General features: G+C 46.4%; 2 protein-coding genes across 2 annotated transcripts; both read right to left on the bottom strand.

Moving 5' to 3' along the window:
- Positions 1–8,167: 8,167 nt before the first annotated feature.
- LOC144151894 (cytochrome P450 4V2-like) lies at positions 8,168–40,390 on the bottom strand. The gene is made up of 11 exons (XM_077683061.1): positions 39,931–40,390; positions 38,360–38,472; positions 34,549–34,634; positions 34,288–34,475; positions 26,784–26,853; positions 26,594–26,720; positions 26,312–26,464; positions 25,993–26,166; positions 12,744–12,810; positions 9,923–10,096; positions 8,168–8,645 (listed from the first exon to the last, which is right to left on the bottom strand). Exons 1-11 carry the CDS (start codon positions 40,142–40,144, stop codon positions 8,488–8,490), a joined length of 1,524 nt encoding a protein of 507 aa, XP_077539187.1. The 5' UTR covers positions 40,145–40,390; the 3' UTR covers positions 8,168–8,487.
- Positions 40,391–41,298: 908 nt separating this feature from the next.
- LOC144151852 (cytochrome P450 4V2-like) lies at positions 41,299–67,619 on the bottom strand. Its single transcript, XM_077683014.1, has 10 exons — positions 67,511–67,619; positions 67,223–67,308; positions 64,742–64,941; positions 52,889–52,958; positions 52,672–52,798; positions 50,386–50,538; positions 45,132–45,305; positions 44,563–44,629; positions 42,177–42,353; positions 41,299–41,554 (listed from the first exon to the last, which is right to left on the bottom strand). The coding sequence occupies exons 1-10, from the start codon at positions 67,514–67,516 to the stop codon at positions 41,379–41,381; spliced, it is 1,236 nt and encodes a 411-aa protein (XP_077539140.1). The 5' UTR covers positions 67,517–67,619; the 3' UTR covers positions 41,299–41,378.
- Positions 67,620–68,150: the final 531 nt, after the last annotated feature.

Here is a 68,150-nt window from a genome sequence, read left to right as displayed (position 1 = left end):
TCGAATCGTTGCGAGACATCACAGGCATCTGAAGCGTATAGTAAAAAACACCGTAAATTGATGTCTTGACTCGTAAGCTGAACTTGGTCAGTAAGACCATTTATAACGGGGGTCAACGGGATAAATGAGTGGTCTAAACGCGGTCTACACTCTTGTCACGGGTATGGTCAAAAACATCTTTCGTGGCTGCATAACAGCTTAGCAAATGAGCCACCGCGACAGGTAAGATTTTGATTGTAGGTAATAGGCTAATAATGGTACACCTTGGGAAAGAAACGATCGTACAAGACGCCAAAAGCTACTTTCGAGTTTCGTATGGACCGAACCTTTAAAACCACTGAGTTATAGTGTTTAGGATGGAGGCTCCAAGATATTATGGTAATGATTTCACTGCTTCAATACGAGACTCCACGTTTAGGACAGCATGTCCAGAGCTAGCAACTATGAAATTACTCTATAAAAATTTGTCGCGTATCTCCTTACTCGTGTGTAGTCCAAGCTGCACTTCCTCTTGCCAGGCGGAAACGGAGAGCTTCTATAGGTCCTGCAGAAACCCTTGTACAACGCAACACGCTTAGAGGATCAGGTAAAAACAAGGAGTGAGTGTGAGAAGGGCTGGCCACAAAGGGGAAACATTACTATGTGGTTAAAAGCGCAGCCATGCAAAAAATCAGAGAAGGTAGCACGTGTGCGGCAGTGGGAGCAGCAACTTGTGGGAAGGATGTGTGTAGACCATTTTGAGAACGGGGAGAGTTAGTTGCGTCTACCCACTTTAAGGAAATATTAAAATTTTGTAGTGAGGGAAAGAAGTCAGGAAAGAAGCAGAACGCTGAGAGGTAAACCCTAACAGCCACGTCTTTGGGTGATGTTCTCCTGCCGGAAAAGCACTGGAGATGATCTCCAGGGGCACGAAGAAATCAGGACCAAACCTTGCCCAAGCCAGTGCGGCATTTGGCTTTCGGCTATGTCACAAGCAGCCTTTCCGATAAAAAGACCGTTCATTCCTTCGAATGGTGGTTATTTAGATCAGTGTTAAAGCCCTTAGTTCCGTGCTAGGTGTAGGCGATATCGCAGAATTCTGCCTTCAGCATGCGCGATGGGTGCCGATGTTACCAACTATGTCATTGAAAGCACAGTCTTTGCCAAAATTTTGAGGCGCACGGGGACTGTGGCCTGAGCAGGCGCGCAGCCCACCGGAGGCGCTGCGGTTGGCACTGTCGGCTGGTTGCGCGGATAAAGAAACCGAGGAGAACTTGCGCTCTTGCTTTCGCATTGTGGCTGGAGCCATACAATTTCTTGTTATATACACTCGAGAGAAATCTGTCGCTAGCGTCTATGTGGCTTACATCAAAGCCGTCTGTGTCGTCATGGGCCTCGATGAAGCCCCCGTTCACATTAGTTTCGTCATGGGCTGAATTGAAACGTATTAGTGGCCTTAAATTCAAATACAATGTCACAAAAACACAAAGAAGAGTGTCTAAATATATAATTATAAAATAATTCACGCTGTTTTAAAGCAACGAAATAAAAAATAAAGCGTGTTCTTTTTACAGAGTCCGCCAGAACGGGCACGCCTACTATTCTGCAGACTATGCTAATAGTTAACAATAAAATAAAATTTTGGGAGAAACTGATTGAAGACTGGTATTTTGCAAACATTTCAAATAATAAATTGTTTTCAAGGCTCCGAATTGTTTTATGCGCGTACCTCTGAAAAAAATCGCCTTTTCGGTGTTTTCGTGCGTGTTTTCGTAACAGGCTGTCTGCCACAACTTTCCTGGCGGCGAATTACCCCCTCAGTGGAAATGTACGATCGCTGTTAACATATCTACTTTTAAAAAGAGCCGAGAAGCACATTCTCCTTACCAAAAACTAACGTGCCTACATTGTGGGTTTGTACTTATGTAAATATATGCCGATGGTCCCTTGCCGTCACTAGGCTCCCCACTTGCTCATATTGAAGCACTGCTGTCTTAGCGTGAACTAATGAAGCGAATTTCGAGTGTCCATGCGAAGCGAGTTAAGGCCATTTCGGCCGAAGCGGCTATCTCGTACACATAGCAAGGCATAGTAACGAAAGTAAGCCCAAGAAGACGCTTAAGAATCCGATAGACATGCCAAGGCAGCAGCTGTGGTCTTCCCATAAGGCCATAACCCGCCACGCCAACATGGATGCCCAGGTGCACTTTCCTATCTAATATGCTACTAACTAAGAAACTCTACGGTTCGAGTGACAAGTGCGGCGTGAAGTGCCTGCTCTGAAGCGAAGTTCCTGCACTTAGAGCACTACGATGGCAAGAGCGGAAGCTCTGCTCTCTCTCTTTAGGTGCGCAGCCAGCCGACACCGGTAACCGCAGCGCCCCTGCTGGGCCGCGCACCGGCTCCGGCCATGGTCGCCGTGGCCTACAAAATTTTAACAGAGACTGTACATCTTTGGGAAAGCAGTGCGCAAGATTATCACTACACTTTTCACAAAAAAGACTGGACATTATTACGCCTAAGCTACACCTCCGCTATGCGGCGCGTCCTGTAGAGGACTACGGATAAATTTAGACGATATGGGGACCTTTAAAGGAACCCTGCAACAGTTTTTAAACTTTTTTTAGAAATCTTAAATGCTTTCTGAACGTGGTCACCCAACAGATCAAGTACTTAGAATAGGGGGTAACAAAGTACCAAAGCTAAAAATTACAGCTAAATGCCCATCAGGGGCGTTATTCAAAAAGGCCCGAGTTTGAGCGAAACTCGGACAAGGTGGAGCTGTGGTGATAATAATAAGCTCATGATAATATTTCAGGGGGGGGGGGGGTGTAAGATGCTTTCAAAATTGGATTCGGGTTATTTGCTATTTATTGAGGTGACGTAACCGGTGCAGGGCAGCGTGCTCCAGGAATGGGCGGCTTTAATTCATTGCACTCAATTAATCGGTATTTCACTACAAAGTTTATGTATTTGTTTGTTCCAGGCGTTCGCATGAGCTTTTTATAAATTTTCCGTCCTAAGAAGCAATTTCTGCCGTCTGTCGCAGGCAATGCATTCACATGACTACGGCCGAGTGGGGCAAAAAAGAAAGCGGATTATGAAAGCGCGCCATATTCAAACAGTTGCTGCTCGTATTGCGTTATCGAAGCCCTCCGCTTTGGATACAAAATTTCCTCGGGGCACTCAAGTCTGCTTACGTGCTTTTAAGGTGAAAGCCTGGCAATACATATCAGGAACTTCTGTTCTGGTACATTGTACTTGTGCCTTTTCCCTTGCCTTCGTTTCTTTCTCTTTTGGAACAGATAGCTTCGACCGGCTTGGTTTCTGCTATAGACGTGTTTGCGCCAGTTTCATCTCTTTCATTTGTTCGTTTTAGTATGTAAATTGCATCAGCAAGCCGATAGGAATATAGCGCTGCCACCCTGGAAACGGTGTTCTGCTAGGGTGGTGTGCACCTGTCCTACTCCCGTGACGTCACGTCCAGGCGTCACGCGGCACGCACTATTCTACAACTTTTACTTTGCAAATTTACGGTGTTATAAATTTTGCGAACCGCGAACATTAGCTCCTCAAAGCTCCCAATTTCGGGTTAATCCCGGAAGTGGCCACGTGCTACGAAGGAAGGAATAGCAACAACGACAACACCTTTTCAGATTTGTTAGTTTTGTTTCCTTTTGTTCTTCACCGCTCTTGTTTGACGACGCTCGGATGCAATCGTTTGCTTCTCCCTTTTTGCATAGAGTTAAATCCCCGCACTCCCCTCTCCTCTGTCGCACCCTTGCCACTCCCGGTTACCCTCCCTCTGGCGTAACAGCCTTAATTCTCAATTCTCCCCTTTACTGGCATTTCATGCTCGGCTTCCTGCCTAACGACGGTGACGCTGAACAAAACCCGCTAAAATGGGTAAAGATCGCCTCTGAATAGCACGCGCCGTTGATCGTACGCGTATATCCGTATCAGCTATCCTTCCAGTGACGTTTTCACAAGAAATTTGCGTCACGAAACGTCTCAAGGGAATCTGTCTGCCGCGCTGACGATAAACGAAACGCGCGGTCAATCAACGGTTCGTTCGACACTGTTTTGCGAGCAGACGATAACTAAAGCGCACACTGTGGCTGCAGACGGATAGACGCGCAGTAGAACCTGCGGAAGCCATGTCCGCCAAACCACCTAAAAGAAAGGCGAGGTCACGGAAACACGTTGTAAGAAATCGCCTCAAGGCCACCGGCAACGAAAAAGAAGAACAACAGACAGCGAGGCTCCCCGAGAAAGCCGAAACCCGAGACGCACCACGGAGCGCCGGCGGGGTCCGACCCAGCCCGAGAGAGAGAGCTTCCCCCTCACCCGTGAAGAGAAGCTTTGGGGGGACTCTGCATTATGACTTCGCCCAAAGAAGGCGTGTTGTTTCTGTACGAGTGAAGGTAATACAGTTTTTCCATTATATTTAAACCCCTACTCTCGGGTCGACCTCATTGTTTTTATGTAATTAAGTTTTTTTTTTTTTGAGAAACAGATAACACACGTCTCCAGCGATCATAATGCGTACACACTGGCTGACTGTCGAATGATGGCGGTGGATGGTGCGGTCGCCACAAACGTATCTGTGGAAGCTGCCCGTCGCGTAAAACTTCAAAGCACACAACACTTGCTCCTCGACGGTCATAGAGCAAAAGACGCCTCTAAGTCGTCGCAAACGGGGGTCTAGGGCCAGATGACTGCACAGCCAATGCACAGCAGTTTTCAAGAGATAAAAAGAGCTCGAAATTCCTTCTTCGTTTAAAGGACCTGTCGGGGTGGAAATAGGCCTGCTACGGTGACCATAACAATAGACCACGCCGCAGCAGCGTCTGCCACGGGCGTCCCGAGTTAAACTCGGCCGTGAAAAATCCTTCCCGAGTTTCCTCCGAGTTCTAATGTTAAACCTACCGAGCTATTCGTGGACGCGGCGCAGCGACCGAAGCCACACCTACCCATGGCGCCCACTTTGTGTGGGCGTAGCGTCGTAGCGACGGAGCCCTCATTTGATGCCTGCTATCAGCGACATATGAACTAAACACCAAACAAAAATCAAGTCCCCAGGCCACCATCAGCAATGGTGCAACAGTCGCGGAGGTGCTCGGTCCGAATTGGAGTTCACTCTTGTTCGAATCGATAGGAGCGGCCAAGACGGCAATATTTTCCAAAGGGAGCCTTCTTCATACACCGTGAAAGCACAGTCGACGACAAATGACAAACCTTCAGCGTCTAAAACGCACTCGTTAGTGCTCAAACACGCCCTTGACACGCTCAATTGGAACGATTTGTGAAAACACTCAACCAAGCCGTAAACAAAAGCCATATCAGACGGTCGGGAGCAGGGCGCGTTCCGCTCACTACAGTAAACCCTTTTGCTTACTTGCTTTGTGCTTGCGCAGAGCTGCACTATGGCTACGCTCAAGCCACGTAGCAAACATAATTCAGTGGAAAAACAGAACACCAAGAAAACGAGACCGCCCGCGGCGGGCGGGGTCAACAGCCAGGCTGGGGATTTGAAAGTAGTAGTGGGGTTATCTAATTTATGCTAGGGAGTGAGTATTGCAGCTCCATTTCAGATGGCGCTGCATGCGGATGCTAGCACAAGCCGTACTTTCTCAACACAAACGGCCCCGATACGGCGCGCTGAGTATGTCAGGCGTGCTGGGGGCTATTGCGGCGGTTTCGCTCGAGGTGTGTCGGATGCTCCACTATGACCATTTTCATAACCCAAGCAGCTGGAAACTCAGGAGAAGGCGGAACTCGAGCCTTCTCGATTAGTGCCTCAGGTAACTTAGAAACTTGCTCGAAAGAGTTACCTATCTTTCTCGGCCTTGGCGTTCTTCGGCCGCTCTGGTCACATCATTACAGCGATGTAGCGGCTATTGGCCGGATTCCCTTCAATTGCAGCAATGAACTCTTTCGATCACTTTTTAAAAAAGCCACAAAAGCTAAGCTGGAACACAAGGCGGGTTTGCTGTGACGAGCAAATCATGCAGTGCCGCTTGTTGCTGGCGATAACTAGAGCTTTCACAATGCTTTTAGACGCGAAGAAAAGAGCGAATGCATTTATCGCAAGTGCTCCACAGTCTCTATAAGTGCACCAGAGTCTAGATTTAGCCGCACGGTGCGTTGCCTTACGGTTAAATCTAAATCACGGAGCAAGAGCTCCGTGATCTAAACGTACGGGCGTTTTTATTCTTCCTCCATATACGTTCAACACAAAGTTCGTGTCGATGGCAATCACCGTTGGGCCCACGAGCTTCACTGTTATGTTTTATTTTCGATGATAAGCTCTGCACCAGCGCCCCTTCCTCCACCATTCTCTCATGGTCATCCTGAAGCCTTCTTCACACCTTTAACGCCCAAAATTAAATGGTCATAGGAACAAGTAGAAACGATTCTGCGGCGTTTCCTTCCTGTAGCACGTGAACAAACTCACCCGTTTTGGGGAAACAAACGTATCTACGTTAAAACAGGCGGTTGACTTCCCAAACTGTGAATGTTAACAAACCTGCTCCGCTCCGGAATGCCAAAGGACTTCCGTGTTTATTATTAACTTATTAACATAATATTAGCATAATATTTACTTTTGCGTAGTTTTTTAATTGCCGTAAAGTTCCGAGCGAGCGCCCACCCCCGAAATATCGTGCACCCCTCTTTGGAGGTGAAATATTCGAGTTACTAAAATACCCCAAAGAACGCCCACCCCCTAAAATCGACAGCTTTAGCGCCGATGAGTGAAAAAAATAAACGCGAATCAACTATTCATGTGTTGCTACGGTCACTCTTGTGTCCTTCCTACACAGGAGCCAACAGTTTTCATCTAATATTTTTTATATATATCTCCGCTGTTTTGGTTGGTGGCGCGGCCATTTTTTTCTAGTTTGTTGCACCTGACCCGAAAGATCGCCCATCCCGTATTTTTCGCTTGATATCTCTGTACTTTGGGTGGGCGTTCTTTGGGAACTGTACGGCATGAACCTCGTACGAAATATTTTGTATAAAGAGAAATCATAGTGCTCCAGGCATTTAGAATGGGGGCAACCGATGCTAGACCAGCAAATTTGTTTACTTCTAGAAGCGCAATTCTATAGCTTCGGGCGCAGGCATAAGGCTTAAATACTATTTTAAAATTTGATTCTTAGTCAACAGTTAGTTGAGGTAACTTTCTTAACCTGCAGTGTTCAAGTGTTGCTTCTGTGGCAGCTATTCTGGTGGAAGTTTGTAACGATGTTTTTGCGCATTTTGTATTATTGCTGCTTGTTTGCTAAAAATGCGATCGCCGCTTTTCCGTGCATGGCGCGCAATGTCTTTGCAATGGACCGTTATTTTTGCTAATTATGTTGTGCAAACGACGACGCGGGATTTTTACGTTTTCGAAGATTTCAGTGCAGTTGACGAACCACCAAAAAAAGGGACAGGGACAGGGACCAGGGAACAGACGAGACAATCGCTAGTATGGTAATCATAGCAGTCTACCGGGATTATCATTTACGGAATAGCGACAATAAGTGCTAATATTTTACAGGATGCAAAATAAGAACACAGGTGTAATATGATTTCTCCACAAAAACGGTTGTCGTAGAAAGTGAATATGCATCGATAAATTATTGGTGCCCTGTTGTTCATATCTGGAAACTTTTGTTGGCACGTTGAATGGATCACCGGATAGTAATCTTAAGACAAAGAAAAGTAAACTACCACAATAATAACTGAAGGTCAGTGCTGTGATAAGAACTTTGCTTCATAGGAATTCATAGGAAGCAGTCGAATGGCTGCACTAACAAACACTATTCCAAGTAAAACGAGTAGCTGAGTCTAAAATAACAACAAAAACATATCTCTGCTACAAAAAGCATTCCGTGGATGGAATCAAGCCCCAGCCTCCCGAGAAGCAATTTCGCGCTGGAGGTCACAAGTGAAATGTTGAAATTATATAAAACTTTTCGAACAAGATGGGTAGCCGGATAGACGCTTCAAAGAAGGAAAAAAAATATTGCACCCTCGGCGCGTTGCCGCCAAAGATTTTGCACGGCACCCGACAGAGCCTACCAGAACATCAGGAGGTTGTCCCAGACAGAAAGGGGCAGGTCACAAATTCCTTCACTTTTTCATTTTCTGGACTGGACGAGGAAACAAGCAGCGAGACTGGCTTTTCATATTATTGGCTTTATTGTCAAACTGCGTTTATTTTCAGTTTCCAAACCCACACAGTGTTCTCAAATGAGGACAATTTTATCATTCACGCCTTCTGAAACATGTATCTTCATTGCTGTTGTTATCGCTGTTATGCATTTATTACTGCGCAATATTGCTCCGTACTATAGTGCTCCTCTGAGGTGTAACCTCGCTTCCGGCCTCCGTTTCTCCTGCCAGATTACGTGTATTGCCGAAGAGGTACTTCAAGCGGCTGCAGTTTATGGTGCAGCCATCCTGAGTACAATAATTTGTTGGAACTACATTTACAAGAGGCCAGAGTGGCGGGAATTATTAGCGAGGTTTCAGTTTGAGTTGTATTCCTTGCAGAGGTCTGAGAACAATTTCGAGTTGCAACTGCAGCTCACTCATGGGTACCACCGACTCCACGCTGAAGCTCCTCAAGATTTGAGCCAACATGATTTTTTCCTCCAGCTGTGCGAACCTCTGGCCTGCAGTGATGGAAGGAAACATGGGACGTTAAAACAGAGCTTCATGTAGGCGCCTGCTGCGCCTTTAGTTTCAGATCAGCAGAGCGACACGAAGCGCACGGCAAATTTTTTCTCGGAGATTTGATTTCGCACAAAGTCGCTTCCGAGTTGAAGCCTTGAGCTTGAAAACGCATTTTGGTATCTCGCGAAGAAACAGTATTGCGTGCGTGGAATAAAAGAATATTTGAGGAGAAGTAAGCACTGTTATTCTTGCTAGAAACCCTTCTTGCAATCCTGTAAGAGTTCTCGTACTGATTGAACCATTAAACAATCTCTGTTTACAAGCGACATTTATACTTTCTAAGGTTGTTTTATGGCATCAGAAAATTCCAACTCTTTGAGGGTATTTTTTCTCCTCGGGGGTTCTGCTTAGAAAAAATAATGGAACCCTATAATGTAGAACGCCGAAGAAATTCAGCTCTGTAAGCCCAGTATAGCCTACGGGTGTTACCGACATGATGTCTTTGAAGAAAAGAGAAAAAAAAATACAACGGAGTTAAGACAGTCAATTTCAGCGGTACTGTGAGCTCATGGAGGCTAGTCAGTACTTTCTTTGCAGCGTAAGCTGCATGCCTGAAGAGGCCGGAAGGACCGGACTTGTTGCAATGCGACGCGAAGAAAAACAGGCCGTGAGACTATACAATGAACGCTAAGATATGCAATCAGTGACTGTGCTCTTCAATACTCCTAAATTGTAATAGCTCTGACTCTTATATTAGAGGGAGGCGGGCACTTCCAAATTATAGGTAAATTATGTAAACTGGGATTCCTAACAAAAGTACTTGGTTCATTTTGTATTATCACACATACGGTCACTTTCCATGCTTTTGAATTACAGGAAATTCTGTCGGATTAGGGATAGTGGCTGCACAGTTTTTGCTGTTTACCCATACTTTTTTTAGATTTGTTGTAGTTGATATTGTGCGACATTATATACAGGATGACCTCAGCGGACTACCGCCACTGTTCTCCATGCATACGGCAGCTGCACGCGATGTTGCCAGTAAAATGACCAGTTAGTACGCGGCTTTGACGAGATGACCGCTGAATTGCCCTGCACGCTCATTACTCGCGCAATTTTCTGTTGTTCCAAGACCGACTACCAATATGAACAGCACGATTGAAAAAATAATAAACACATCAATTGTAATTCACATGGGAGCTACAGGACGATTGAAAAAATAATAAACGGATCAATTGTACTTTATATGGGTGATTCACGACATTGAACGACATACCAATGCAATTTCGGGATCCAGCAGAGAAGGGAACATAGGCAAAGGGGTTGGCGTTTCCAGTCTCCAGGAACCTCTCCGGAACAAACATGTCGGGGTCCTTGTAAACTCTTGGGTGTCGATGAAGAAAATAAATGCCGGCAAGCGCAACCGTTCCTTTCGGAATGACGCAGTTTCCTGAAATAAATGGACGCCGTGAAGCAGTGGCCATGGCACTTTGTCTCTTAAATTGATGCGCTTTCTGAATTTTGTGACTAGGATATGTCTGGGTGTAGTGCGAAAAAAAATATTTTTAGCCACAACTCCCATGCCAGTTGAGTATATTAAGCACCGTTGCGAGGCTAAGTTCAAAAAAGCAGCTTTTATTATTTCACCTGTCAATTTTCATCAGTTTCTGCTGGGAAGTAACAACTTGCGTTATAGAGAGTATTTTCTTGTGTGCAATACTGCATTGGCAGGCACTGCTACGGAAACAAGGATGAACAAATGAAGGTCAAAGCCTGCTGCGAAATTTATTACGACTTCGAGAAGTGAGGACCCGCAACATAGATTAATGCAGGCGGTTGGGCTGGTTGGTTCCCAGGCAACGGATACGTAATTTCTTGCGCAAAAAAAAAAGACGGGAGACCAAGCACAGAACAAGGACGGCACAGGTAGCGACAATTACAACGCTATTTATTTTTATTTGGCCAATGCAGTGTTGCCGTGTTGTTTCATGCCGATTCTGAGCGACAACTGGCGAACGTAACATGTAGTATATGCACAGTGGAGTAGGCAAACGTGTTCCACGAAAGAACAGTCCAAACACGCTGGCACAAAATACCGTAAAATTCTGAGCAACCGCTCCCCTGTAAGCAAGAAGAGATCACCAGCAAAGTGGGGAGGGGGCGCTATCCCGAAATGACACAAAAATTCAAGAGTGCGGCGACAACGATCTCCCGCAAGAAAAAAGGAAGAATGTTCATGTACCTAACATTTTGCCAAATATGGTTAGTCATCGCTCTGAAAGCCATCAAAAGACTCCTCTGAGCCAGTCTCAAAGAAAAGTTCCCAGTATTTTTCTTAAAGTCCACTCTGGTCTCCCGGTGCCCTGGCCCCAACATCTGCCAGTTCACAATGTAGGTTCCGAGCGATCCGGTGCGTTACTTGGGCCACTGCCCCTTGTGCCACAGCCCCTTCGGTATTAGGGGGCTTTTGAAATAAACACGAGCTTCAAGTCCATAACATTTGATCGATGACTTCTTTTCTCGCAATGTACGTGGAATACCCAAATATGCGCTTGACGTTTGCTGACGTGTACGGTATAGAATATTACTAATTTCCAGCTGATAACCAAACAGCTAATACGAGCTGCTACCAGCTACGGGTAGTGCAGCAGCCTAATCTGAAGCTTCTTTATGATGACAGTGCTTGCGGCTCACCTGCCTTTCCCACCTTCTGAGAAACCAATATAGATTTTTTTTGGTCGGGGTGAAGGGGGGTCGGGTGGAGGAGGTGTTCAATGTTTCAAGCATGCAATGATTCCGAAATTTTCAGTGCTAGGGGTATACCTGCTAGTGCAGAGGTGCATAATTTGAATGGGAGCATCATATTAGGTGCGATGTGTTTAGGAGAATGGTGGACAACTTGGTTTATTTACACACAATACACCGATAAAATTTCTTTGAAGAAGAAGAGCAGTAGGAGTATTATATAGAAATACAAACTATACAACATAAATATGATTGGTTTCGCGGGTGGATAGCTTGTCCAGGTTCTCCCTCCAGTCTTAAATTTTGTTTGTACGCACTCTAGCCTTAGCAAGCTGCTTTTGACCCCGTTCAAGTCGTTGCATTGTACTGCAAAGCTGGCCCTCAGCACCTGCAACTCAGAAAATGTACACACTGCCTCTTCCGTTTGGCAATCCTGATAAGCGTGTCGGCAATCGCTGGCTGATGCATTTGTAAAATAATCCTAAAAGTATGTTCAGAGGTACATCAATGCCTCCAGCCGCTATAACAGAGGGTCATATGACTGAAGGAACAAAGGGACGCGGTAAACAACAAATCCGTACAAGATTTGGCGCCACCACCTTATCCTGCTGAGCCGGTGTTCGCATTCTGGCCTTCTACTGCTGCGCATCCAGGCTAGGATTCGCGCCGCCTCTTCGCTGGATGCCTTTGCATCACTGGCCGGAAACGAAGTTTTGGCTTTGTGAGGTACGCCAACAGGTCTCCAAAAATCCTCGCAGCGGCACCGGTCCTGCAGCCTCCCTCTCTCGTTGTGCCGATAGAACGTCCCGGTTCACGACGGGCTCAGCAGTTCCGATGATGTCGGTAGCAGCGAAATGGTTTTCGCAAACACGCATACAGTCAAAGCTAGACCAACCCGCTTCCAAGTGCGGTATACCCTTCTCCACTTCTCTCGAAGTTCGGCGCTAGTCGGAAAACAAAACGGCTACCCCAATTCGTTTGTGTGTCTGTAGCCGGAGCGGCAGCCCGTCATACAGCACATCTTACGCAATGTTGATCCTAAGCTTCATGTCGTCGACCGTGTGTTGTGTGCACTGACACATATAAAGTTTGTGTGACACTGATTATAGAAACTTTGTTGCGGGGAGTGAGACGCGCAGCCTCCACACAGGGCCTCCGGGCTATCGCCGCTGCCACTGCTCTGCGGCGGGCCCGCTGGGCAGCGACGGCCCCCTTACGGCAGCCTGCGCCGCGTAGTGGCCGTGGCAGCATATCAAGCTCCCCCATCGAGTGACACTGAAATTTCTTGAGCAGAACAGTAATCAAGTACTCTGTTTGTACCAAGCATAGAACATTTAAGCTTTCTCACTCACCTATGAGCACATCCTCGTCGATGTCTCGAGCGACAAGAGGAACTGGTGGATACATGCGCAACGATTCCTGTGCAGAACAAATGGGGAGGAAGAAGCGGTCAAATGTGCTGTCGCACTTGTCACTTCGCCTTCCTCCTTTTGCTTATACTGGCAAGTTATAAGGGCGCATGTTTTTGCGTCCTTTCCTGGTGACGTTTATGCACGTATGAAACAAAATATGGAGTAAATGAAAATGAGGACTGCGTACACGTATTTTTTTCGTTGGAACATTGATTAGTTGCCTTTTTAGTAGTTATTAAATACTTCAGCTCTGCATCGGTATTTTCCACATTCAGCAGTCTGCCAATGACTACTACTAAGAACAGCTATGCTACTAACCCCCTTAATTAAAATCAACGTAATACTAGGAGAACACCGTACTCTAACAAAAGGAACATCCGTCGTAGTATCCGGATTTCTTCGCAACTTCTAAATGAGCGGAGTAGCTCGAATGCTAAGGCACTGTAGTACTCACACTCGGAAGCGTGTATACGGCATAAAATGCATTTAACAGTGCCCAACGCATATTGAAATGTAGGGACACTTCCAGTCCGAATACAGAAACAAACGTTGTTGTAGTTACTGGGGTTTGAACTCAAGCCTCATTGGTTCTAATAGGGACGGAATAACCACTCGGTCACAATCCCTCCCCGGTAAAGATATAACATTACGGAGTTTTATACGCAATCTTTCGTCCATTTTTTGCATCAAGAAGGCGGACCAATAATCCATCACGATTAATAGCGTTTGCCCCAACCAGAGCCAAATACGGCAAAAAAAAAAAAAAACACTGTCCCTATTTACCGACTGCGGGTTCATAATGCCGCGAACCGTGCATTGGGTTTGTTTATTGTATGCTATCATATGGGCCACTTCAAAATTTCGCCCATACGTGTATGGTAGACGGTTGTGACAGACCACCATGCGCTGTGTTGGCTCGCCAACTTGAAGGACCCCTCTGGCCGCCTTGGGCGATGGAGTTTGCGCCTGCAGGAATTCGACGTTACAATTGTCCATAAATCCGGCAGGAAACACTCTGACGCCGACTGTCTGTCCCGTGCCCCCGTCGATCCACCACCTCAAGACTCCGATGTCGACAGCGCGTTCTTCGGATTCGTGACGGAGAGCGATCTAGCCGCCCAACAGCGTGCCGACCCCGAGTTACGCGTCATGATCGACTACCTGGAAGGACGCAATGTCGCCATGCCTAGGGCCTTCAAACGAAACTTACCAGCATTCAGCCTCAAAAACTCCGTCCTCGTGAAGAAAAATTTCAGCCCCGGAATGAGAACGAATTACCTTCTTGTCATCCCGGCATATCTTCGTGACGAAATTTTGGAAGCGTACCACGAAGACCCGTCTTCCGGACATCTCGGCACAGCTCGCACAATTGGAAACATCAAGGCGAGGTACTACTGGCCCCGCCTTACATCCGACGTCACCCACTACGTCCGGAGCTGCCGTGACTGCCAGCGACGAAAAACGCCGCCGACGAGACCCGCCGGGCTTCTGCAGCCGATCGCGGTCCCATCGAGGCCTTTTCAGCAGATTGGAATGGACCTTTTTGGACCGTTCCCTACGTCACGATCCGAGAACAAGCGGATTGTCGTAGCGACAGACTACATGACGCGCTACGCAGAGACCGTTGCTCTTTCGAGGGGGACTGCCCAAGAATTCGCAAAGTTCTTCATAAGTCAAGTTGTGCTGCGACATGGAGCCCCTGAAGTTCTAATCACGGACCGCGGAACGGCCTTTACTGCCGAGCTGATGCAAGGGATCTTACGCTACAGCAACACGGATCACCGAGGAACGACGGCTTACTACCCCCAAACGAATGGACTAACGGAACATTTGAACAGGACGATTCCGGATATACTGTCCATGTACGTCGATGTTGAACATAAGACCTGGGACGAAGTGCTCCCATATGTCACGTTTGCGTACAACACGGCTATCCAGGAAACTACGCAGATGACACCGTTCGAGCTTGTCTACGGAAGGCGGCCGACTACGATGCTTGACGCCATGCTTCCGCACGTATAAGACGACGATCTCAACGCCGACGTCCAAGGATACCTTCAGCGTGCGGAGGAGGCGCGCCAGCTCGCTCGAATTCGTACAACGGACCAGCAGCTGGTGGATGCCGGCCGCTACAACCTCCGACGCCGAGACGCCGAGTACCACCCAGGGGACCGTGTGTGGGTTTGGGCTCCCATCCGGCGACGCGGACTGAGTGAGAAGCTTCTACGACGGTATTTCGGACCCTACCAGATTCTACGACGTGTTGGCCAACTTACCTACGAAGTGATCCCCGATGGTGATTCCGGCACATCACGACGACGCACGCGACCCGAAGTCGTCCACGTGGTTCGCTTAAAACCTTTCTACGCACGATGACGGGCTTCTATTTTTTTATTTGTTCGAACTTTCGTTTATGTTACCATCGGGTCGATGCACTCTTAGAGGGGGGGTAATGCCGCGAACCATGTTTTGCTTTTACCGCCGGGCTGCGCCGGTCTGTGTTATCTGTGTGCCAAGGGAAGCGCGTGTTCCATTCTTTCCTTCTATGCCGCATGTGTTATCTCTTCTGATAGGGAGAGCGTTCCGAACTAACGTGAACAGCCTAGAATAATCTTCTTTTTTTCTGGATGTAAATCGGCGGTTCGAGAAACACTCGGGCCTAATGATAATAGCCTGCAGAGCAGACGCCGCGGTTTTAATTCGAATCGTCGACGATCGCCTTCGCACGTCACTTTGTTGACTGCTGCTTCGCCGCCTGTATTCTTTGAGTTGTTAGGGGAGCACAAGTTCGCTCCAATAAATGTGTTTTCCTTGAAGACAACTGCGTCGTCTTTGGCCACGTGACAATATGTTGCCGCAAATGATTAGCTAGGCCCATACATACCACTTACGGCCGACGCCGGGGGGGGGGGGTGAAGGAATTTGCGATATATGATTGACCAATAATTTTCAAGACACATTTGGGGGCTCATTTATTGTCAACAAGAAACAGCTACTGGTGTTAAAAATAAAATCCCACAGCACCAATTAATGGCCCACTTCTACAAGCGTGATAGCCAATAATGAATACATGCTTCGCGCACCATTAAAGCAGCGTCTTCGCTGCATGCATGGTGGTTGGATGAGTCAGTCTTTAGCGTCAGTCTTTAGCGTAGAACTTCAGCGTTCTATGCATTTAACGACTTCTTCAGATAAAAGACAACTGTCAATTTTTAATATTAAAGCACGCATCTGGCTGGAATCCACTGAATGCGGACTTTAAAAAAAGAGCAAAAGCGTATGCAGTAGCTCATTGCTGTCGCGCGCTAAATTATTCTTTGGCCGCGACAAATTGCGTAGCGGTGTATGCACCAGAAAGGATGAAGTCCGCACTTTCGGCGGCTGCTCAATCCCCGTTGCGTGCGACCCGTTGCAAAGCACGTGCTCCACACAAATCAAAGTATAAAGCAAAGCGCACATGAGGCGTTTTTTTTTTCTTTCCGAGATGAGCCAGATCCCCCTAACGCGAATTTGAGAAACAAGTGGAAGTTTCTTACCGGACTTAAATGCAACGCCGTCAAAGCGATTATATGATATATTTTACATGAAAGCTAGGGAAACTTTATGGCCTCAAGAAAATAAAAGTTATGCCGGGAATTTGAGCAACATTGGGGTGATAAGTTCGGATTTGGCTAACATTGAATTGAAACACTTAAGTTGATGTGGCATTCTTGTGAAAACCTTATCTAAATTGACTTTCAAGCCTGGTGCGGTTGAGATTTGGTGGAAAAGACATAAAAAAGTATGCAACATGCTTCAAAAACCGTAGAACTGTACATGGAGAGCAGGCGAGTCCTCTTCGCACCATTAGCAGTTCTTTTGGAATTCTTCCCTACGATATTTTTCTTGGGCATGCCTGAAGGCACTCACGAAAAAAGCAAGCTCTTCATTACTTTGATATGAATTTCCAAAACGCTTCTCAAGAAGGTTGCTCATATCTTCTTCACGTTAATGAAGTGGTTCGTACTCTCAGAAAAGGGGGGTGGGGGTGTTGCCAGGGTTTGTAAGCGGCGGCCATTTAGTTAAGTACGAAATGGTAAACATATGAGTAAAAGAAATAAATATAACCAGAGTCATTTCATAGGGACGGGTGACATGAAATTAAATCATTGTTTCACACCTGTCAGTTTCATTCCGTTCACTTCGTGGTTGACATCTGCGGACAGATCTTTCGCGGATATCCTAATTGCAGTCTGAATTCAAATAAGCCAGCTCCGCAAAGCAAGCAAAAAAAGATCTTCCAAAAACACCCAGGAAACAGTCTGAACAGTCAAGCCAAAAGCAAACTCCAATTGGGCAAATGTATTTGGCTCATTTTGATCCGTGAAACAGCAGGATCTGGCTCATTTTCGATACGGACTACGATTCGCGTACACCTTTTCAGGACGTTATATCAACTATTTTCTTGCCACACCTTTTTTAGGTGAAAGTTGCCGAGTTTTTCTTGTTACTGTAGTTTTATCGGAATTAGTTTCGGATTCTGAATCTGGGACATTTAGAAAAAAACGCCAAATCTCATATGTCAGAAATCCCGTCCGCCGTTTCGATCGGCCTCCAACCTTGGGAGGGGGGGGGGGGGGTGTCACAGAAGCATGGATAGGGATCCTGCTACAAGTCGCCACAGTCAGTTCGGCGCACCTTAAAGACCTTCAGGTGGTCAAAATTAATCCGGAGCCCTCCACTACGGCGTGCCGCATCTCGTGTGTAGCGTCGACCCATTAGCGCATTAAACCTCATAATCAATCAATCAAGCTCCAGTCAGTCCGATGTCAAAGTTGTAGGCTTTACTCAGCATCCGTAGAAGACTCGTCAAAGAAGCTATCTAAAAGAAAAGATCTCGTGCACTCCTATTCTAAGAATATGATCTATAGGAATATTGGATCCTCTCACTTTTTATTATCCTAGAAACTATTCGTAATTAGAAGGCTAGAAGGAGTGGGATTTTGTCAGCGAATCGGGATGGGGCAGCCCCTGTTCACCCTCCGCAGTGGCACACTGTGTGACTGGCCATATTCTCCTCTGAGCAAGTAAAAATTCACCTTGTGCAAACTGCATTTGGTTTTGAAGCCCCCCTCCTCAGTTTAACCATTTTGTGCAGACAGGAAAACATGTTTGTCGTTGGTGACAAAGTTCGGTTTAGGTGAGACCCGTCAGCTGCACGGCAAGGCGCTACGAATAACGAAACGTATTCTGTTATAAAAACATCACTCGGCCTCGTGCCACTGGTTACGGAAAACGTTTGAATTTCGCTTTGCTGAGTTAGGGCAGGCAACACATAGATCCGCTCTGGGCCGTAATCGCAAACATTTGAAAGCCTTTGGATTCATGGACACTCACACCTTCGTAAATAACTGTATGTTTCCCTGACATCTGCAAGCACAAAGGCTACGCGTTCTCTCTGCAAATTTTCTAGAGGTTGGCGTGCTCAAAGCCGAGAGCCGCCACTTGATCAGAATCAGAACGCACTCTTACCATGACCTATATTCCCAAGCGCTCCCTGGAAGGACAAAATAAAGAAGCCGACCGGCATTTCCTCTTCTGCGGTAAATGCGGCCGACAGTATTTATCTTCCCATTTTGAACAGCTTAGCCCTACCGATATGTTTTTGACGGAATTTTATCAGCCATTGCGAGTGTATGTCCATAGCGTTCAAGATGTTGCACCGATTTTACCCTGTTATTTCTTCAATTGCATTTACAATTGCAAGTTAAACAAAGGGGACACTTTAGTGCCTTTTCTCTTAAACCTCTTCACGGCTGGTGTATCGATACAGGAGTGGTACCGCGCACAAGGGACGGAACAAAACAGCTCCCAAGAATAATCCGCAAAAAAAGCAGCAATAAACTGAGTTACCGGCGTTCCTCACTGGAATAGGAGGCGAAGCGATGGCAACAGTTACCGATACCCCATAAAGTCACAATGCAGGCTGCTCGACACAAAATATGTCCCTAATTTTTGTCTTAGGTAGCACATAATGTGTTATTCCTTAATGTATTAGAAATAAATAAATGGACGCCAACCAGGCACTGGCACAGTTCATGTATGTTGCTTCCCAGTTCCAGTTACAACTGAATTCATGGCAACAAGTCTTAACTTTAACGGCGCTGCGGTCCTAACATAATCACCCAAATAGAATGGCGCATTTTTCTTGAAGCAATGTAAAGTTTATTAGACACTCCTTTTTCGTGTTAAACGTTTTTTAACACTATAATTTGTAGCAGCAAGCCTTGCAGGAATTAAGGTTTTTGTTCCAATTATATTTTGAAAAAGAAAATTACAACGCAAAAAAGGAGCATTTAATTAAGGCTGCGTCTAATCTCACGGCAACCGTGAGAATTACGTCCGGGAAATTCTTACGGCAGTCCCCAGAGGAGCTGGCTGGCCTAAATATCGCTGGATAATATTGCTTCCCAAAGTAACCCAACATAACTTGACCTCACCGAACCTAACCTAACGTAACGTAACCGTACGTATCCTAATTAACCTACCCAGCGGTGGCTCAGTGGCTAAGGCGTTGCGCTGCTGAGCACGATGTCGCGGGTTCGATTCCCGGCCGCGGCGGCCGCTTTTCTGATGGAGGTGAAAAGCAAAAACGCCCGTGTGTACGAGATTTCGGCGCACGATAAAGATCCCCAGGTGGTCAAAATTAATCCGGAGCCCTCCACTACGGCGCGCCTCATCGCCTGCGTTGCGTCGGTGCGTTAAACCCCACAATGAATCAATCAAATTAACTTACCCAAATCCAGCCCAACTGCAACAAACCTAACCTAACTCAGCCTAACGACTCCGAACACAACCTATTTTAAACTTAATCCAACCCATTCTAGAAGTACTGTGCAGCGATCTATTGATATAGAAATAACAAGAACAAAAAAAAGCATTAACGAAATCACGATGAGCGAAAACTTTAAATATTCTGAAGGTTACAAAAAAAAAAAAAAAAACACATGCCTAATTCCGGACTCGAACCTGAGCCTTCTGGTTTAAAAAGCAAGCTCTAAACCACAGCGCCACAGGACCAACTGCAAGGGCGGCTTTTTAGGGAATATTTGCCCCTTAGAATCTCCGGGTGACGTGCTTAGCCAATCAGAGGCGACTGCCGTGAGAAATTTTCGGCGGTAATTCTCATGGTTGCCGTGGTAATAGTCACTACCTTTTATTCACCCTGCGCTGCTTGAGGTAAAATAATGCCGGGAAGGCAAGGAACAGCGGCTCGATAAGTTTTGGAGCGTTTCTATTTCATCCTCCCGTCAAAGACCATCGTCTTGTCCTGCCGTTAAGATTTAATGCCCTTCTGCATTTTGCCTATTGTCGTTTTTAAAGTCATTTTCCGGGAGCACTCGTTGCGTAAAATATCGTGCATGTTTGAAGCCATGCGGCCGTGACCGATGTCTAGTCTCTTCGTGCTGGCTTCCACCTTTCCGCCGCCTTGTCTCGCGTGAGGCCCGCGACATTTGCATGGTCTCCCGAGCGGTGGATGTGTCATGCTTCAATGATGCGAGAGGTCGGCTGGCGCGTCACCTTGCATGTGCCCTCATCGCGAGTCTGGCTGCATATTTGGCGAGCTTGTCTTTACAAGGGATAAACTATTGTTTCCTCTGTGAAGTGCTGTTCTCCACGAAAGTCACCTCTCTCTCCCGGCCCCTCCGGATGCAGGCGGGGAAAAAGGAGAGAGCAGAAGCGTCGCGATCATTAACCGACGTCAAGGATTCCATGCGTGAGTAGTTTGAATCCATTTCCCGTATGTTTTCCTTGATCGCTTATATGAAAGCTTTCGTTGCGTGAATTTGGAGCGAAATCTTGCCCAACTTTCGCAGCAAAATTCACATTCCGGAAGGGCGTTTTGCCTTGTATACGTTGTTTGCATATTTATTACTTGCATCATTGTTTAAATCTAGTGCCAATTCACAACAAAGGCCGCCATTGTTTCGCACGTCTTCGAGTACTCAATGTCTTAGGGAATGTTTACTTGCTTTGGAATCACTCACACTGCCACCTCCCTGTATGTCACCCAAAAAGAAAATTAAGACACAAAATGGGAAATTTGCATGTAACAAGTCGAAAACAAACATGGGGGATAGCGTGCAACATGCCTAAAAGCCTCAAAGAAATTTATACCAAATTAGCCTTTCTTATGTGCAACTCTTTTGTGAAGCACGGGAACGAGCGAAAAAGATGACGAAACAAGTGAGCCCTGGAGTCGCAGTTTTTTCCCTGCTTCCCAGATACAAATAGGTAGCAAAAAGCTAAGACTGACATTCGTTTTCGGTGAACTTCAATACACGCGCATTTTCTTGCTCGATTTCGACCAAGTAATCCACTTCCGCGGTTTTTGTTTTAATCTAAGACCTCGCTCGTTGTAGGAAAACGTCCCATAGCCTACACCACTAGGGTGCTAAAGCTACAAATTATTAGTCCTTCGCTAATCTTTAAGCGAATTGACTGCAGGCTCTAAAAAGGCAACTATCCATGATCCATAAAATCGTGCAATGTCGTGGCTTTTGTTAAAATACTACGGTATTGGCTTGTTTTCCTAAGGATAGAAACACCTCTGTGTCCACAATAAGAGTGGCGCGTAGATGAATTCAATCAGCATTTGGTCCAGGCGCATTTAAAGTGAGCACAGTACGAAATAGAAAGTTCAAACCACAACCTCATTAATAACCTATCGGTCGTAATGGTTAAGCAAAACCTTTAATTCTACATTTTTTTTCCTTGAGTTTCGGGTGAAAGACAAATCTTGAGAGAACATGATGTTCAAAAAACGATGGCTTGAGGTGGTTGGTGTGGACAGTCAGTGCACCTTATACACCTGTCACACGAGCCCTTTCAATCCGGATTGAAGCGAAGCGGGATTGACTTTTCAAACGCGCTCCACACATCGCCGCTGCTACACGTCACGTTTCCAATCGATAGAAATTGCGATGGTTGCACTTACGTACGCCAGATGGCGTCAAAAAGCTATTCTGCGGCCGGCGTCTGGTAACCCTGCGCAGCCATGCCAAGGCCATCCATTAGAGATGGGCAAAACGGCTCACTTCAGTGAGCGGCTCAGAACGGCTCAGTTCACTGAAGTGAACCGGTTCATTTGAACGGTTCAGCGGTTCATTTAGGTTTGTAACCTGTGTTAAGCATCCATAATCTAAATTAGTACTCAATTGTTATTTAGTCATTTATTTTGTAACAACATCCGCTGTATTTGTGCTGAAAAGAATTGGCCTCACCATCATTACAAAGGTTTTTATGTGTCAGTGGTATTTCAGAATCACTCTCGGTCGATATATATAGAAGAAAATGCAACTTTTTGTCAACTTTATAACCTCACAAATATGATCTCTACTAGTGAGCTGTGACGCCAGAAAAAATGATTCTGGACATAATACAAGAAACTAATTTTAATATTGTGGTGGTGAACAACACTTTGTTCAGTTTATTCGAAGCGAGGTCGACGGGTCCGCTTTCTGGCAGCGATAATACATGACGCGAAAGTTGCACACAAGACCCAGCTGGGTCGGCCGATACGCCTCTAATAACTCTACCGGAACGTGCCGACACGACTCCTTCAGAGCCATGCTCAGCACGATTCTCTAATCGAGCGAGCAGCCGCTGCACGTCGGTTCTTAGAAGAGCCGCTCTGCCAAAGAACCGCCGGGAGCCGATAATCGCCGCGGAACTGAGCGGTTAAGAAGATGCGGCTCGTTCCTGACTCGGACAACAGCTACACGCACAAATGTAACTGTAGTTATTCTAGTGAATTATATGGTCACAGGAGTTTATTTTCCTCTTACTTTGAAAATACAGACGCAGTTCGTTCACTGCTGCCATTGCGGCCTCCCGATCTGTCACTCACCGCCGCCGTCATCGCGGTTCCCAAATGGCGCCTCAGAAGACCCGCTTCGCGAAGAGCGGCTCTCGAAAAGAGCGGGAGCCGTTCTTCGGTTCTTCGGTTCAGTAACTGAGCGGAAAGAGCCGGAAGAGCCGATGAACGGGTCAAAACTGCATCCGGTTCTCCTGGCTCGAATTGTCTGCTCCCACGACAGGAGGCGCGCTGGAGGAGTTTGAAAAATTAGCCCCAGCCGGCCCGGCAGTACAGTTGCTTTCCCGCGCCGATAACAGATGGCGCAGAGCGACGGCTCATTTGACCCGGGTCTTCGGTTCTTTCGCTCAGTAACTGAGCGGATCCGCTCACCGGAAGAGCCGATGAACGGGTCAAAACTGCATCCGGTTCTCCTGGCTTGAATTGTCTGCTCCCACGACAGGGGGCGCGCTGGAGGAATTTGAAAAATTAGCCCCAGCCGGCCCGGCAGTACAGTTGCTTTCCCGCGCCGATAACAGATGGCGCAGAGCGACGGCTCATTTGACCCGGGTCTTCGGTTCTTTCGCTCAGTAACTGAGCGGATCCGCTCACCGGAAGAGCCGATGAACGGGTCAAAACTGCATCCGGTTCTCCTGGCTCGAATTGTCTGCTCCCACGACAGGGGGCGCTGGAGAAATTTGGAAAATTAGCCCCAGCTGGCCCGGCAGTGGAGTTGCTTTCTCGCGCCGGCAATAGCTGGCGCGAGAGAGCGTTGACCCGGCTTTTAGGCTCCGTTGGCTCTTTCTCCATGGTTTGCAGTGCTGTTATAGTGCCTAGGCACTGTAGTGCTGTGGCTCGCCCCGTTCGACACTGATCACTGAGGGGGCGAGAAGGGTCTCCCTCTCTCCAAAAGAACCGCCGCTCACTTTTACTGAGCCACGGCTCACTCGTTCTTCAAAAAGAGCGGCTCAAAAGAACCGGATCACTCCTGAGCGACGCATCTCTACCATCCATTATAGCCTGGTTACCCGCCGCGGTGGCTCTGTGGCTAAGGCGTTGCGCTGCTGAGTACTAGTTCGCGGGTTCGATTCCCGGCCGCGGCGGCCGCTTTTCTCATGGAGGCGAAAAGCAAAAACGCCCGTGTGTACGAGATTTCGGCGCACGTTAAGGATCCCCAGGTGATCAAAATTAATTCGGAGCCCTCCACCACGGCGCGCCTCATCGCCTGCGTTGCGTCGGCGCGTTAAACCGTACAATCAATCAAATCAATCATTATAGCCTGGTTGCTTGTAGTAACGCGGGCAACGCTTTGTGTTGCGGTCTGTGCGCCCTTCGTTTGCGACGACGGCTGGCTTCCTACGTGTTTTTTCTCACCACACTCTCCCCAAAAGCGAAAGTATTGCAAGGTAAACTAACAAAACCACCTGTACTCGATACAGCCAACACCAGCCATGGCGTCGCCATTTTTGTTTTAATTTGGATTGATCTATTGACCCGTGGTGTGGACAGTGAACAAATGCAATTTTGTAAAAGTAGGTAGACTTACCTACATAAATATTATCACACGCTTATTTGAGGCAATGTATTTGATACAGTTTGGGCGTTATTCGAAGTTGTCACCTTCAATGACATTACTCCGCGGGGACGAGAGTATCGCCGCTCTCTTGCGATCCCACTTGGAAAGCTCAAGAGCTCTTGGGACGCCAGGATTGTGTTCGAGCGGGATCGGGCTCGATAGCGATTGAAATTGACATGTTTTATTTACCCCTGTCACACTAACCCTTTCAATCGCTCTTGAGTCGATCCCGCTCCAAATCAGCCCGGATCGGGTGCCGCTAAACAGCCAATTTCAATCGCGATCGAACCCGATACCACTCGAACTGAATCCTGGTTTTCTGGTTTACGTAGGCAAGTATACCTACTTTTCCAAAACTGCATTTGTACACTACCAACACCGCGGGTCAATAGGTCAATCCCACCTGAAACAAAAATGGCGTCGCCACGGCTGCCGGCGGCTGTATCGACTGCAGCTGTTATTAATAGAGCAGAAAGCTTAGCCAGTTCAACTGGATTCATCACGCAAATCGCGAGAAGACGGCACACAAGAAGCGCTCGTGTTGTCTACTTCTGTGTCACCTCTTTTGCGCTTTGTGTTATTGCTACTTCGTCTTCCAGTATTCTCGCTGTTCGGACGAATAAAAAAGAAAACGGTGGAAGCCAGCCGTCATCGCAAAACAGGGACTCACACACCGCAACACAAAGCGTCGCACTCACTGCTACAAACAACCACGCTACAACGGATAGCGTTGGCACGGCTGCAAATTCTGCTGATACTGGCTACGGCTGTGCAGGGCTTCCCGACGCCGGCCGCATGATTACGAGGATGATAACGATGATGAAAATGGCTAGAGGCTTTGTCTTTGTATCTGGGCATCGGTTGACCACAACCGATTTAGTTACGCTCAAATTGATTTTCTCACCCCTTACAAATATTATCCACTTTTAATAGTGTTCTCACTGACGGCGCCTGTAACGTGAAAACGCCGAAGTGAAAGCAAAAAAAGCTTCCGGCTGCCGGAATCGAACCTGGGTCCCTATGGTCGTGAAGTCGGCGTCTATCGGATTGCTCCACTTTCACGTAAGTGTAGCAGTTCGGAAAACATAAAGGGCAACAAAAGGATCTGTCACTAGAAAGATTTGCGTTCAACCATCGTTGCCGTTTGACAGAGGGATGCATGATTTTTCTTACCTCTCCCCTCCCTCCCTGCTCATTTGTTCTAGCTTCAATCCCATCCTCGCATCTTTTTCATTCGTTTAATCGCTCGACTGCGTACTGATCTCCTGCCTATTTTTCTTCCACCGCCACTTCTGTAGCCTCTTCGTGACCTCTATGGCCGTGAAGTTCAGGCTCCCCCTCACCTTAAATCCGGAAGCATCTGTTAACGTCATGGTCCCATCGTCCCGCCATGGTTGTATATGTATGCAGACTACGACAATATTCTCTTGCCCTATAATTTGCCGATCCCTCCGCAGTATACACAAGTTTCATCCCGTTGACTTTATATATTTACCCTGTTATGTACAAGTTCTCAGGCACCCCCCCCCCGTGCTTCAAGATCAGTGCACTGCCTCGCTTATTGCCATAGAAACCTTCCTTGAAGATTTGTGGTTTCTCTGTCCTGTAGCAGCAGCGGTACACCAGCCGTTTAGCAGCAGCGGTGCGTCGAGCGCGCTCCAAAAGTCAATCCCGTTCCCCTTCAGGTTCGATTCCGACGTCTAATTCAAAGTGTAAAACAGTGAGACTTTTTTAAAGGGAGGGAACAGCTAGATTATTTGTGAAAATATGAAACTTGCCTTTATGACGCAGTCTAAGTACTTCAGCTTCTTCATGTCTTCCAGTGTCACACTCCTTCCTTTGTCATCACCGAACACCTCGTCAAGTTCAGCGTGGACCTTAGCTTGAATGTCGCCATGGTGACCCAGCAAATACAGTGTGTATGAAGCCGCAGATGCGGTGGTATCAAAACCCTGAAGTAGAAAGCATTTTACACTCAAAACGTAATAACTGGACTTCAAAATTTTTGAGGGCCAGAAGAGCTGCCCATTTCTGCGAGATTCTTCCGGCCAAAAAGGCGGCGCTGACGAATTCTATTAAAATATGTACACTACTTACTCCGATAAAAAACGTCGCCACCTCCTCAGCAACCTCGTTCTCGGTCAACGTGCCTTCGTCAATGTGCATCCGAAGGAGGATATCTAGGAAGCTATTTTTCAACGCTGGGACTGCGCGGCCGGCCGTGTATTCGGCCTTTCGTTGCTGGATTATCTGCCGAAGGAAACGTGTTTAGGTTACCCTCGGTTTCCCTTCTTTGATACTTGAAGTGACACATGTCGGTGTCTCTTCCCCCAATGCATCTTCCCTTGTGCGTGCACTGAAAACAAAGACGGAACTAACCTTCTTGTTATAGTCTCTTACGTACTGCACATTCCTCAGAAATCCTTTGCCCGCGTCTGTCATGTAAAATACGCTGTCAGGCCAGAGGAAGACGTTGAGAACTCGAGATATCACAGCGGCCGCCAGCCTACGGGAGCAAATTTGCACAGTTTTAATGACAATTTCACTGAAATGCACGTTGAAAACTTACTCGTCAGTCCTGTGAAGAAGTCCTTTGCTTGCTACCTCTTCTTCATCGATGTTTACGCCCATGGAAGTTTCTAGCACAGCCAGAACGGAGTGTAAAACAACTGTATTCTGGACATTTACAGAGCAGTGCTAACATAGTTCACAATCTGCTAACATAGCAAATTAACAAGAGCCCACATGAACGAAATGCCAAATTACGTCATTAAATGAACTCTTTGCCTGAACAAAAACCTGCTGTTCCAAAACCAAAAGCTTTAAGTGTGCTCAACACTTGAAGAAGGGGATCCGTCTGCCTGCTGAAGATGTTCCTGATAGGGCAATCCCGATTTTTACTGTTTGGCAGGCAGCACACTGTGCGCACAAGCATTTATTTACCTGAGTGCAACTACCATGGATAAGTTACCTGCGGCGATCCCAGGCACAAAAAAATAATTCCGGCGTAGTATTATACGGGCTGGGGGCCAATCCACAGGCGCTCTCAAAATATGAACAGTGGGCACGTGCGCACCTGAACAGAGTGGTATACAGCCAATGCGTAATGCCAAAAATTACGCATGGAGCAGGAATTTGGCGCCTTACAAAACACATTGGGAATAAACAATTCTGTGGTTGTATGTTTACCCCTAGTTGATAGAGAAAGCTTCACCCTCGTGGCCTTCCTTCGTGGTGCGCGACTATCGATGCCGCGGCGGCCTCCTCGCCTTCCTCCGCCATGTGGCGGCACGGGTCACGCGCACGTCTCCGTCCCTTCCTCGCCTATCTCTCCCCTCCATCGGGCCGCTGCTCCGTGCCGGACGCTTGCGCAAAGGGGTGTGCTTTGACCTCTAGCTCTCAAGGTCAAGACTGGTCACCCCGTGAAGACTGCTTAAGACTGGTCACCCCGTGAAGACTGGTCACCCCGTGAAGACTGCGTAGTGTAGCTTTCGCTACAAAAACTTAGCTCAGCCCCACGTGCAGTGGAAAGGATTGTGATAGGAGTGGCGATTATGGATATGCAACCAGCGCCTTGGATCCGGGATCCAACTCGCGTGACAGACATCATATCTCAAATTAAGAGAAATTGTAGTTGGGTTGACCGTGTAAGGCGGAAAACTAGCAACCGATGACCCCTGATGGTAACAGAGTGGCTACCCAGAGAAAGGACTAGAAATGTGGAAAATAAGTTAACTCGGTGGAGGTATAACAGAAAAATTCGGGGGAAAGAAGGGGACTTAGCAGTGCACCCCGATCAGGGAGCTGTTCGAAGTTTATGGGAAGCGTCATTGTCCTGAAGTTTACAGATATAGAGGGTCGCTCCCCGAAGTGAAATCATATTTGGCGTGAGTGTACCTTTTATCATTTCTGCTGTCATTGTTCATACAGTTAGACTCATCATTTTTCTAATTGTTCATTCTATATAGTGTATAAGTATTCCTTTTCTGGTCCCAATTCCAGACAGCAAAATTTCGCGCATTATTCTGCCGTTACAGCTGCACCACTGACCTCATTCTCGGCAACTTTTATCGGCGATCTTCATACACCCGCGACGCGAATCCTTTAGGTGAGGGCATTTATACGTTCATCTATAAAATTTCAAGACGTTTCAGTAAGGTTAATGCGAGTAATAGCGCTCTAGCGGGGCCTCGAGACTGCAGCTTTACACGTTGATAATCGTGGGTATTGTCTTGCATTGCGTTCTTTTGTTCGCTCTACATTCTTTCCCTCCAGTACCCTTGTTTAGAGACTTCAACCTCCGACGGAATGACATTGCCAAAAGACGATCTCTCTTGGCGGCTCCGCACAGCTGCCGCGGACACATGCCGATGGCCTAAACTCACATACTAATTTTCTGATGGCACGCACCTTTGATTCAGGGGATTCATACATGCGGAGCTGAATTTCCAAAGTGTTGGCATATACGCTCACGCTTAACAGCCTGATGACAGTTAATAATATTATGAATCTCATGATGACCACACTTTGGTTCAAAGCTAAGCGGCTATAGTGAGATCGTGCTCTACGGGTAATTACGGCGCACCCTATAAAGGGTCGCCGCCATGATGTCTTTTTGACTAGCTTAGCGTGACTTTTTTCACACCGGTATTTAGTACTGCCAGTGCATTGTAGACAAGAAATAGTACATAAAATGGCGCACGAGCACTCATTCCTACCGCCGCCACATGGCTCTAGCGGACGAATGGCGGACCTGGTATATGGGTTGTGGTTTTCGACTGTAAAAAAAAACATGTGTTAGAGGCTTGTGCTAGAGACACGCGAGTAATATGAGTGTGCCAATTAACGTATGCAGTTGAGTATACAAATTGAGTATGCAAAGCGAGTAGCGAAGTTCATTCCCATCAAATGAAATTTGTTTGCTAATGTGAACTGCGGTATTTACCGGGCTGTCGCTAGTAGCACCACCATACGGCCTTCACTAAAACTAAAGGCGTGTCCCAACAGATGGCGTGCCTGCAGTGCAAACGCGGGTATGTGCCCGCGTGACGTTAGGCCGAACTTTACGCTTGTAGTTCCAATGTCGTCAAATCGTTCGTGCATATAGACGTACAATGCGTTTGACGCTGTTTGGCAAGTAATAAGCATCAGCGCAACGGCTATGTGAGGTCATAGCTGGATATGGGCCCAACAAGGGTGATGTTTTAATGCTCTTATTCATGGCAACCAAGGGAAGAAAACACTCGAAGGGAAGAGGGTTATAAGGATGATTATCATGAGAACGATGAGAGGCTATTTTCGTAAATGTGAAATAAATGCTTTCGCAATCAGTTCTTGTCCCTGCAAATTTTGTATTGTCTTCGCACACACAAACATATATATATATATATATATATATATATATATATATATATATATATATATATATATATATAGACAGAGAGGGAGGGAGGGAGACAGAGAAATAAGGGTTAGGGGAGAATGTGGTAGGTCATAGAAACAGAGAATTTGGAAAGACAGAAAGAAAGTGGAGAAAAAATGCCCGCGGGGTGGAATCCGAACCCACGACCTCCAGAATACGCGTCTGGTGTGATGACCACTACGCTACCGGCGGGACTATTTTCCCCTCCACTTTCGGGTGGTATTTATGTTAAGGTATTTTTGTTTCTGCGCTTGGGGGTTGTAGCCAGCGCCACTCGGACTAGTCGGGGTGAAGGTCCCGGTGAAGGTCCCCTTGACCCCGAAAGCAGCCTATCCCATGCCGATTATGTGAGTAATTTCCATTTCATGGTTTGGATCAGCAGATATGATTTGCCCAGGAGACACGTACTGGTATACTCTTTCCAAGACCTCGTTGCCTACCTTAAAGTCGCGTGTTGTTGTATGCTGATTGAACATTACCGTAGATTTGTTTGTGTTCATTTTTAAGCCTGCAGCCACCCTTTCGGAGCACAATTGGCAGGGCATGCACTGCAAATACATGCTGCTTTGACTGAACAGGACGATGTCGTCTGCAAACCGTAGGTGGCTGAGATATTCCCCATTTATTCTCACCCCGGTTTTTCTCCAGCTAAGGTTTCTGAACACATTCTACAGACAGGCTGTGAATAATTGGGGGGATATTGTATCCCCTTGCCGGGTGCGCTTTTATATACGAAACTTACAAGTTCTTTAATGGAGCGGCAAAGTTCCCGTGTACCCGCTGGATATATCTTCGAAGAGCGCAATGTACGGCTCGTCTACTCGGTGTTCACGTAACGCCGTTAGTACTGCTGTTCGGGGCAATAAGTCGAATGCTTTTTCATAATCTATGAATGCCGTACAGAGAGGAGCATTATACTCTGAATACTTTTTGATGAGCTGGTTAATAGCATGGATATGGTCTAATGTTGAGAAGCCTTTAACCACACCACTGTTAGTAAATTTCGGGCAAGCGGAACTACAATCAGCTCCATGCGTATGCCGGCTTCGCGACACTAGTCTGAAAAACATCGGGCGCTCATACAGAACGAATGTATCTACAAAGATCGCGTCAGAAACATTTGCACTCTCCTAAACACACCCCATTTGCGAAGAAAGTGACTGCTCCACATTAAAAGGTATTTAGAACGCATGTGAACCGTAAATCTCAGTCGTGAACGTGCTGGAAAAGCAGCGGCTACCTTGGGGAGCAGGCCGGAGCGTTCCGCGGCTGCTTTCGAAGGGGGATATGAGTGGCGCCCCTACAAGCAGCACTCGAAGCGTATTGGCGGTGAGATGTTTGAGTGGCACCCCCCGGCTCTGACGTCGGCTTAGGGCCTCGTGCCGTTGTCGTCTGCTGCACTCCGCTTGTGAGGGGCAACAGCGCCTCACAAGAAGGGCACCTTCTTTCACAGGGGTGAAAAAGGTCCCCTTCACCCCGAGTAGTCGGAGTGGCACTGGCGCACCCCCAAGCACAGGAGACAATTACCTTATAAATATCCGAGAAAGTGGAGGGGAGGACAGGCCCGCTGGTAGCGTAGTGGTCGTCGCAACAGACGCGTATTCTGGAGGTCGTGGGTTCGGATCCCACACGGCGGGCAAGTTTTTCTCCCCTTTCTTTCTTTCTTTCTTTCTTCCGGAAATATGTACCTGTTTCAACGATATTAAATGACCTACCACACACATTCTCCCCTTTGCTTTCCTTGACTTTTCTTGACTGCGTGCCCTTATTTTATAAATTTATATACATGAGCGGTGCGACGAGTCCTGTAAATGGTTCTTAATGCTAACTCGTTATGTTAACGCCTGGTACTCAGGCGCACCGTTGGTGAATTCGAAGTCCTGCTGGTCTTTTACACTACTTTCAGGGACTCACTGTTTCGCTGACAAGGTTGAAGGTCCAAAGGGCCATGAACATGTAGCTCCGCACATTCTCTATAAGATGGAAGTCCGTACGGTTTTGGGGCCAGGCATGTCACGATCATTTACCAAAGTGAGTGTTCAGTTGTTGCCTTTTGCTTTTTCATCCGTCTGTCTTTCAGTGCGCGCTCCCAGTGTGCGCATGAGGGACCGCGTAAATTGGACAAAGTGGAAGGGGCGTAAACTTACGCCTTAGAGAACGCTGATACGCACGCGAGTAGATACAAGCATGCAGCAATACGACAGAGCAATACGTCACTCTCCTGCAATGCGTGCAAGTGTACACTGTAGTTGCAGAACACACATTTCGGCACACGGCAAAGAGAAGATCTGACGCAAGATCACCGATGCCTTCCACATACTGAGGGAAGCGGATGGGTGCGTCAGCACGCAATTAACTGTGCTGTCTTCAACAGAACTTCGTTCAAACAGGGCTTCCATTACGCAAAAAAAAAAAAACAATGTTGCCTGCAGTCACCTCACAGGCCGTAAGCAATTATTTGCATTTATTTTTGCTCTCAACCTAGGTCTGTTATGTTTACTTTCTCTTGTTGTTCTGTAGAGTTACAATCATCTCTCCCCTATAGGTACTTCCCGTGTGCCCACAGTTGTTTTGTAATAATAATGAGTTGCAAGATTCTGCATGCTTCAAGCCACTCATCACACTTTTTGTCGTACGAAACCGTACCAACCAGCTCCATTTGTCGCCCGTTTGTCCTTTCACCCATCTCACTCGATTCAACTACTTGTCGCCTGGCCGAAAAACTACCCGCGTATCTTCTTGCTTCGCTGCAAATGAACTGCTGCCGGTGCTCATACATGTCCCCATTATTCGCACATAGGAAACCTCATACACAGATGTGGCCAAATATAAGCTGTAACGAAGAGTGCCAGTGTTTTCTTTTCTTAACAATACACATTTGATGTGTTTTTAAGGACAGAATATAAATAAGAAAACACCGCGTTTAAAGTAGTGTCGAGGAGAGGCGAAATAAAAACAAATACGAAAACAGTTAAAGCTCCTCAAAGCAGAACAAAAGCGAAATATTAAAAAAGACGGGCTCTTTCCAAACAGGTGGCGTGCGAACGCTGCAAGCGCGGGAAAAATGAATTGAATCAAACGACCTGCATTTCCTTCATCGTGGGAGAAGCGAAGTGCTAAAAAAAAGTGTGAAGGGGTGTGGGACAAAACAGGAGTTACGTGAAATTGGCGACATAACACAATCGTCGACATTTTCAGGGCAGCAGACCGATTCGCGGCGACGTTTTTCTGCTTAACTTCCCACATTGTGATTTGATGACTAGCAGCGAGCCGCTGTTACTTCACGACAAACCAAACGCGAGAGAGGAAAGGATGGTTTCTAGTGGTTTAGTGGCAACCCTATACAAGCCTACGACGAAGTACCAAGCGGTTTCGCCAGCTTGGGTAGTGTGAGTTGAGTCGTACTGTCCTGATCTCCTACTGCTCGCCATCACAGAGCAAAAACTCTCCCTGTCGAATTTGCAACTTGGTTTATTGCCTCACTGATGCAGATTATAAACTTAAGCTTAGACTATTCCAGAGTGAGCTTCCACATGCGACGATCCAACAGCTCGCGCAAACTAGCTCCACATGTACCGCTAGCCGACAAGACAAGAACTCACCCCCGCGTACATGGATACGTACAGTGTTGCCTTCCCTATACCGGGAAGAAAGCAGCGCTCTTGGAGGAAAGAGAAAAATAATGCGTACGTTCATTGGACGCTCTTATGATAATCCACAGCGTTATTTCGTCCCCCATTCATGTTTTCAACCTTTCGGTGCGCAAAGACTAATCGTTTCCCCGTTGATGCTTGTTGCCTTATTCGACTCACTTAATCGCAGTTATCCCGATTATCGCTCCACGGAAGTTGCCGACAGCAGAACTACTCAGTTAACAGCACCACAGATATAGCTCACGTTTCTCCAAAATATCGAGCAGGTCAGAGACCGGTCTTCTCTTTCAGCGCTTTGTTGCAGATGGAACTACGATTAGGTCAACCTAAACCGGATGTTAGCCGACGTTAACGTTCGGATGGGCTTTCTATTACAGCGGGATCACGCAGTAGGGGCCGTATAAATAGGTTACAAACCCATTTCTTCACAGTGGTCAGGCGGCAATCTGGTCAAGCAACGCACCGCAAACGGCAACATTTAGGTTTAGCGTTGGTGTCGCCGGTGAACGTAATAGGGGGTGAACGTAATCCCATAATTTGTTTTGTTGACGCATATTTGTCATATAAAAAAGTAACATCTGTGTTTTTTGTAAACTTGCGGAGGCATCTTTATGGGTAAATTGTGGCGTGATTTCCCGTGCATGCTGCGGGCTCCTGTAGCACTGTTCTCGTTTTCGCCGCACTTGCTTTAGTAATGCTACACGAAGGAGTGGTACATTCGTTTTCTCAGCGGCTACTGCATCCATCTTGACCAACCTCTTGCTTCTCGTCAGTCTACTTGCGCTTGATCTACCTTGCATATCGCGATTCTGTCAATAGCAAATATATTTCATGACAAAAGCTGTAAAGGTTTCTAAATAGCCACATGAAAAAGAAAGACAAGTGTGAGAAGCCCCATTTGGATACGCTTCTACGGAACGTTCCACACGATACAGAGGATACAAGATCATTATTATTTTAAAAAGGGTGTTTGAAATTTCTTTCTGATTGCAACTTACCAAAAAGCATGCCAAAAGCGGCAACACGTAACACAGGCAGGATGTCAAGGGACTTGTCTCCCATTGTCATCAGCTTCTGCACAACTTCGTTTGTACGACGGTTCATTATCGGAACGTAATTGTGCAGGATCTTAAAGTGAAATGCCGGTGTAAGAATTTTTCGGCGGGTCCTCCAGATGTCTTTGTCACTGAAAGAACCGAACATAGACTACATGTAGCTCCACAATAAACTCGATTAATCACTGAGCCAACTTTATTCACCTTGTCAGGACTCCATTTCCCATCCAAGGCTTCATCATTCGGTATATAAACGACTTGTTAAGATTCACGCAGCTAGACAAAATTGCCTGAAATCGAAAAAAAAAAAACAGGTCTTATGCAAACTTTGAAAGTTGAGCTTGGCGTAGATGAACACATTTTATGACCCCCGGAATTGCTTAAATGCAGATCATGCAATTTCTTTATCTTCGAATATGACTGCAGGATCCACTCGCATGTTGCGCTGGAGGGTTGATGTTCCCTTAGCACGCTCGGAAAATTTATTTCCAAGATGAGCGACGTGGTAGTACTATTGCTCCCTCTACTTTCTTTTAGTTTCCGTCGCACGCGCATGTATCAAACTTAAACCCAGTCGCGAAGATTGCTGGTGTTTACAGGAAGAGGTCTACAATAATGACACCCTGATCGAGGTTACACTTCGTACGATAACACTTCTACAAGCACGCACCTGCCCGATCACCAGCAACCGGTAGTGCATTCTAAGAAGTCCCCCTAGGGCGTCTGCATAACAATGCTCCAGAATGCCTCATCGAAGTGGCCTAGTGTGCATATTCGGTGAATGAAGAAGCCGAACATACTATTTTGGTTAAAAAATGCATGAGCGCAGAGACAACGCGCAATGCGTTCAAGGCGTTTTGCATTGCGCAATGTACCTGCGGATACGCCCTTTTCCTGCGAAGCAGTATATGTCTACCCCCTCCCCCCCCCCCTCCCCGCGAGTTTTCATTCCTGTGAAGCCGATTTACTCGGTACCTCTCCGGGGCTCCTCCTCCACGCAGCCGACCCCTCTTTCACAGCGTTATCACAATGGTTACTCCCCTCGCCACCACCGATGCCTCTTTCACAAGTTGCGCAGTAGGCCAACGGGGGCGCCACTGGGTGTAAAAAAATGGCAGCATCTCTACTCCGTGGATGATGTCGAGGTGCGGAGTACAGGGACACTAGAAATGACACCCAAGTTGCGCCTCGAGTGACATCCAATTTGCGCCCCGACCATCATTCGATTTGAGCCATGAGCTGCACCTTGATTATTCCCTAAATGAAGCTGCAACTCACGACTCAAATCAAATTTCACTTGATTTTCGCTTGATGGTGGTGTGCGCACGGATGGACGCGGACGGACATTGGGAGGTCCTAAGGTACTCCGCACCGTTACAGGCGAGCGAGTAAGCCGTTTGACCAACGGGTAGTAACTCACGGTCGTAGCCCAATGGGTCAGAGGAGTGACACCAACTCTGTCTGGCCTACCAGACACAGGCTCGAATCCTGCCGGTGCGTGTGTGTTTTTTTTTTTGCGATTGTTACTGCTATGCGCACGGACGCGGACGGACATTGTGTGGCCATAAGGTACTCCGCACCTAAAATGCCTGAAATCCGCTGGCGCTGCCATCGCCGAGAATTTAGCCGCAGCCGTTTCCGCCTCAAATTCCACCTCGCCCACTAGCTGCGGGCCCCTGCCGGTTGAAAGCAACTTGCCCCGCTGGAACGCCGGCGTGAGCACATAATTCTTCTTTAGCCCGAAAGCCATTACGAGCGGCATTGTCGCATCGACGGCCCTCGTTGACAAGCCTTTCGTAGTTCTTCTGGTGGAAGAAAAATAATAATCTTAGTCTGTCCGCATATAATATATCTTTCTCTCTCCCTTCGCCGGTGTATTTCGCGTGTACTTTGGCGCCCATCCCCTGTTGCTGGTTTAGGCGTACACACGTTGGGGATGGAGGGAGTGGTCATGCATGCACAGCAGGGCCTAATGACGCTACCGATGACATGCCCGTTGTGGGGGTAGGAGCTAATATAAACATGGGAGTCTCATGGCTCAATGCGTTCGGTCAGCTGTCCTCCGCAATCGAGCGGTTGGGGTCTGGGTTTCTGTGTTGCAGAGAAAATAAGATGCCTACGACTAGGCAGTGAAAGGGACACCGACGTGTCTGTCCGCTAGGGTAAAGGTCGAGGCCTACGAGGGGTTAATTCGCTATGGACGTACGCGTGGGCGTACGCTATGGTGGTACGCAACTGAAGAAGCGTCAGTCCGAACCGAGGCGTGAATGGGTGTGAAAGCAACTGAAAGCCGCTGCCACTACCGTTGCCGCTTAAAGCTCCAGCTGGTCGAGTAGCTGCGAATCTCTCCCGGATGAACAGCACGTGGCCCGCCTGGAACGCCGACGTGGGCCAGTATCACTTGCTCCGCTTTAAGGGCTTTCAGAGCAACATGTTCGACAGTGTCTTTCACTTCTAAGCACCCGCTCATGACCAGTTGCCGATTATGCGTGAACGGCTTGGGTGTGGACGGTGGGGGGGGGGGGGGGCGGCACGCGCAGCTAAAGGTTTAACGCCCTCACTGATGACCTGTTCATTCTATTGGCGTGATGCTTAAACTGGGCCTTCAAACAACCCGACGCGACTGGTCCGGTGTCTTGGGTTGGGTTGGCGTGTTACACAAACAGTAAGATGCCTAACACACGGGAGGGAAACAGACAGCTCTAAGTTTGTCCGCAAGGATAACGCTCGGGTCTTTCCAAATTTCCTTTAAGTAATTGGCTAGGAAGTATGCTCAGTCGCAAATTACAAACAAACGTGTTTTGTTTCGGGCACTCCGTGGAGGGCGTGCAGCTTCGCAGGTCATCCATCCGACTTCACAAAGTGGTATTGGACTAATTTTTTTTCACTCAAATTGAATGTTCGGTCAGGTCGTCCAACGAACTCCGCACTAAGCCACTCCGATTGGTGATTCTGGAGCAAGTGGGAAAGACGCCCTACTGGGACTTAAAACTTTTTTGCATCATCGTACCGCAGCCACATCTCTCTGGTAGCCATAATAGATAACCGTAAGGTTCCCATTAGCTGTAAACTGACATCCACCTCAATGCAGCCGTACGGCTACAAAGGAAAGCTGTACAGGTTTCTCGAAAACCTCTCAGTTGAAGAAAAATTCGACCTGGCCCAGGAATCAAACCCCGGATCACGGCCTATGTAGGGAAGTCGCTCTACCAAATGACCTAACAAGGAGGCTAGCCGTTTATAGCACGAAAACGAATTGATCAACTACTCGAATTGAAGGACCGGTGTTGGTTGACCAGATTTAGGGGAAATCTCCACGGTGGACTAAGTTTCTGCTAAGTAAGATTTGTCATCCACCTCAATGCAGCCGTACGGCTACAAAGGAAAGCTGCACAACTTTTTTTTCTTTTTCTTCAACTGCGAAGTTTCTGAGAAAGCCGTACCGCTTTCGTTCCTGGCCGTACGGCTGTTTTGGTGTAATGTCAAATTTTCTTTCGCTGAACGTTACTCCACCTTGGGGATTTCCCCTGAATCTGGCCGATTATACCGTAAATTCTTCAGACCCAGTAAAGCGAGTCTGGTTCCTGCAGTAAACAACAGTTCAGCCGAAGAATCAGCGCTCCTACCAAAGCACAGAACACCGCCCTTTGAACTCACCAAGTCAACTGCTGCAAAGCGCTAATTGAGCCTGTCCTCGTGAGACAATTAGTGCATCTCAAACGTAGCCTCTGTAGCCCAATGAAACGCAATTTCCTTTTACAGAAGTCACTTAGCGTGGGGCTTACTGAGACTCGTATGGTAAATTGAGCTCACACAATAACTCCCCCGTGTTTAATTGCATACCGTAACGTTAAAAATACCGCATAATCATATTGTCCACAATTAAGGTTTCGTGATCGCTTTCTCAACAAGTATCTTTCAGCGCAACAGCAGACTCAAATGGAACTAATTTTGCAGTGCTTGTCACAGTATAGAAAATCCAAGTTCTCCAGAGCCTTGGCTTTTTCTTTCTCACCTCGAAAACGATTGGCGAAATGCATATCAGGAATGGCTGTGGCCCGTAATAAGCAATTGTTACGTCCTCCTCGATGGACTTGGAAACAATGTCTTGAAGATGATTGAAAAGTTCTGCAAAAAATTACCATCAATTGGGGTAGATTAGATTATTCCACAGCAACGGTCTTCTAGAGTACCGGTTTTTCAAAACATAGGTTTGGGGTCGAAATAAGGTGAAAGGTTAATTAAAGTTTCGATAGTTCGGCATGTAACGAGTATAATCCGCACCAACGGATGCGTTAATGATAACTTTCGTATCCTGCACCAGGCTCTATCAACTTATGCGGCTATAGTAAGAGTACTTGGAAATTTTAGCCATTATTTTTCTCCGTATTTAACGGTTGATTTGTCGGTTTCAATACAAAATTGCGCGAATATCGGACAATCAAAAATTTACTCGTGGAGTAAAGAAGGCCCCCTGTTTCGTCATATACCTAAGACCAGCTCACTGAAGATGTCCGACAAGGATGGCAGTTTACCGTAAATACAAGGAGAGAATAAAAGGCGAAGAAATCCCCAGACGCATGAACGCGGCGTTCTAAATGGCTATTTTATTTAGCTTACGTGGTTACAGATTAGAAGGGTATATAGAAGGATGAAATTAACTGAAGTGAAAGGAACACGTTGGTGTAACCATATGAAGGACATCACCTGGAGGCACAGAAATTCTTGAGAGAGGTGGCAATAAGAAAGGAACCAAATGAATAGGGTGAGAAATGAGAAACGCACTTTGAGAAAAAAGTCCAAACCGCACACATAAATATCAGTATATAATAGTAGTCAATGTTAGCGAGACAAATATAAAATTTCACCACGGCTATTTTGTTTCATCGATGCATTTAACACGCCCATTACAGTTATTTGTGAATTCGAACGAGCGTACAAAATCCAGCCATCTCGGTATGCCCAATTCGGCTGTACACGCAACTCACCCCGTGAGCATTAGCTGGGTCTACTTTAGCAAAATTCACCTGCATGACTGATATCTTATGCAAACGTAAATGTAAACGAACAATCTAAACGACACTCTAATAACAGGCAATGCAAAACGTCATTCCCGCGTGCGTTGCCTAATGTCAGTCCGCATATCACATTTTCTAAGTCAAATTGTACAATAATGCTCGTCAGCGCCCTATCAAAGCCTTTCGATTTCAATGAATGGCATTCAGCGTGGAAGAGTAATATTTTGTAGTAGGCCGTCATGAGCAACACGAGCTTGTACCATCAGCGCAACTATTCTGACGCAAAATGCAGCACCGGAGACGTCCCTTTGGGATGTTCTAAATTCACGGCCACTCATACAGCCCCAGCGATTTAACCCCCGAACGGACCCGACCGACACTGGAGTGGTTCGGAGGAAATCATCCAATTAATTAGCAGGCTGCTCTTCACATGTGTTGTTATGGAGAGCAAACAGAACTGACGTAAATCCCATTTGGCGCCTATACTTTACGAAATCTAACGGAACCCATGCCGTGCATGTCATTCTTCGTTAAGCTCCAGTTTCGCAGTGATCAGCATTTCACTCACTCGCTGTGATGGGAAGACGACGGTCCATCTTTCGCAGCTTCATCCAGGTGTGGAGCATAAAAGAGAAAGGCCAACGATCCTCCACGTATGGAACGTTCCAGAGGTGATAATAAATTCGAATCCATTTGAACGCCAGCTTGCTACACAAGTATAGTGTCGCTGCCGAGCCTATTACGACGGCAAGTTTTACCGCCACTTCAACTATCTGCATCATTACTTGATGGATTATTCTTCGCTTTATATCGATGAGGGAGCTTTTCTTTCTATTTTTCGTCTCCAAAAAGGGCGCTTAATATTCTTCGTAAAACGTGGCACACGTAAAAAGTGTGGTTGACACCCTTCTTCCTATAAACCTGACCGAGTGGTAACAATACGTCTATGCAGAAAGGAGCCTTCCGGATAACCAACGATGAAGACACCCGTCGCAATCATCTGCAAGGAATAGAAGGTCGGCTGGTGTATCGGTGCATATTAGACACGGAGCCAGATTTCGTGCCACTCGCCAGACAATAGATTCTACACGTGTGTTCACTCGGCCGTGAATCTATCGGCCGCCTGTGCGTCATCATGTGTCGCATATTCCTTCTTTCGGGGAAGCTTCATTCTTGCAGTTTTCCTTTCCTATACTTTTGTCAATCTCTATTATTATGTTTGAATTTAATGACAAAGAATGCTACCACTTACAAATAAACTACCTTTGTTTTGGCCTCTTCGGATTGTCCTTGTTACGAAATTTCAAGAACCCGCGAAACCTTGGACCCAATCATGCTTGGAGTCGAACCTGACAGGAAGCTGGTAGAACTATTTACCATATCGGTGAAAAACAGTATGACATACACATCCACATAAATAAACTAATTTTGTTAAATTCGGCAATAATAGCGGGCTAAAGCTTTGCAGGACGCTCTTGGTCCTCTGGGTAACCAGTTGTGCTGTACTGAGAAGGCTAGCTACACGAGGAAAGCCATTATAACCACTGTATTATTTTGTAATTACTTATTAACACGTAAGGTAATATAGCCTATAGCGTTGGGTCAATAAGATTCAATCAGTTCAACCTCAAGCTTCGAAGACGACCTAATAATGTCTGAATCTCCTATTCTAAAAAACCACAGCAAAACGTGTTACAACTGAGCAGGGAAACAGTATGACATCCTACATGCTTCACAGATTTTTCCCACTGTAATTGTGCTCCTACCGTAATATCGTCGTGGCTCGCCGAATTCATTTTGTGTTTAGATTTCCGAATGCCCTGTCCCTAAGTTTCTTCCTGATAGACACAAATAATCTGGCCTGATAGTAAGATACGAACCAGGATTTGGAACTGTCATTTTATTGTTTACTTGCAAGACGTTTATTCCACTTTATTTTGGCCTCTGCCAGCATACGCGGCGTTCTTCAAAATACATCCCATCAAAGCGAACCACGGGTCGTTCTTCGTAGCGTTGTCAACTTTCAGCGCTGTTTTTTCTTGGCGTGAGCCTCACTTCAAGACCTTGCGATGGTCGCAAAACAATCCCGAGCTCCAACTGTAGTTCACTTTCCGAAAGTTTGGAGTCAACCTGAAAGTGTCGCATCACTTGGGCGACGACGATTTTCGCCTCCTGCAAAGCGAAGCGCTGCCCTGAAAAGGACACCGCAAAAGAAGTGATCAGTAAATTGGCTAACGCTCCCTTTTTTTCTTCCAGAGAAGCGGGCAAAACTAGGAAGCAGTACTAATGCTCTTTTTTGTGGCTGTTTCATAGATCGGGTTAGTGAAAATTTTTAATGGTATGGAAAGAGGGGCATGGTTGTGTAGAACTGAATCGTACCTTGTGCCTTAAGAGCCTTCTTTTTGTTGGTGGCCCACCAGTATGCGGATTTCAACTAAAAAGTTCTGAATACGCTGGGCATGCTTTCGCTTGCGATATAGGAGCTCCTATACCACTCTGCTTAGCGACTATTGACCCATGTGGACATTTTACCATGCAAGCTTCCTTCCGGAGTATTCAATGGCTCAACACATGACAAGGACACGCAAAAACTATATTGTGTAACATCGAACTGGCTGGTTAAAGTCAGGTGACCCCCCAAAAAGGCGGATTTATTTGAACGCTGTGTAAAAATGCATTTTGTTGTCAGGTACAAACTTATCTTATATATAGTTCGTCGTCACAGTCGATTCCACATGTTTTCTCGAAACAACCCGCCGAGGCTTGCCAGACAATTGTTGGCGTACGAGACTGAGACATGACAAGCGCGTGTACCTATGCAATTTCTGGGTCCCCCGAAGAAAGGCTGGTAGGCGTACGGATGCTGGCCTGTGGCACCATTTAAAAATCTCTCGGGCGTGAAGCTATACGGGTTCTCGTGGAAACGTGGGTGTCTATGCAGAAAATAGATGAGGCACATTGCTATCGTTCCTTTTGGTATCAGTTGACCTCCTGGAATGAGAATATTGTTACGGGCATGCTTAATGTATATTTTGCATAACACTTTATTTTTCGTTCCACATGCATCGAGAAACGTACATCTTGTATATCTGTAAGTTTAAAGGAGTGCTTGTGGCGAGAAAAGCAAAAGGTAGACGCACCTGACCACTTTCTTTTGTTCCTGAAGAATGCATTGGCTCCGCTAATTTTGTGACGACAGAACCAAGGTACGAACAGTGTGCAATTGGGGTTACTAGTCCATCTTTATTACTATTTCATTGGGCTCTCTTAAAAAAATGGAAGCCACACTACCGTCCCACGCTGACTGTGCTGCTGCCTCAGTCAATTACGACCGGGTAAACCGTTGCGTAACAATAGGAAAAGTAGAGCATCAGTGGACTCAGGGAATTTATTTTTCTGAGGGCGGCCGTGCCACCAAACCTGCCGTCTGAGGAATAGCGAACTTTTAGTATATGCAGCGCCAATTCGAGCGATTGACAGTGCTTTTGGTTCCCGATAAAATAAGCAAAAGCAAAAAAAAACCGCTATCACACCAAGACCGACCTGATATCAAGGCCCATCGCATAAAAACCGAGCTTCCTCTTCGTCTATCCCTTTTGGTATGTTTGTAAATTGATCCAAAGCTTTCGTAATGTGCGCCATCGTCGGAAAAAAAAAGAACACTTAAGATATCGCCTTCTAAGTTGCGGAGTGAGACCTCGGTACGCAGGCTTAGCGCGCTCGGGCTGTTGCATGGTTATTAAATACGACGACGATTTCAACAGAAAAGTAACAAGTCTGGGGGTGGGGGGAGGGGTGATAATAGCGAGACGGATAACTGGCTATACTTATGAGCTAGCTTGCGGGAATAGTGGTTCATAGGTTGAAAGCAAACTTGAAAAAAACACGAATTTTCTCAAGCAATTGCTTTGGAATAAGCTCAGAAACAGAATAAAAAACTTTTATAGAAAGGTTTCCGAGTTGTAGAAGCTCACGAGCATTTTGAAGGATTAGGAGCACGTGGTTAAACAACAAGCACAAAAAAGGAAACTAATTAACGCTTCCTGAGGTACACCAGTTATTACACAGGACAGCAGACTGTTTCATGAAAAGCGACGGGATCTATGTTGGGTTGGCACTGGCACTTGCACTGGCCATGCCGCTACCAGCCAGCCATATAGCCAGGCACCGGATGCTTTATACTCAGTCTCTGGCTGATATGTCTACAACATTTTCCTTTTCATTGATTTAATTGGTATTTTTCTAATATTCTTGTATGCCGCAAGACGTACAGCTAGTCATAATCCACACGTTCCACATGGCTTCACTGGGGTACTTCAGCGCGCCCAACCAGAACCCGTGAAAATCATACACATGTTGCGTACCAGGCTTGTCACGTAGTCATGCCGCTTTGAGATGCTTTTTTTTGCGTACATTCCCGTGTTTCCATCAGCAACTTAGCTGTTCCATGTCCTGGGAATGCGGTCTATAGTGTTTGCACTCACAACCCAGTGCAATGTGAATGATAACTCCTTGCCTTTAATTTATGCTTAGGTTATCGGCCAACCCGAATGCCACCACATACGTCGGAGTGTTTTGCTTAGGAGCCCAAACTGACGTTTAAATCAGGATTTTAGGCTCCGAGCCTACTCCTGACTAGTACACATGCCCTAGTGGAGGGTTACGCATCTTAGCATCGATAAGACTCCCGCGGAAATGTTTTTGTACAACATTCCTTATTTTACACTCACATTTTATGTCCTACTTCATAAAATCGAGTTTAAGATTGAGGATACCTGTAGGGGTGCAATTGTCACAGGTCTTCACGTGATTCATGTGCTCAGGAAGACAAAAAAAGTCTGGGGGATTTTAAGGGATTATTGTCATTACAAAATATATCCCGCGTTTGTGTGATAATTAGTGGGAAGGTGCCAGCGCTTCGAACAAATTCTGGCAGCTCCAAGTGACGTGCCTGGTGCCATTACCCCGCGTGTTCCGGTGTCACCGCTATTTTTATCGCTCGCTGACCCAATGTAACGCAGTTGTTTCATGGCCTGGATGTTGTAGAACAGTTCCCTTGAGCTCGGCTATGTCAGACGTAAGTCGGTAATTCTGGGTATTTGCCAACGCTCAGTGAACATAAAAGGAAAACATCTCGTTACGGCCAACACATCCGTATGTATTATAGTTGTGGTTGTCGATAGGAAGTGCCAGGTATTACCAATCATCATGTCCTCTTCTATATTTCGCCCCATCACTGGAATGGAAGGATAGAGTCGCAGAGTTTCCTAAACAAAGAATAAGAAAGATATATTAAAAACACTTCCAATTCGGTCCCTGGTGAGTGCAAACGCGAAATGTTAGGTTCAGAATATAGTGACCACAAGTTTTCAGCGCGAAGATTAGGAAGCTTCATAAATTAAGAGATGTTTGCTTCAGGACTTGAACAGTGGCTTTATACAAAATTTCAGATAGCCACCATGGTCATTCTCTTAACTCCCTCTACTTGCAAGGCACTGTTTCCGTGAAACTTTCTGTCGGTAGAGTTTACCAGCAATCTCTGTGAACCAGCAATAATGTGAACCAGCAGTTCACATTAAAGAGCATTCTCTCTCTCTCTCTCTCTCTGCTTATATTTCACCACCCGATTCTTTCGAAAACACTGAATTTAAAACTAGTTTCTCCCCAGCATTAACCCATAGATTCCGTTCTTTGGTGTGACCCTCAATGGTAGTGTCGTGAGAAATGCTCTAATTTAGTGTTAAAAATGCCACTCCTTCGCGTATTTACCTTGATCACACAACTAAGATATCTCATTCGTCGAAGGTCGTCGACGGTAACAGGCCGGCGGGTGTCCATGCCAAAGGTGTCGTCCAGCTCTTCATGAAGTCTCGCTTGAGCGTCCGCATGATTTCCTAACAGGTAAAGGCTGTACGAGGCCAGGGAAGCCGTCGTGTCGTATCCCTAGGAGGTGAAAAGCATCGCCATCAATATACACAAAAGAAAACGTTATTAGCTTGCTTCTAGCTATTCGGCTGCCGAGCCCCTCTCTGTTATATTGTGCTTAAGATTTTTGTAGGTACACCAATTAAAAGACAAAAAAAAAGTTTGTTCTTCTTTGCCCGTATTTTTACTTTGTCCAGGATTGCTTGGTAAATTGTCCCATGCATTTTTCGATGCTTTTTCCCGCGCAATTGTAGAATAAGCTATGTTTTTTTTTGCTTTCATCACACGCACATACAAACATAGACATCTCAGGATGTTTTTGCTTGCCATCATAGTAATGCCCACTCTTTGCTTTTGCTACAGTTGGTAGGTAAATCATGTTTGACTTTAACTTATTGTGTTCACTTCTTAAACATGTATAAATCAGAATCATTAGTTTTGGGCTAGAATTTCATGTCGGCCGCCATTTTCTTCCCGAGCGATATCTACAAAAATTTCGTTCTTTAACCAAACTTTATTAAAAAAACACAATATTAGCCGAAATATAGTGACCATACACTAAACCGAGTTAGACTGGAGCCACAATGGAGTTAAAACCTTCTCGTAGTTGCATCGAACTGCACCGTACACCTTGGTGCGTGCTTGGCCACGCATCGTCTTTTTTTTTTTTTTTGCGTCGGCTTGTTCCAGCATCTGGTCGCACCACGTCACTTTCGATCCGCATCACGTTGCTTCATGTCGCAGTACACGTCTCGCACCAAGAAACATTGCCTGCTTGGGCGAAGTGAAGCCTGAGCAATATTGTTCTTACGTTCTCCCTCGCACAGTTGCATGAGGCGGCAGCGTAGTCCCAAGCCGTGCCTGAAACTCAATCAGGAAGACTCGTTTACGTAGTCGCGGCGCCAGCCTATTGTACCGCCACTGAGAATGCTTCGAAGACGTACTCGCCCGTCAGAAAGCTGACGTGCTCCCCTTAGCAACCTATTCGATCCTTCTTGATCGTGGGGACAGCCGCTGCATTGTTCATTCAGTTTCTTGTGTGGGCGGCCCGTTGGGCTGGCCATTTTGTGCTGGCCTATGGATCCCGTGAGTTGTGTTAGAGTATCCCATGTCGTCGCGTCGTCAGTCATTAGTATACCGCTGAGCTCCCCTATGGTGTTTCGATGTAACTTCTTTGCAGCTTATGCTGACCACTGTGATTGCTACAGACCCGTTAGAAGACCGAGGCACGCTGGCACACCCACACGCCAACAAGCGGGTGTGGCGGCTGGTAGCCGGCTAATTTTTTGTGGGCCACTCGTGGATGCATGCTGGGGAGGCACAAATCGTGAAAACAGGGACCTCTCATAATTAAACTTCTCGCAAACATAGGCAGGAGGTAATGGCTACTAAGTACGACCAGCACAAACACTACGTTAAACCGATATGGACGAAATCTCGATACAGAAAATTCCCCAGTATGCAACCACTCCGATGGATATACTAATTCGCAATATGGTTCCCGCCCCCTTTAAACGCCCCGCACCCCCCGCTCTCTCTCCCATATACCACTCGCCAGGCATAAGCTGCTCGGAAGGGGTCTTGCTAGGCGCCTACTGCGATACATGCAGTGCATTTGCAGCAGTCGAAACGCACAAGTTACCTTTCGCTGCACTATTACTGCATTTTGACCCGAATAGGGGCCATGATAGATGGTCATTTCATTTATTTTCCTTTTGGTACGATGGCGAAGTGTCGTCAGGCCGCCGTCGCTGTGGCCCATCCTAACAGTGACGTGGCGCCCCAGTCGAATGAAATGCGCACCCCAGCACCACTGGCTGACCACTTGTGCATTCAAACCACCCAGGCGGGTGGTTTGAATGCTCAGGCCCCGCACACGATTTAACTCTAAACATGGAGCAGGGCCATTACGCGATGCAAGCATGACGCTTGGTATATCCTGTTGGCGCAGCGCCGAGCACATATTAGGGGCGAAGCACCTTGGCGTCTCGGGCTGTCGACGTCTCCGGTTGCCTTCTCCTGTAGTCACGGTACTAAAACACCCAAAACTCGTTTTCCAACGCCTCGCGCTAGAACGTAACGCGCGCTAAAACAAAATCGTATCATGGATACAACCGGTTCAAAATAAACTAACATGATTTAAAAATTTGCAGAACACTTCCGGTCGGCTTCAGCAATCGTCAAGCACAAGCAGAAGCTGTTTGTAGAAAGGTTATAATTTGTGTTACACTAAAATACCCACCAGCTCTCGGCGCTAGGCCTGATCGGGTCGGGTGGTCGATCGAAGCAAGAAAAGGCATGCTTACGTACACTCTAAGAAAAAGGGGTAGAAAAAGGAAGGAAATCGAGGGTTTTCTCCCCCGGACCAGCGATATTCTCCCTTTTAGCTAATTACACCTAGCGCCCACTGTACGGCCTCTACGAAACACCGAAACGGGGGAGGAAATATACTCCCCTGTCGTCTGCAATCTGCTGTCGGCGCCGACGCCGAAAACGAAACTGTTGATCCTTGCACTGTGGCTTTCGCCGATCGGGCGCATACGCCGACTATGAGCAACACCTCCCCTGCGGTGTGCTGCGTGCTTGTTTTCTCGCTGTCTTTTTTTATTATGACCATGTGCCCGCCACGCTAACGCACGGCTCGCCAGCCGTGTGTTTGAAGAACATTCTGTGGGCACCGCTGCATGCTTGCTGTGGGCGACTCGCCTGCGCCCTGTTCAACGTCACCACTGCATTTGTGGACGTTTTATACTGACGCCCAAGGGTAAAAGAGGTCAGCGATGATAGCAAACTGCCCCTTTTTTCGTCAACGAGCACGGACCTCAGCATATTGACGCACCAGTTACCAACAACAAAAGGCCCCCATTCGGCAACATCATGGAGGAAAGAATACCTTTTCTTTCCTTCATGGGTAACATCTTGGCTGAATGGTTGCCAGACCAGTGGTGCGCTCTACGCTAAAAGAGCGAAGGCGAGGCAATGAGTGTCATTACCCAAACATACCTGCCGTACTGTTTTGTGAAACGTTTTTTCTTCTTTGAGCTATTTTACTGCTTCTTACAAAACCTCAAAGTAATAAAAGTTTGCAATTGCACGGGTTACATTTGATGAAATAACAAAACCCATCTGAGGCTTATGCACTGCCGTGAGTTATCGAAACAAGCAACGATCTCACTGTTCCTACCTGCATTCTCGGCGATCAGGGTTATAAATACTTTGTCGCCGTTGCAATGTTCAGTTGTGGGTTGTGATCATGCGGACATGTGAAACGTGTACTAGTAAATGTTGTGGTGTATACGAGTGTATACGTGTGTATGTTGTTGGTTGCGTGTATTGTGCGTTGGCAGTGCCTTTAATGAAGTGTATGTCGCTGTGTTTATGTGCCCGCCCACATGCGGCCTCCGTGATGTTGGCTATAATAATAAACGTTATCCATAAATGAAACCAAGGAAATGCCGTGATGTAAGTGCCCACTGATGGTGATGCTTAGTAGCTGCCCCTCCCCACCCCAACTTTTTTTTTACGTCATCTATCGGCCATTTTACGTTTACGAGTGCTTTACTTCGAGCACGCTAGAGGGCGAGCATTCTCGAGGATGCGACAGCGACGGATACGTTTTTCGTGTTGTCTGCGTTGCCTTTATGACGAGATTTACGATTGCAGACGATCCGCGTTTTGATGCATCCGTTGTAGCAAGGTAAGCCGACTAACAACAACTGGTTGTTCTCAAACGGCCGCATTGAATGCTTGTGATCTCGTGTGCGGTGAACGGCGGGGTTACGAGCCTTTCGGAAATAAAGGCGGCATTTTGAAGGCAATCGGTATGACTTCTACTGTGTTTACGGCGGCGCGTTCGCTCTGAACGCGTAGGCGGGGCGCGCAGCGAGACGAATGCAAGAAGTCGCGCATATACGATTGGCGACATCGCTTGCTAACCGCAGTTCTGGTGCTCGGTAGGTAATTTCTTGGTTATTTTAGCACATTTTAAGCGCACACAACCACAGTAACCTACTTATTTGTACTTCCTCGATCCTCAAACCGATCAGCTCGCTTGGCCCTTCTCGCATGACAAGCCTTGCTTAGGTGACGCTGCCAGGGGAGGAACGCTCCTCCATTAGCTCACGAAAGGGGGAAATCTTCCTCCACTCCTAGGGGTAGAAACGCGCTCCTCCCTCTTAAAGGGAGAATCTTTCTACCTCTTAGGGAGCAATATATGATACATTCCTGTTTCACCCTTAAGGGAGAAACTACCACACCCTTTTTTCTTAGAGTGTAGGGCCGGGGCCTCGTTGATCACAGAGGACAATCCCCCAGGGCGAGACGCGGGCATTGCAGTGCGCTCGCGTTGACTCCTGCCACTACCCCAAACTGGGGCGGATGAGGCATGCAAATTGCTTAAATACGGTTCAACGCAAGAGAGGGCTCAGCTCAGCCACCTACTCAGCACCGCCTATAGCAAGGGTGGAATTGCTCCTCCCACCGGCGCTTCTCCGGCGCCCAATCAGCGCGTTCCGTGTGGCAAGAGAGAGACTTACAATCTTTCAATACACTTATACACTGCATACTTCGGCTTCTCCGAAGGCTTCACGTTGGTGGAGATGACCCGTTTTTTCCCCCTAAATTCATATGTATGGCATTGTCGGCAGTTATATTCGCTTCTTTCGACGCACCCCGTGGTAATTCAATTAAGATGTCGTGAAGTCGACGCGAAGAATTGTTTAGCCTGCATCCAACTCTGACATACGTCAACTTGGTATGTATATTCGTCATACGCCCCCATAGAGCTACCCAGGAAGAGCAGTTGACGCTAATGGAGCCTGGGGATGGAAGCTACCAAGATTTTAAGACAACCTAGCTATTGTACAACTGGCTGATTAGAGCATGTAATTAAGCCTTTAGTGTACTAGTAATATATAATGTTGGTTTACATAACGCTGTTTGAAAAGGTAAACCCGGTCGCCGAAGAGACATTATCGTTTATCTTCGTGACGCAACCAACTACACCAATGAGTGAATGTTTTATTAAATTAAACGTGCGTTGAATGGTTCACCTAATCGACCTCCCAAAAACTTAGTGGCATGCCTAGCTGATACGTACCGCGGCAAATATTGTGACAGTCTCGTCGAGGACTTCTTCTTCGGTGAAAGAGCCGTCTTCAAGGTGCATCTGTAGCAGGATGTCCAAGAACGGAGCTGTGTAGTTTTTGCAGGTGGCTTTGGCCTTCAACTCCTCTTTCCTTTTGAGCATTATCTGCGTGCACAGCAAATTTTTTGAACGAATCATCCGAGCAGGAAGTCAGGCATGAATGAGGTTGCTAGATTCTGTGGTTCCCGTTTCCTTTTCAACCATATTAGTCCAGTCCACACCGGGACTTCAGTTATACGACTTTGCAACGCTATGTTATGCGCGTTTCGCTTCGACCCAACTAATGTCATTTATGGCAGTGAAGATGTATGCTGAGAAGCCGTCGGCTACCCCATTACATACCCCATTTGGAATTTGGGCACGTAAACATTTGTACGGTGGCCCCCGGGCCGAGTACATACAACAAGCCCATGGAAAGTTATAGCTCTTAGTTAAAACATAACACCACAAAACGGAAAGTTCAATGCTCCTCTCAGTAATGCCTGTGCGTCTGCTTCGCAGCACCTCCGTAAACTACATCAGTGAGGCTCTGCATACACTATGACGCAAAAATGGGGTTTCAGCTGCTACATTCGTAAAACAAGCATGAGGTGTTGCATTGCAAAGTCACGCTGCAGGGCCACTCGTGGGGTCATTCTCCCAAAACTCAGCCTTGCGTGAGAACGGGGAGACCTGGACGAGCATGCATTGGCAGAACTAAAGAGCGGCGGGCCGATTACTTACATCTAGCGGGGGCGTTTAAAAGTCTACGGAGGGGACTCGGAACGCGAGACCAAGCCTTTCTGGCGCGTGAAAGTTGACTGGACTTTGTAGGAATTGCAGGAGCGCGCGTACAAAGTGGGTTAATTACCGCCTCGGAGAACCACTGAAGCCGCAATGTTAGCCTCAGTAATTTCCCCGCGCGAGGAGTCCTACCAAAAGATGTTTCGTGACGTTTGTCAGACATCTTTGCACTAACCACGGAAATGTTGCCTGGCGCTAGAGGGCACCTCCTCCCCCCCTTCCCCCCCCCCTGCCGTCCCCAGAATCGGCGCGCGTTTTCCTGCGATCGGCTACTACGCTGGGGCGGCTAGTTTATCGGTGAGTGACCATAATTCACAGCTGTCTGTCCTAACCCTGGGCTTTCAGTATTCCGGTAGGCACGCTGGAATGTGTTCCTCAGACATGGATAGATGCAGAGGTTTTATAACGCCATGCGTCAGCGATGAAGATTGTACTCTATAGTCTCAGCATTCCAGATAGGCAGATCCCGGAGAGACGTGGGGTCTGGTCCGATAACGCTGTGGTGATTTTTATGCCCCGCGACTGGAGGTAAACTTGGAGTCTGAAAGAAGTGCCAGCTGTTCATGTTGGCGCGGGTGAGCACTGGGCTACTAAACGGATCAAGCGCCAGGAAGAGAGCCCCAACCAACGCCACTCAAGGGTTCATCAATTCGTACTTGGAGCTAGAGTTTCCAGTTCGAAGTTTTTCTGTCGCTACTCAAGTACTCTGTAAGTGATGTAAATAGTTTTATAAAGGGCTCACTTAAAATCCTATCAATCACGTCTCACATTCGCCAATCGGCCCCATCCTCTAGAACTTCATCATCACCCTGCGGAGCCGCCCGCCAAATCAACAGGAACCCAAGGAACCCAGATGACTAAGGTTCCTAATCGCGATCCACCCCGGGGAAATAATCCACTTCAACTTAACTCCTCCCTACTCAAACCGCATTCTTTGCTCCGTGGCACCTACACCTACAGGGTGTTTGTTATATTAGGCCTTGAAATCGAACGAAGATGCTTAGGACGCAGACCACCCACAGCGGTGTTTTCGGATGTATAGCACACGGCTTGTTTTTGCAGCTATGGTCTTTTAACAGCGTGTAGCCGCTTTCTGCTTTCTTCTACGAACCCAGTTAAAAAAAAGAACAACGGGAGGGGGGATGGGCTTCAAATGCTCTTCCTTAGGGCATAAAAATGACTTCCAAAGCTGGCTTTTATTACTCGCTTACTTTTGTACCAGTCAGGCCCATTCATTTGGAGGTGTGTATAAAGCTGCCGGGATGGTCGGTATGTGGGGGTCTTTGATGAAGAAGTCACTCGCTTTACTTTGCATTATTGAATATCTACTTTTGAGCAGATCGTTTTTGTGTTTGCGTAGTTCTATTGTAGGGGCGGTAAACTCCGCGCAGCATAAGACCACCCTTCGGTATACTTTGGGGCCAAATACAACTCGCAACACACTTGAATACGTACCCGTCTGGTATAGTTTCTTAGTATGGCACAACATCTTTTGTAATGTTTTGCTTCTTCGGTGAGGTCGTATATTGCATCCCACCAGTGCAGTACATTCACCATGCGTGCCATAAACCCGGAGCAGAATCTGTAAATATTTAAAGCGCGTATAATTTTCTCTTTAACAATGGGACGTTAACATGCCCGCGTGGATTGAAGGTGGAAAACTCCTTATCACCCTTGCAATGCTTCTGTAAGTCCGAGTTTCTGCAGGTCAGTGTCTTCAACATGTGTGCCTAGGACTGTTTCTGAAAAACAAGACAGAAGTTCGACATTTACGTCATTATGGGCTATTGAAAAGTACTCTACAGAATCTTTCTTTCAACTTTTTCCCTAAATCTTAAATACTTGCAGAACTTAGTCCGCCAACACATTGAGAACTTAGATTAGGGGGTCACAAAGTGCATCAGCCAAAAATTACTGCTCCACACCCATCAGACTACTCAGAAACTTGCGAAAAAGATTTTTTCCTGTTTCCCCGTACGGTCCTTCTTCAAGTGCTCAAATTACGTCGTTACAGAAATACAGGAGCTATTGACCGGCTACACTTCAGTTGCAGCAATAAACGCTTTCGATAGCCACTTTAGAAAAAAAGGCCACAAAAGCAAAGCAGGAACGGAATACCGGTCTGCTGCGACGAGCAAATCACGTAGTATCGCTCCGTCCTGGCGATAACTATAGCTTTCACAGTACTTCCTGAAGGCACGGAAAGGGTGAAAGCGTTTATCGGAAGTGTTGCAGGGTCCATTTAAAAGCGCCATTGTTGGAATATTTCATGACCACACAAACTTCGACGCAGTTGGGCAGGCCCGCATAACGCTCAGGCGCGGGCGTATCTACACGCCCTTGGGAGCTCACATGCATTCCCACATGCACGCGTGCACGCTTGAGTGGTGCAGAACTAAGTAGGCAGTTTAAGCGAAACATTGATACAACACCGGCCCTTTAACAAGATCAAAATAACAAAAACCATCATCGGTGTTGTGCTGCGACTCATTATCATGAAGATCAAGAAAGAATGGGGATGTTGCCCGACAAATGCACACAAAAATTTACACATCCTGCACTAAGGAACACCTACCAAGGGGGAAGGGGACTTGTTGCTATTTCACCACTAATGGAGTAAAATTCCCAACAGGGCTAAGAGGGGGTATCAACTGCAAGCATAACTTCTGGACCAAGAGACTTGATATTTTGGATATTTCCGTTCCTGTCATGGCGTAGAAGCTGGCCGGGCTGGATTTTTAAAAAATCCTTCCCAGGGATGGGAACAAGAAAATAAAAATTTCTTTCCGAAATTTCCCCGTTATCTTGAAGGCCACATTCACAAGCATTTTTTTTTTGTAAAACAGAAAAGGCGTACGAATAAAAAAAAAACTACTTTAGATGGTTTCTCCCTAACCATCCCCTAACAAGGTTACTAGAAATTTTGTAAAAATGACGTGTTTTTAGGGATTTATGGGTATGTGTTCAGTCCGATGAAATATCTGATTGATTTTTTATTAGAATAGCTACGATACAAGGGCCCAAAAACAAATTTCGGGATTTCGTACGAACAAACTCGTAAGCAGACCAGCAGGAGTTTTTAAACTATACATCCGTAACGAACGAAAATGGGTGAGATGTTATATAAATGCCCGACTTAAAGTTCTGTACTTAAGGAACACCTAGAATGTTGAACATCTACAACATATACAGTCTTGAATAATCTGAAGCATATTTTCATTATGGTGTGCAAACTCAATAAAGCTGTAATTATTAAGTTGCACTTTTAAGGTGGTAAAAAGTCTAAATGTTTTCTTTGAAAAATTCCTAATGATCTCCCAGGCCCGTGAAATATCAAGCAAATTTTCGCTCAGATGTGCAAGACTCACGAACGTATCCAAAATTATTTCAGGCTTGGTCCCAAGCCAAAGCTAATGGGGCAAATCTGATTTTGGGGTGAATTACGCATTTCTCCGATTCCTCTTTACGTGTTAGACCCGTTTATATATTAAAACACCGCGGCGTTTTCGTGGCTAGTACCGGTGGCCATCGACATGCTAACTTAGCATAGCTGGTTGCCTGTACGCTTTTCACCTACATTCTGGAATCCTGAAGATAAATACCGGCGGCTAAACACTTTCCATGAAAATGCATTTGTAGAATTCTCCGGTCTAGGCGCTTCGCGTACAGTGGGCTAAATATGTACTTTTAAATATATACGAACGCAGTTGGAGAAAATAAAGGGAACAGGGGAACGGTTCTTAGTCCACGTGTAATTTATGTATTTCAAAACTTATTATACCTGACTTTACCTCTACGACAACTCTACGAGCGTGCCGAGTTTTGTTTCGTTCGGTAAAGTATTCTTTCAAGTTGAAAACACCCGGCAGGGTGTTTCGAAATGTCTAAACCTCACCCAGTTACACCCTCCTGGATAGACTGCGCAAGTCCGGACACCCGTTTCCAGTGTTTAGTTGCAAACAAGCACATTTCTCGTTGAGGAGAATAACCGAGGATATTATCGTGTTTTACGATCACAACACCCTTAAGTCGGATTCGCCAAAACCAATTACGCGTACTAAAGGGGCAAACAAGTATCAGGATACCTAATCACTTCTTAAATAGTCTAAAAGTGGAACCATTCATGCCGAATTTAACTCCTGGGACGCGTTGCTTGCGCCCAGTGTTCTTGAAGGGCTTTGTCTTTTTTCCGGATAACAATATTTGTTTCGCAATCCGCTTCCGCCTTACGCTGTCGAATAGCTTCGATCTGCCTCCTACGCGTTGCACCGCTGCTTTTTTTTTGCTACCATGTATTGAGACAGTTGACGGCGATAGTGGGCTTCGTTCATTTGTCTAAGTTTTACCACTCCCTTACTTTGTGTAGAAGACTGGCATCGACGGGCACCTTTTAGTACTGGCGTATTCTAGTCCGTTCTACAAAACGTCTGTTGCTATGGGACGCTTCAAAGGCACGTGATCTAGAGGCCAATTCCCTGTTGCGAACACCGACACTGGACGCCTTTTCTTTCGCTCACTGGGCCATTTATTACATGAGAAATAAAAGAAAGAAAAGCAGCACGAGTCGAAAATTGAATCATTGTTGAACCATCGCTCCACCTGCTACTGGCAGTCAAATGAACCAGGCAAGCATCTTTAGCGTGTGGCCCTTTACACCCGCGTGTCTGCGGTCATTGCTAGCAGAGCAAGGACTTCTCTTGAGTGCTTTGCTTGCTCTAGGTATCATTGGTTGCCTTCTACAGTAACTACAAGCTGACCAAGAGGGTTGTCAGAAACCCGTTTCTACTCCAGCAGCATATCAAATAAGCAGTTTCTCTGTAATTAACATTGCCTAAAACATATCAGAGTATACATGTCAGCTGTATTATAGCGATAACAGTAGAAAGTTTAATTTCGCTGATTATATCGATGTATGTTGGATTGAAGTTTGAGTGCCATGGTGTTTTAGTATCGTATACTCGGCCACGACTACGACGGCGTCACGGTACCGCTACGTTTCTGTACAACAGGTTTGAACTAGAGGCTTAAGGGTTTATGTGTATCTATTTTTGAGCACCCACTATGAATCTGGAGGCGGGAAGACGCTAGTTTCCTTTGTGTTTTATCTCTCCTCTTGTCACCCTGGCGTTCATGTATCATGTACCTTTATCATGTAGTATCATGTATCAAGCTGTGTACCGCGAAGCGTCGCACATAACGTACCTCCCCTTCTCACACGGGGCATGTGCGCAGGTTAGTCTCGAAGACCCCTGGCTATCGCCGCGTTGTCTGGGTTCGGTTCCCATCCCTGTCTCCATTTTTTTAATGGGCTCGTGGGATGGCGTCCGTGGCGAGTGCAGCTGGCGAGCACCGAGCGCATAGAAATCATGGAAACGAGCCTAGTAACGCTTCCGCGTTAACACGTAGCCAAAATACTTGTTTACGGGAAACCTCTGCCCCGTTCGATTGCGCTACGATTCCTGTAACGCTGCCGCCGGCGCGTTATCCGTTGTTCGATCGTCTTCGATGCAGCTCACAATGACCTTCGAGTGGCGAGCGCAGCCTTGGGACGAAGACAGCGTTGCTCCGCATATTAAGGCGATTTTCGGCGAAGCTGTATATGATGACTCAAATCCAAGATTACTTAGTCCGACCGTGAAGAAGAGGTAGCCTACATAGCACTCCGCTCCAAAGCCAGCATTTTCGCGAATGCTGTGCAGCTGTGGAGTCAGCTGTGGAGTCAGCTGCACTCAGGCCGCAGATGAGAAAAAGTTTTCACGATGGCAGATCCTCCGGCCGAATGAGCTACCGTGCAGCACTGGGATTAGAACGGGGCCCGTCACGGGAATTCCTCAGTTACCAATGTTCTTACCATCACAAAATGCACAGAAGCTAAAAATGTAACCGGAAGATCAACCCGGCAGGCTCCCAAAGAGGTTCGTGTTACACGCGTTTGCATCCCGATCGAGGAATGCGGGCTTGCATTCGTGGGCAAAGACCTTGCTCTCGGTGAAGGAAGCTCACACTAAAGCGTAAGATTGGAAGGTAGCGAAGCTGCACGCAACCTTTGCGACCATCATGACGGTTTCAGTACACCATTGCAGCCGATTTGCTGCTTCCGCAATAAAGAAAAAAAAAAAGATTTGCTGCTTTCATTGCCGCAACGACCTCTTCTGCATCATCGTTGCTAAACGTGTGAGTTTCCTTCGTTTTTTTTTTTTTTTTTTTTTGAAGTGGTAATCATTGAACATCACCTTAGAGGGGCGTTCGCTATGACGTGTCTTTCTCGCTCCGAGCCAGTGTTGCCACAATTACGGTGAACGCTGGAGTCTTTTTCGTCCAGAGAAAGTGTTGCCAGGATTAGGGCGAACGCTGGAGTTTTTTTTTTTTTTTTGCCGATTTTGGCCAATCTCTCTAAGTGGGTATGCTTGACTTGACAAACGTGCGCCAGGGACGCTGGGCGGTCGCCGCCAGGCACGCACACACCACCACTCGGCATTTTCTTTTTTTTTTTTTACCTGCTGGGTGGACGCTGCGAGGCACGCGCTCACGTGCGCGCGCTCGGCATTTTCTTGGTATTTTTAACTGCGGACAGGAAAAATTACCATTTGCTGAACTTTCTGAAGTTTTCTGGTTCGAGGTACCGGAGTGAAATGGTGTAACACCTATTACAGGTTAAACGTTAGCTGCAGCGCAATTGTGCGCGTCGCTTTGGCGGTGTATGCCCTGTTCAGTAGTTCCGCATGTTCCTAGGTTATTTCGGTGTTGAATAAAGCGATTATGCCGAAGCCCGACATTACTTTGTCAGGTGCCCACCCTACAGTGCAGTACAGCAAAAGAGGATCTCTTTGTCACACTTTTTACTTTTATAGACGCATCCAGTTCTTCCGCATTTGTTTTTAAGTAAAACGTGCGCAAATTGCTGATGCTCTCTTCCTGCTGTTGGGCGCTGCCGTTCCTGCTGTTGAGCCGCTAGAAACGCATCGCGGCGGAATGTGAGCTCAATCGCTACGGGGCATTGCCTCGGAACTTCCGAACTGCGGGTCTATTTTCGAACTGCTGACTGTGCTCCCGTGTGACCGAAACCCGTGCTGTCTATAACGTCTGCCGTCCACCGTACTGTGCTTGTCTTTCATCCTGTAAATAAAGTGTTCGACGTGTTAACAGTGTTCGACTCTGCCTTCGTGGTCCATGGCCCATTCATAACAAAAGTGGCCGTTTGTATGCTATAGATTTGATAAACCTGCATTTACGGCTGCCTTTCTTACTAGATGGAAACTTCGCATGAGTTCGAGTTTCTTGAACATACATGTTCAACGGGAGGCTAAGAAGCATGAGCTTACTCTGCAAATTATTTCTTGGGGCACTTAAGTCGGCTTACGTATTTGAGTGGGGAAGCATGGTTATGCTTATTAACTTGTTTACTGCTACATCGTACTTCCACCTTTCTTTACTTTCGTCTTTTGCCTGGTTTGCGCGAATTACACCGCCTGTCTTCTTTTCCGCTACACTGTGTACGCGTCTCCTTCTGCGCTTTAGTTTGTCCGTAGTACGGCCAGAATTACGCCATCAAGCAGACTGTCACAAGCCACAGCTTCCCTGGAGTCAGGGGTCTACGCAGCTGGTGCGCACCTTTTCTACTCACGTGTTGTGAGACGATTCAGGTGTTACGTGGCACGCACTATTCTAAAACGTTTTTGCTTCCAATACAGTTTTGGTCATTTTGTGAAGCGGGCACACTGCTCCCCAAAGCTCCCGATTTCGGTCTTATCCCTCAAGTTTGTATGTGCCGCGAAGAAAGGAAGAACAACAACGACAACTCTTGTTTTGCGTTAAAAACTTGCGGAGACAGCACAGTTTTTAGAGCACCAGCCTGCTACTGTGCGTACACGGGTTCCAATTCCAGCGGATCACACATGGGATTTTTATTTACTCTTTTCAGCGGCGGCCATTTTCTTTGCCGGGCAAATACAACGCAAAGAACGACGCTTTTTCGCAGTATGAGGCCCAATACTTTCGCCTTAAAACGTGTTTCTAAAGCATTAGAGTAAAGTTACTAGTAAAAGCCTGCCTCTGAGACAATGCGTCAGAACCACTATACGCATGATGGCAGCCCCGATCGAATTAGGCCAACGTTGCCAGCTGTGCTTTTGCTAATGGGCTCGCTGTTTGCCTGCCTGCGGCTGCTGTGGCTAGCAAAGCATACCGGGTGGAACTGCATACGGTGGTATCACGCTGGGTGGGCGTATTTGGTGTCGGAAGCATCGGCAGCATCGTATAGTTTACTAATAAATTTTTGGTAGGTAACAAGGTTGACTTCGGTTTAGCCGGCTCCTATCACCTAATAAAGCGTTGAATGTAGAAATAAACCAGAAAAAAAAAACGATTTTTTTGGACTCTAGAGCAGTCCCATGATTCAAATTTACCACAATGGTATCTTGTGACCAATGCATGCCGCCACAGTACCAAATTCGGCGAATGACAGCAGCGTGTATGATCATCATCATCACCCTTCTCAAGTCCACTGCAGGACTAAGGCCTCTCCCATCGACCTCCAACCGCTCTTGTCCTTCGCTGCTCGAGTACATAGTTTACCACCGAAGTATCGTATTTAATCACTCCATCGTGTTATTGGCCTTCCCCTTCTTCTAAACCCATCTCTTGGTCCACTCTGTTACCCTAATTATCCATCGGTTGTCAGTTCGTCTCACCACATGTCCAACCCAAGTCCGTTTCTTTTTCTGTATTTGAACTATGGTATCGTCAACTGTAGCTTGCTCATGTGTATTCCATGATTAGATTCTAACAGCGTGTATACCATGAATAAATTTCAAGTGCTTGTATACCATGATTAAATTCTAGGAGCGTGTATACCATAAGTAATCATTCTAACTTTAGAATGATTAAATATAAGTCAAATTTCTGTGTATACTATTTGACTAACAAACGTGATCAGCGGTGTGGCACTGCGCAACATGGAACGGCATGCTTGCACTGCGTGATGCCACAGTGCAGATCGCTCTTTTGAGTCGTATCGTATGCTCGACATCGTTGTTCGCCGTGATTTCGTTGTTGGCTGCATGGATCGCGTGAATTGTGGTAAAGCTTTTTTTAAAAAACGGAAGTACCTTAGAGTGTGGGTATTTCTCTTTAAAGGGCAATCGAAACTGTTTCACAGCTAAAGTCTGTCTCGGGTATCTGTAAAAACTTTCCTGTTTTAAAAATACAGGCCAATATCACCACAACAATTCACGAACTCTTTGTTCCCCCAAATTTTCCCAAATACTGGCGCCGTCACGTAGGCGCTTTTCAACGTGGCTGCTGGTCGCGCGTAAGAAAATATTGCACATTAACATAGTTTTTTTTAATGCTGAATGATAAGAGGCATACGTAACTAAGGCAATTGGTTAACATGCTGAAAAATATACCTGGGATAAGCCGGCATTCTTTTGGCCTAAACCACGCGGTGAAAATTCTCTCCGAAAAGAAAGAGAATGTATAAATCTGTGAACCAAAAGAATAAAAATAGAAAGTAAGTGGCCATGAAAAGGTAAATCAAGGTTGAACGGCATGGAGAAGAAGCATTTACTTATGTACGAAGTCAAATTTCCGGCTATTTCAACATGCATCTGACGCACTGCACGAAGGTGGTATTCAAGTTGGGTGTCGCTAGGGTTGAGTTGGTTCGGGCTGACTTTAGTGACTTTAAATTCTCCCAACGGAAAAAATCAGACCCAAAACAACATGATCGAGCTTGTCGCATGATAAGTGCGAGGAGAGTTGCAGAAATAGCCAAAGAGGGAGAGAATGAAGGCAGATCACTGCCATTAGTATCAGAAAAGAGAGGAACGAAGTAGGCATACACGAATTCCGTCGTAGCGCAGCCAAGGCTCCGAGTCACCTCAATCAACATCTGGTGCCGCGAAATCGGGAAGTAAAAGTACAGCGCCTTCACTCACATTTTACTGCGCTCAAATTCAAGAGTCGCAGGGCCCGGGAAACCATTTAAGTTTGTCTGCCCTATGGGGCCTAACTCTTGAAGCACGCCAGTTATGGTTGGCTGCTCCACCTACGACGGTATGATGAACGGTGGCGCTGCTGCCCACACACGGATTGACGGTGCGCACCCCGACCCTGCCTGCTTACCTTCTCTTACATCCAACAGTTTCGACCTGGGCCAGCTCATCACAGCTAGGCACCTGATCTGGTGAATCTTGTTGACCTCGGCAAGAGAAACAAATGAACTCTTGTGTTTAAAGTACGCGGTAACAAGCAAGCTCAGTTCATTTTATGTATTCACCGAAGAAAGATATGCAAATCTGATATAAGTGGAAATGAAGATTCGGCAAATCACAGGCACCGACGATTTATCATTGTACGTCGATTAAGAGAATTCTCCACCCGCCCAGTTAGCCGCTCGCCGTCCCGGCTACAAAAAAACCTTGAACGTTTAAACGTTAATCGAAATAAACCGGGCAGCGCAATAAAGCTTGCCGGAGCAAGTCATTTTGCCACGAATGCACTTTTTTCTACCTTGGATACCGACTGCCGGCACTTTATTTCAGCTTAAGGCGACCCGTGTACTCACACTGCACCCTTGAAGCTACAACCTGCAGTCGATACGTTGTCACCAGACGTTAGGCTTCACCGTGCTCACTCTGCTACTCAGCCATCCAAGGACCTTCGCAAGGATGAGAGTGCGGCCAATGATTCACCGGAATCCTCACGAAAAGACGAAACCAGAAAGCGTCTCGACAGCACAACGAAAATACTCAAGGAAAGAAGGCTGAAGAAACAGAAGGCTGCCAACCTCCGACTTAGCGACGCAACCACTCCACAGCCCGATAAGGGCCGGGTTCTTGTTGCCGAGATGTCGTTGCCGCCCAGTTCAAGGGGTATTCCTTCGGAAAACCCACCCCGACGGCAAAGATTCCCATCAGCACTCAAGAAAGCGGCAAATAGGAAGACCCAACACCAAACATATCTCGGCCTACCTAAACAACAAGCAAACCACGCCCAGGGTACCTGAAGGAAAATCGAGGCATCGCGAAGTAAGGAGGCGCCACACAGGAAAACGCACAGTGTGTTAGCCCGTTCAACAGAGATTTTGCAAACGTTTGAACCCTTGCTTTGAGGAGAGTGTGACAAGGAAGCGTCGTGGGCGTTTAAAGTAAAGATGGAACGGAAAGAATTTGCAAAAATAAACTGACCGTCGCACTGGAGGAAAATCAAGGACTGCACGGTAGTTTTCGTCATTCAGCTCTCGTGTTAGCAGGCGGGAGTGCGTTGGGGAGATGGGTAACGCAGAGGAAGATGAAGGCAGAGCACTATCATTACGACCAGAACAGAGAGGAACGCAGTACGAATAAACGAATTCCTTCGTAGCTCAGCCGTCGCCCCTGAGTCTCCTTCATTAACCACGAGCAAAGAAGGCACAGCAACGGTTTTCTACTAATCACGCTCTCGGGAAGCGTAGCGTACGTGTCCTACGATTGAATTCTTCCTGAAAGACAACCATTAGTTAACCCGTGAAAAGGGCGTTATCTGGCCAAGCCTCACGGGTCGGCGCTGAAATCGGTGTAGAGTAGCGCACCCTCTCTAGCACATGAAGGAAAGAATGCATTGAAAGCACGTCCACGTGGACAACAGCAAGGGAAGGAAGCGGCAGTATAAAGACCTAGTTCTTCTCGATTGATGGGTGCAGTTAGTGCGGGAATAGCAAACTTTTACAGAACGCAGCCCGAAAGCCATGTAATAGCTTAGCCTCGAATAAAATGATCGTGGGATTAGTAAAGCAATTCTTCTAATTAATAGGACAACAAAAACATTTGACTCGGCGGTTCATTTTCACCAACTTTACCAAAACAGTCACGAAGCTCCATCAGCCAAATATGAGCGATGTGAGTTTTCATGTAAGCACAATCATGACCGATACTTCAAAGTGGTGGCAGGGCTCGCGAAACTCATTTGTGAGGACGCAGACCGTAACGCTGTTACTATGTGAACCCCTGGGTGTGGAAGATAACGGTCAACGCGTGCAGCTTCACAACCACGAGTACGCGAAAGTATCCTCTCATGCGCAGCGCGGGTACGAAACACATTTCAGCCCCTTGCCAGTCCGTGAGATAAATGAAATTGAAACCTCCACCATTATCGAGCGTAGAAAACAGCATTTGTCGGATGTCTTATTACGTCTCTACATAATCGTTAACTCGTTAAAAGAGCAAGCTCATTAGAAACAAGATTTAAATTTCCATATCATGGCCACCATGACTTTAATTATTTAATAATGACTGCAGATCTTTGTAGCGCCTTCGGTACAACTGTTCTCGTAATTATGAGAATAGTATGACGGCGGCAGACATGTTGAGCCATCTCTTAGCCCCGGGTTTATCCCCCAACTAGAACTGTCCTGCTCGCTGTGTCGTAACTAGCGGGAGAAATCTAGCGCCTACTGAAATAGAACATGTTAATATAGCGTGTATGTTACAAATTCTTCTATTTCATAACCGTAAGCAACCATTTCTGGCAGAACGATGTGTGCTTTTCGTTTCTTTGCTTCATCGTCTGCGTTACATGCGAAGTGTTGCACTGTTGGCCTGTCCCGCTGCTGACCCCCCTCCCCTTCTTTTCCCTTACCCAAGTACTGTTTCCATGATGGGATTGCAAACGACACAGTGCACTTGACCTTAATAATGAGTTTGTCGAAAGCTCGTTTCTTTTCCTGCTTTGTGGTGAAGACACCTCGCGACTTCACGGCAAATATAGCTGCAATGTTGTGCACTCGTGGCACTACATACAGTTGAAGCTCATTATAACGAGCACTGATATAGCGAATTATCGGCTATGGTGAACTATATACGAACTTCGTTTGGTCACGCTTGACTTCAATGACACTTATTCTTTTATAACGAAAGTGAAACTGTGAGAGCCGCCCGCACTGTCGAATATAATGAAAAAATGTTTGACCAGTAGGCAGAGAAGCCCCTTGGAAAACTCTCGGCGTCTGAAACTGCAAAAGTAGAAAAGGCCCTTTTCTTCGTGGATACTGTGGAAAACTTCATCCTGATCAGTGCTGTGAATAGCCACCAGACAAAGATCACATCCTTCCTCGAAAAAATAGGATTGCAGGCATGTTTTGTGAACTGATCTTTGTTCTGTTGTAATTTGAAGTTTCATGTTCTGGTTCATTGAACTTCAAACGCCACAAGGAGAAAGATAAGGGTTTTCTTGTTTATAGTAGGTTCGAATATTAAAATAATGTGTTTTCTATAGAGGATTTTTACGGGAGCGAGATTACCGATTGGTTTGAACTGATTCAACTTTACTGTTACAACGAATATCAGATATAACAAACTAAATTACCGTTTCCATAACGATGTTCGACTGTAGAACCAAAATGACAACGAAGTAGCGGGAGAGTAGAACAAAAGGAGGATAGAATTAAAATTACTTTAAAACAGTCCCAACAAAAAAACTGCAAACGCAGCTGGAGATCCCCTCAGGATTAATATAAACCACCCCAAAACTGCAGAAATAAACTTACCTAATAGCACGCCGAATGTCGTCGATGTGATTGTGGCCAGTACATCGAAGTAGTTTTCAGAGTAGAGGGCTTTGTTGCTGCTCAGTTGAGCCACCAGTGACTCGCATCGTCGGCTGATGACAGGAACGAACGAGTGCAAGTTTCGGGAGTGAAAAGCAGGATTCAAAATTCTCCTGCGGTGCCTCCAGACATCTCTTGGGCTGAATTTGCAAAAGGAAAGCATACGAGCAACGAGTGAACTCAATAAAAATATCCAACCATAGAAATAAATATCGACATCCTACTTTGGCTGTCGTCCACAGTGTTACAGAAATTCAACGTCAAAAAGGCCACGTATGAACATGTTGCGTGCAATAATATATTGATCCGGTTACTTCTTGCTACTACATAAATAAAACGGCGCCTGCAATTCTTGCAACGGAGACAATTTGTTTTCCACCTTCCTGGCATCTGTTATGGTGGTGGTTGAGTGGGATCAGACTGGGATCAGCGGGATCAGCCTGGCTGGATATGCCGGCAACTGCTCCGCCAAAGCTCCTACTAATTATTCAATGTTAGGGTCTTTTCACCGCTAGCTTGCCAGTTCCGTCGCGACAAGTCTCTGCGCGGCATTCCTTTCTATGTATTGAGGAAGTTTCATGCATCACTTAGAAACCCAAAGCAGATTCCGTGCTACAATGCGAAATCAAATTCCGAATGCCTGCAACGGAGTTTTATCCCAGGTAGTACGTAATGAAGTTACGTTACATCGTAATTAGCGATCGAAAAAAATGGACTCGCAAAGCTACTAAAAAATTGACGGAGGCTGCTGAGGGCTGCGGTTAATTTCGGCCGAAGTTAGTATTTCATTGATTAGTGGTTAAGTTAGGTAGACCTATTAGCTGCCCGTACTCTGGAATGATTCTATTTTTGATTTATTATAATGAGTTGACTGAAGTTTTTACTTGATGAGCCAATTCATCAAGTGCTGACATAGTTTTCCGATACTGCTTCACTCTGAGGATGCAGGTTGTACGGACCTCAACACAAAGCCCGGAATTTCCGCAGCTGGTTCATCTATAATTGATTGAGGTATTAAAGGATTGAATTTAATTTACTCATAAATTGAAAATATTGAGACATTGGTTTATTTTTAAATTGATATTTATTTATTTATTTATTTATTTGCGAATTTTTTTCCGGGTACTTGGTAAACTAAGAGCGTTTTAAACAGTCCTTGAAATGACCATATATATGCTAAGCCTCAGAGCACCCGATGGACAAATTATTGTCATCAGTGTATATTTCCCCACTGCAAAATAGCATGCTGGGCCAATTACGGGGCCCAATAAACGATTTCACGCGAAAAATGTAGTCCGTGACGAGATATCTAAGCACGGCAATTTTTATTGCGTACTGCAACAGTGCAGACCACATTTCCCCCGTAACATTGCCTGTCAGGTCTTGTCATTCGTTAAGTCTGATCCTCTTGATGGAGGGATTTGGTAAAGCCGGCCCAGGGAATTTTTTGCAGGGCATTCATATTGGTGCACACTCAACACATTTTTACGAACGGCATATATAAAAAAACATAGCAGTCCTGGACTAACAGCTGATACTGTGAAATGGACGTCGCGCGCCAAGAATTGTGGGTTAACTAGTTCCCTTCATAATAATTCAGTTCTCGGCGGCGTATTGCTTCTTCATGTTTGCTGGGTGGTGAACGCAATCTTAAATTGTTCCATCTTTTATTCTACTTTTCAGATTCATACCTACGCACTCAGCGATGCACCCTATACAGCTTACATAATAGAAATAAAATTACCGTCTATAGTTCACACCACAAGCTAGGTGCAGCACTGTGGAGGCTACATTGTTGTCAACAGTGTGCCCACGGAGGGCGCCTAACTCGCCGTGAAGGGGGTCCCGAAAGGACATTCCCCTCTCCCCTCTGGGCAAGTGGAACCCCAAGGCCCTGGAGCCTTTTATCACTTCCTTCGCGGTGAGTTAGGTGCCCTGAGGGGGTGGGTTATTGACAACAATGTAGCCTGCACAGTGCTGCACCTAGCTTGTGGAATGAACTATATAGATAGTTTTGGCGAAATCCTATTTTTAAGCCTTATTCAATGCGTACCAGGTCACACAGCACGCCTTCTTTCTCGTTACTAACGCATGCACGTGCACGAGGCATTTTTAAGACTCCCAAACGCATTAGACGAAGATAAAACTGGAAGCTCAAGCAGGCCACCCCTGGCACGTCACTGTACACTATATCCGTTTTGCTCAGTTTTGGATAACCCGACAAGAATTTCCAGAACTGTAACAAAGAACCTACTTGTATGACAACTAATTTCGAATTCTCTCGTTCACGATGGTTGCGTAGCTGTCTAAAAAATCCACGGGGCTTACGAAACAGTTCAAGCCGTTCCTCTTAAGCACTTTATGTGTTCCTAAACCGGCACAAAAGCATCTTACCGCCCCTGTCGCTTTAGATCGTCTTACCTTGTTAGCAACCCGACTCCCATGAGGGTGCTCATCATGTCATACACAAATGGCCTCGTGACATTGCTGTGACTCCGGACTATCGCCTGTTCCAACCAAAAATGGATATTTTTTAAACGCTACCAGCCAGGAGGAGGGGACATGCTTAGAGGGTAAACAAATAATACAAAATTATATTATTGCAAATTTGAAACTGTTTGTAAACGTTCATATGCTAGCAAATATTGCAGATATTGCTTGTAAATAACTTTTTTAATTTCATGCTCAGGTCACACAAACTGACCTTACCTCCATTGTTGTTGGTGTATTCACAAGAAGTAGAGCCACTGGACCGTAGAAATACACTGTCAAATCTTCATTCCTGTAAGTAGCTTCTGACTCCTTGAAAAAGTTAAAGAGCCCTGAAATTAAGTGCGAAACGCTGAAGATGAAGAACAACTGCCAGTATGCAGTGAAATCTCGTTAAATGGAACCAGTAGGAACCACACAATCAGGGGTGTTTATCCCACATTACGTGTGATGAAAGTGCAGTTTTCTCCCATTAAATAGAAAAAAAAAACTCGTTACCAATAGCTGCTCAGTTTAGGTGGCAACTCTTTTTAAACCAGTTTTGTTTAAGGGTAATAAACTGTGCTGTATGCGAAACACTACCCATTCAAAAAACAAAGTTTCACTAAAGACTGGAATTAGTTTGAGTAACGCCAGAGCAAGAGCCAGAGCATCGGCCGCCACGGTGAAGTGGCCGCAGCCGGACGAGAGTGAGGTGGTGGCGAGGTTTGTATCTGCTGAAGGCTCAATGAAATTTTCTTCTACGCAGAAAAATCATGCGTATCGCAGCTCTCTCGACCTTGGTTCGAGGAGCAACGATGCGTTATTCGCAGAGAAATAAGTAAATAAAGCTGGCGTTTCTCTCTCTCTCATTTTTCTT

This window comes from Haemaphysalis longicornis, unplaced genomic scaffold, assembly GCF_048455015.1.
Source record: "Haemaphysalis longicornis isolate Haplotype H1 unplaced genomic scaffold, Haemaphysalis longicornis Haplotype H1 scaffold_1, whole genome shotgun sequence".
Lineage (NCBI taxonomy): Eukaryota > Metazoa > Arthropoda > Arachnida > Ixodida > Ixodidae > Haemaphysalis > Haemaphysalis longicornis.
This window is presented reverse-complemented; position numbering and strand designations above follow the sequence as displayed.

Excerpts from the sequence above, each read along its gene's own strand:
- LOC144151894 (XM_077683061.1), bottom strand. The coding sequence starts at position 40,144 with ATGATGCAGATAGTTGAAGTGGCGGTAAAACTTGCCGTCGTAATAGGC. Across the intron at positions 26,721-26,783 it reads CTTCTTCACAGGACTGACGA|GCTGGCGGCCGCTGTGATAT; the intron begins GTAAGTTTTCAA and ends TTGCTCCCGTAG. Across the intron at positions 26,167-26,311 it reads TGGCGACGTTTTTTATCGGA|GGTTTTGATACCACCGCATC; the intron begins GTAAGTAGTGTA and ends TTTCTACTTCAG.
- LOC144151852 (XM_077683014.1), bottom strand. Across the intron at positions 44,630-45,131 it reads ATCTTAGTTGTGTGATCAAG|GAAACTCTGCGACTCTATCC; the intron begins GTAAATACGCGA and ends TTCTTTGTTTAG. Across the intron at positions 42,354-44,562 it reads AGAAGAGGACATGATGATTG|GAGGTCAACTGATACCAAAA; the intron begins GTAATACCTGGC and ends TTCTCATTCCAG.